This window comes from Cryptomeria japonica, chromosome 6 (genome assembly GCF_030272615.1).
Source record: "Cryptomeria japonica chromosome 6, Sugi_1.0, whole genome shotgun sequence".
Classification (NCBI taxonomy): Eukaryota; Viridiplantae; Streptophyta; class Pinopsida; order Cupressales; family Cupressaceae; genus Cryptomeria; species Cryptomeria japonica.
Window position 1 is genome coordinate 666,195,736 of NC_081410.1, and position 72,089 is coordinate 666,267,824.

A 72,089-nucleotide genomic window follows, 5' to 3' on the forward strand; every position below is an offset into this window, starting at 1 on the left:
TTTCCATTTTTCATCTAGTCTCTCACATCTTGGTCAATACCTAGTTCATGGTTGAAACCCGTCTTCAAAAATCTAGGAGAGAAACTAAAGAGGCTCAAGAGTCCGCAAACATGAGTTCTTATGAGTATGACAATGATATCTTTTTCAATTTTGATCATACTACATTACCTGACATGGATGTCTATAGAAACATTCCAAATGTTGAGAACATGGACACTATAAACAACAATGCTACACAAAATGAAAATGTGGACAACTTTTCAGTACATTCAGCAGATGTGGAAGAATCCATTATGAATCCCCATTTCAATCGATTGGTTGAGGAAATAATGAGGAGGGATAGACAATACTTCTTACAAATGATGGCACAAATTGGAGCCAAGATACCTCATGATTTTGACATGTCTCAAATAATGGAAAATCGACCTTTGCAACAACTCACTCCAATATGGATCAAAGGAGACCTAATAGTGGAGGAAATAGAGGACCACACATGGTACCTGAATCACCATCAGCTTTGCTTCAAAAACCAGAGGTCCCACATACATATGGTCAAACATATGATACTTACCTTCGTAGACCATTATGGAAGTCTTATGCAGACAAATATGCTCAATCACATACTAATGCTAAGGATCAACCACCAAAACAATTGGATGTTCAAAGGCATGCTCAAAATTTGGACACAAGGGAACCCCGCGTCAAATTTGGGGGCAACACAATGGAACATGACATGCCTGTAGAATATGGTATACATGCGCAAAATAGATATGGGGTTCCTCAACATGAATCTATACCAAGTGGTCCATATACATAGTATCATTACAGACCTCCTCCATATGAACATGTGTATGATCAATATCATCCATATATGCAACATACACCTCCTCCAATTGGTGCCTCAAGCATGGGGTATGGTCCAAGAAGTCGATCTCCACCTAAGAGCAATTTGGAGCAACAAATCAGGGACTTACAAAAGAAAATGGAGGACATAAATACACCGAAGCCAACATACACAATGAGAGACATATGTCCTCATCCATTTGACAAGAGCATTCCAATGCCTCCTTTTCCTACACACTTTGTGATGCCTAAATTTGATAAGTATAGAGGAAAAGGGGATCCTAAGGCACACATAAGACAATTTTTCACAGCTTGCATTGAGGTAGCAGCAGAAGAGACATATTTGATGAGATTATTCCCACAAAGCTTAGGCGATCAAGCTATGGAATGGTTCTCCCAACTTCCACCTGGAATTAAGTCATGGGGTGACTTAGCAGAGGCATTTATTCAACATTTCTCCTACAATATAGAGACAGACATATCAGTCACTACCTTGTGCAACACCAAGCAAAAAGAGGGAGAATCTTTTGCATCATTTTTACAAAGATGGAGAAATCTAGCCAGCAGATGCTCTTGTGAAATTCCACAAAAACAAATGGTAGAAATGTTCACCCAAAATGTCAACAAAGACATTGGTTATGACTTAAGAAAAGCTTGTTTGTCCACCTTCAAGGACGTCATTGAAAAGGGCTTAGCGACAGAAAAGGTCCTAATTGAACAAGGAGTCATTAAGATATTCAAGGAAAACAAAGATGACTTTAAAGGAAAAGACAAGCCAAGATTTTGGAATAAAAACAAGAACACAGTCAATGATGGTGTTGTTGATGCCAACACAGTGCGACCCAAATTCATTTTTTCTGGATCAAGTTCTACAAACAATCAAGTGAATACTCAAACAACTTCCAGATCACGAAGGAAGTACACCCCATTGGGAGAACCACTTGAGTCAGTTTTCAAGAAGTTAGTGGCAAACAAGGTGATCACAATTCCAGATTTCCCGCCATATGAACCAAAGGTTAAGCCGAATTGGTGGAATGATGATGAGTATTGTGAATTTCATAAGAGCAAGGGTCATAAGATAGGAAATTGTCATCGATTGAAGAACATCATACAAGATCTCATTGATAGAGGTGATATTGAGATTGAGGGACAGTCGTATAATCAAGAACATGAGATGTTTAAGGAACCATTCCCAAAACATGACAAAGGAAAAGCTAAAGCCACAGAGGATCAAACTAACTATACCAGAGCATCTTACAACTATGATTCGACCATAAATCACATCTCAATGGACAATTATGTCTCTACCATTATCATCAAGGACAAAGCGTCTGAGGATTCTACTCAGAGACCCAAGATTGTCCTAAAAGGTGTTGGATCTTCTTCTGAACCTACCTCTGAATGTCATGTTACAACCCGTCGAGGTAAAATCACTTTGCAAGGTGCTCCAACTAAAAACACCCCTTCTTCATCAACCAAACCTGAATATGACCTTGTAGAACAGTTAGGGAAGACACCCGCACTTATCTCCATCCTTGAGCTCTTACGTATATCCCCCACACATAAAGCTATTCTTGACAAAATCTTGAGAGACACTATCGTTCCTACTGATCTGAACGTGGACCAGTTTCAAGCCATGGTGGGATACCTTTCCATTCCACATTCACTTACTTTCACGGAAGCTGATGATGCCTCCGTAAGTCAGCCACATAATGCGCCATTACACATTGAAGCCTTCATACACAAACATAGAATAAAACGAGTCCTGATAGATGGAGGAGCAGGTCTAAACATTTGCACATTAAGCACTATCACACAATTGGGATATTCTGATAAAGCTTTGAATTCTACAAACAAGATCACCATTAAGGCATATGATGATGAAGAGCATTCATCCAAGGGTATAGTCATCTTACCTCTCAGAGTTGGGCCAGTTACAAAGGATGTGGTCTGTCAAGTCCTGGATTTAAATCTAACTTATAACATATTGTTAGGACGTCCTTGGATCCATGAAATGAGGGCAGTCCCATCCACATATCACCAATGCATTAAGTTTCCTTATAATGGAGTGGAAGTAACAGTTAACGGCGATCCTAATCCATTCATATATTGCAATAACTTGAAATCAAAGACTGAGGCCATCATTCCTAGTAATCGAGAAGTTGTTCCTTCATCGGCATACATTGATCCTGAGTCATTAAAACCTTCGACATCCAAACAAGGTGAGCTTAAAGGCAAGTTTCAGGACAAAGGCATGGGGGAATATACTTTTAATCAAACCATGTACTTACGACAAGTCATGAGTTCCCCAAAAGAATATGGAAGACCACATCCTAACAAGCAAATCTCCATCATGAAGCTCAAATGGGATCCCACTACCTTTCAAAGATGGGGTGAACTAGAAGAGGAAGATTTATACCAAATGCTTTTCAGAGACAATGAAGAGGAAACACAAGACCACATCAATCTTCCATGTGAGAAATATGGCAAAGGCTTCAAAATTCTACAAAAATTCGGGTATGATGGAAAAAGCCCTCTGGGGTTACGAAAGGAAGGCATCATTGAACCTTTACAACCTGAATTGACTTTCAAGAAGGAACGCTCGAAAGGACTTGGTTTCTTAACTTCCAAGGTCCACACCCAAAGGACAAAAGAAGCCTTACAAATCAAAGCTGCCAAAATTCAACAAGAAAATCGCTATTCTACAGATTCCAACGAATGGGAATGGGGTTCCGACAAGTCTTCCAGTGACTACGAACTCACCGAGACATTCAGAGAGCCAAGTGAACCCACAGAAGAGGATGAGTTTTATAACAAATTCAGAGTTGGTCAAGAAACAACCTATGAAGAGTCTACACGGTCCTTGTCTCAAGCTTCTAGGTTGAAATCACATAGGATGAGAACACCTGTTCCGGAACGCGCTACTAGTGATGATAATTTGGATTCGCTCGTGATCAAGACTGATGAGGAGAGTGCCATCGATGACCTCGATAATTACCTTGACATACCCGAATATAATCACATCTTCACTCTTAGCCCCGCTAACTTCGAGGGCATTAACAGCCTTCCCCTTGTTCACCACCAACTCATTGACTGGGATCATGAAGGACCTGCACAGTTGGATACATTCCAAAACGATGAAGCTTTTATTGACTATCTAGGCATACGAGATGATCTTCCCCCTGGAGACCATAAAGCAGGATACACCATAGAACTCAATAGGGTGGCATATTTTGGTGAGGGTGTCAGACCTTCCAGTCGCAAAAATGTGAAAATAAGAACAAACCAAGGGTCTTATGGCGAAAACCACATTGTGGCGCTATCTGACCCCAAAAAAGTAAAAAGAAAGGACGTATCTGAGGGTGAAAACCTCTCTGAGGCACCCGAAGATGGAAGGATCGACATTCTCCCAGCATCATATGAGGAAAAATCATCCATGTTGGTAGAGGAGACAATCAAAACAAACATCTGTACAGAAGAGGTTCCACACAACATATTCCTAGCTCAATCACTGACAGAGTTTGAAAGGTCAAAATTCATAAGTTTCTTCAAAAAGTGACAAATCAACTTCACCTAGTCATACGCTGATATGCCTGGATTGGATCCGGATTTGGTAATGCATCATCTGATAGTCAAACCGGGGGCAAAACCAGTAAAACAGAAATTAAGAAAAATGCATCCACAAGTGGCATTACTAGTCAAAGTAGAACTTGAGAAATTACTCAATGTCGGATTCATACGCCCAATTGATTATCTTGAATGGATCTCCAACTTGGTACCTGTCAGTAAACCAGATCGCAGCATCAGAATTTGCACATATTTCAGAGACATCAACAAAGCTTGTCCAAAGGATGACTTCCCATTACCAAACATTGACTTGATTGTTGATCTCACAGCAGGTCATGAAATGCTATCATTAATGGATGGATTCTCTGGTTATAATCAGATAAGGATCGCACCTGAGGATCAACACAAAACATCATTTACTTGTCCATGGAGAACTTTCTGCTAGAATGTCATGCCTTTCGGGCTAAAGAATGTAGGTGCTACATATCAAAGAGCCATGACTACTATCTTTCATGATCTCATGCATGTAACTGTGGAAGATTATGTTGACGACCTCTTGGTCAAATCAATAGACAGAAATACACATTTGGACATACTTTCAGTTGCCTTTGATCGGTTGGAAAAATACAAAGTAAGATTAAACCCTAAGAAATGTGTCTTTGGAGTAACCTCTGGGAAGCTCCTAGGATTCATTGTATCCAAAAGGGGAATTGAAGCTGACCCAGCGAAAGTCAAAGCTATCTTGGAAATGCAACCACCAAGAAATATCAGTCAACTTCGATCCTTACAAGGTAGACTCCAGTCCATTCGAAGATTCATAGCACAACTGGCAGATAAGTGTAATCCTTTTCAGCACCTACTACATAAAAACATCAAATTCAAATGGGATGATAACTGTCAACAGGCTTTCCAGACGCTCAAAGACTATCTTCTAAATCCACCAGTTCTGATGCCACTAGTTCTAGATCAACCACTGTTATTATACATTTCGGCTACTCCAACAGCATTGAGGGCACTCTTAGCGCAACAAATTGCTGAAGGCAAGGAAAAAGCAGTATATTATATCAGTCGCACATTGGTGGGATATGAGCTAAACTACACACCAATTGAGCGCGCATGCCTCATTGTGGTCTTTGCTTCACAGAAATTACGACATTACATGCTTACTCATAAGACAAAGTTAGTTGCAAGGATAGATCCATTGAAATACCTTCTCAACAAGGCAACGCTTACTGGGCGACTGGCCAAATGGGTAATGATACTGAGTGAATTCGACATCGAGTATGTGGACAGAAAAGCAATAAAAGGACAAGCCATCGCAGATCAATTAGCATATGCTCCCATGATAGATGATGTTCCTCTAAGTTCAGAATTTCCAAATGAATCCATTTTGACAATGTCACATGCAAAGCCTTGGCAACTATACTTTGACGGCTCATATACACAGCATGGGGCAGGAGCTGGCATCCTCTTTATAACTCCTCAAGGGGATTCTATACCAAAATCATACCGCTTATCATTTCCTTGCACTAACAATATAGCGGAATATGAGGCATTAACAACAGGATTACGAATTGCAGTTCAATGGAAGATCCAGGAACTTCGTGTTTTTGGGGACTCCCAACTTGTTATCCGTCAGGCAACTGATGATTACCAAACAAAGGATGAAAAGCTAATGCCTTATAAACAAATGGTGGATGGTCTGAAACAAAATTTCACAAAGATAGACTTTGAGCAGATACCAAGAGAGCAGAATTGCGCTGCAGATGCCATGGCTAAAATTGCTTCACTGATCGATTTACCTCCAAACGAGACCCGCTATGAGTTCTTGGTGGATAACCTTTTGGTCCCTTCATATGAGATCATGCCTACTGAGACGCTATGCGTTGTTGGTCCCGAATCCCAGTTATATGGTTCCATTTTCACATACCTACGTGACAATAATTTACCTCCTGATCTATCAAATAACCAACGTCGCACTTTCATTCGCCAATCCTCTCGATATGTCATTTTAGCTGATATCCTATACCGACGAGGTCTAGATGGCACTCTTCTTAGATGTTTAGAAAATGATGAAGCTCAGATTGCGTTACGGGAAGTGCATGAAGGGATATGTGGTCCACATGCTAGTGGTCCTACCTTGGCCAAGAAACTCATCAGGACTGGATATTACTGGCCCAATATGGAAAAAGACTCATACCAGTTTGTCAAGAAATGTAAGCAATGTCAAATTCATGGAGATCTCATACATGCGCCAGCACAAGAACTTCAACCGCTTGCATCTCCTTGGCCCTTTTGTCAATGGGGACTCGATCTCATAGGCAAGATTCACCCTCCTTCTTCCAATGGTCATAAATTCATTATCACTGCCACAGGGTATTTTACAAAATGGATTGAAGTCGTGCCTCTCACACAAGTTACTGGAAAACAGATTGCTACATTCATCCTCAACTATATCATTTGCCGATACGGTATTCTTGTTTCCATTATCACTGATAACGGGCATCCCTTCAAAAATTAGGATGTTCGTGAACTCTGTGACCACTTCCATATCTCCCACCGTTTCTCCACACCATATTACCCCCAACACAATGGCCAAGCTGAGGCGTCTAATAAGACAATCCTTAAAATCCTAAAGAAGACAGTCGACGATGCTGGCCGTAATTGGCATATTCAACTTAATCCTGCACTTTGGGCCTACCGCACAAGTGTCCGTACACCCACAAGAGCTACACCCTATTCACTAGTCTATGGTTCTGAAGCCATCTTGCCTATTGAGGTCGAGCTGCTCTCTTTACGGGTCTCTTTGCAAAACATCATCACTGATGAAGACTATAGGGTTTCTCGCTTACAAGAGCTGGAACTACTGGATGAACGAAAACAAATTGCTTTTAGTCATCTCAAAGCTTACCAACAACGAATGAGTCGCAGCTACAATCACAAGGTCAAGCCTCGCACATTTGAGGTAGGTGACTTAGTTCTCAAAGAAAATCCTAAAAATCAACAAGACAGAGAGAAGAAGGGCAAGTTCGAACCAAACTGGCTTGGTCCTTACATTATTACAGTAGCATATGGATCTGGTGCATATCAGCTCTCAACTATAGAAGGTGAACCTTTAGAGGATCCTATCAACAGCATGCACCTTCGCAGGTTCTACACATAGCTCTTCAGAGTATCCTAATTCAAAAATACAAAAAAAATAAAAAATTTCAAAAATACAAAAAAATTATAAAATATAAAAAATTGTTACTTGGTGAAAACCTGGCAAACAGGCGCCTTGTGACACAAAAAACATTGAAAAATCAAAAAAGTAAAGAGAAATAATTTCGTCCAACAGTGAAAACCACTTCGGTGGCGCCCTGGGCAAGTACCATGGTGAAAACTAGGTCACCAGCGCCATGCATAGAGACATTGCTCCTCCCTCCTTCAAGATTCTCTTTCATCACTTCACTTTGCACACACTCACAACCTATTCGTTCATAATAAACTTACCCATTCCCATCATGGCTTGTTATTGATCTCCCTAAGATTGGTTAGCCATTCATAATAAACCTCCCTTTTCACATCCCTTTCCATCCATAATAAACCAGATCCTATCTGTGGCTAAGGCAAATCCTACGTCTAGTGATAGGTGTAGAACTGAGAACATCACATGTTTTGAGGAGTACAGTTTTCTTCCAGCTTCTTTCAGTCTATCCGCGCACAATCCGCAATAAAGCAACATTTGCATCACAGATCCGCAATAAAGTTTCGTCTTCTCCGCAATAAGGTATCAGTTTCATGGATTTAGTCAGTTTCAGATGAGACAGCAAAAACAATGGGCTTTAACAAATCAAATCTTTCAACAGACTCAGACAACATTATGGTTCAGTGCTATCTATCCTTTCTGTAAAAGTAAGCATTGTGACCACAATCAAATAAGACTTATACAAGTGACAAGAGACACTAAACTTGAGGACTACAGTGGATGTTGGTGTCGAGTCTTGGTTTTCTTTTGATTTCATCTTTTTTTTTTGGTGACATGTCTTTTAACTTTTTCGGGATGTCTTTGACTAGAAAGGCGAGGATGGGGTATCGTCACCTATTTTTCTTTATTGTCTGTGGATTGTCTCTCAGTAATGCTATGACTTGTCCAAGGATATGAGGACATTGTGAGTCTAGTGTGAACTGGGGCATTCCTTGTTTGTGACTGTCTTATCTCCATGCAAACAGGTACAATGACTTTCTGGGTCAAACATATGCCTCGATTGTCATAACCTATTTTGCCATAATAAAGCTCAATGATGATAACGCACAAGAAGCTCTTTCACTTTCATATCTTCTGTCTTTCATCCCCCCTTTCTTGATTGACTTCCATCATCCTTCTCCAGTCCGCGTAGCCTGCTATCACATGACTGAGTATAATGACACACCAAAAACATTTGCATTTCATGTAGCTGCACCTACATTACCACATATAAGCATTTCATACATACATATAGATATCACAACTGCACCACATCCTGCACACAACACCTATTAGCACAATTTATATTTGCATTATCATATTCATCTGCATTACATACATTCACATTTGCATTATGCATACACATATAAAACATAAAAGAACAAAAAAATATTGCATTGCCTCATATACATATTTACATCCATATTATAAGCATCACATAAAAACATACATCATGAAACATACATCACATAGGTACACATGCATATAGCTGCCACAAAGATGAATCATCTCATATATATATATATATATATATATATAAAGTGTCATGATACAATGATGTCAAAATCATATGGCTACAATCACCCGCAGGTGTCTACAATACAAAAATGGTACAAAATTGATACAAAGGGAGCCCTCTAAGGCTATGATGAACTCCCTCCCTCGGAGCCACCTGGCCTCGGTGGAATCTGAGCCCCTGAAGGACCCGCCCCAGGATCATCCTGCTTGTCTCCTCTATCTGGTGGTGGTGGAGGACCCATGACCCCACCACTCGCTGCCTGTCTCCTCTGGCTCCCCCCCGTAGCTGTCGCTATACGCGACGGTCTATGAAAGCTCCTCGCCCGCTGATCTGGTGGCACTGCACCATAGTAGAGGTCCCTCCAGTAGGCTATCTCCTCTCCTGCCTGCAGGACATAAGCATATCCGGCTCCTGTGTCCTCTGTTGCCTGCCTCCCAGCCCTCAGTGCTGTCTCAGCCTCTATGTAGTGTTGGATAGCCTGATCCCGCTCTCGCTCAGTATCCCTGAGCCTCGTCCTGAGCCGATCCCTCTCCCTCTCCAGATCCTGAATCTCATCTGCCTGGCCCTGGGAGATCTCCCTCAGATCCAGTAGCTCAACCTCCACTGGGTCAACCCCCTCTGCCTCTGCCCCTGCCTGTGGCTCATCCTCTGCGGGTGCCTGCCCCTGTGCCTGTACTGGTACCTGTCTCTGTCCCTGTCCCTGTATCTGCACCTGCCTGGGACCCTGTGCTATTGGCACCTGTAAAGGCAATCCACCGCGACCCCTCACCACCTGAGCCTGCCTCTCCTCTCCACCCTCCCTCCGAGGTGCAACTCACCTCTCTCCAACTACTCCTCTCCTCCTCCGTCGACCTCTGCCCCCATCGCCTCCACCATCATCCTCATCACCACCACCATCTCCCTCTAGTGCCTCTCCTAGATCTGTCAATCGGGGGAATGGATGCTCTGCCCAATATGTTGTATATTCAGCATCCATCCCGGCGTCCTCAATCTCGGGCCACATGTCCCAAGGTAGAGGCATCATCTCCACCAGCTGAGTCACTGCCTGATCATATGACAGTAATGGCCCAAACTGTGCCTGATCCCTGACTGTGCGGGCATACATGCCTGAGCCCCGGGGCATCCTCTGAATCCGGCCAAACTGTCGGCCAACCCTGTCTACCAACTACCTCTCCAGCACATAGGGCATCCGCCCAATCAGGTACCTGCTCCGGAAGGTGTACGGTAGCTCGACTGCGTCATCCTCCCACTGCTCGCAGCCCAGATATGGTCTCCATATGACCTCATCGATGTCATCAATCACTCGCCGCCAGTACTCTAGCCTGCCAATCTGTGGTTGCGATGTGATCATATCATACAAATGTACGAAGCTACACCCATGACCTCTGCCCCTGAAGTGTATCGGTCGGGTAACCGGCTGATGCTCGTAAGCCCATACCTGCAGCAGTGTCACTCCACAGCCCAATCCCACTGATCCATGATAAACAAACTGGTGAAGCTCATAATACAGGTGAGCCAATACACATGGTCCCCAGGCATATCTGGTATGCTGTGTCACCAGCGTCTCCAGTGCTCCTCCCCAGCCCACAGCCAAACCCCGTGTCGCCCTGTCCGGACACAGGAAACCACTTATAGCTCCTCCGATCACTGCCGGCAATGCTAACCCGGTGGCTGTCATGGTGTCCCATGCCACGTGTCCTGCCCTCATCTCCAGTCCAGGGTCCTGGAATACTGGTCTCAGGGCCTCTCTGTCCCCATCTCGATCGTATGGGATCAGCTCCCCATCGATCGGCACCTGCAGAATCCTGTATACATCCTCCAAGGTGACTGTCATCTCACCCATCGGCAAATGAAATGTGCACGTCTCAGAGTGCCATCTCTCAGCCAGCGCAGTCAGCAAACCCATGTTTGCTCGAAACTCAGGCACATACAGCACATGTTTCAAAGCCATCTCCTCGATGGCAGCTTTGTCCTCGAGCGACAACTCAGGTCGCAACCTCTATGTCGACGGGAATCTCTCCCGTGACTCCAGCATCGGCAAATACTCCTGCAGTCAAACAACTCAATCATGTCAGTTATAGTGGCATTCACTGTTTATCACACAATGCTACTCACTATCTAAATGCATATGGCTATCTACCCTAGTGACACTCACTGTTCATCACAAAGTGTTGCTATTTATCCTAGTGGTACTCACTGTTCATCACAAAGTACTACGTGTGTGACACTCCCTGTTCATCACAAAGTGTTACTCACATTTGCACTCCCTGTTCATCACAAAGTACTCTATCTTAATACTCACTGTTCATCACAAAGTGCCTTGATCTATCCTAGTCTTCCTAGAGGACCTGCTTGAGTGTATCCTCTTAGCAGCTTATCCAATCGACAGCGTATGTTCATCACAGAACTACCGATTTGACCTAGAAGATGCAAATTCATACTTTTCAAACGCAAACGCGCTTACATCACATAAACGCGCTCAAAGACTGCATAGACGCGCCTGAAAAACACAGACGCGCCTTCTTGACACAGACGTGCCTATGCTCTGCACAGACGCGCCTAGGAGACACAGACGTGCCTTCTTGGCACAAACGCGCCTGAAAAGCACAGACGCGGCCGCAATTGACGCAGACGGGGGTCCAGACATAGACGCGTCTGGCACAAACACAGACGCGCCTATCGAACACAGACGCGCCTGGCACCAATGCAGACACGCCTAAATGTTTTTTGACACTCTTTGGACCCTAGTCTAAGCACATTTATTACCCTATTCGACATGCATTAATGACAAAATTAAATGCGTCAAAGTACGAGGAGGTTTGGCGGTACTTACCGGCTCTCCTGCCTCTGCTGGCCTCTGAAATTGGCGAACGCGGTCGAATCTGTGAGTGAAAGCCATCGCTGTTGACTACTCCTGCTCTATTTTCGCTCTGCAATATGCTCTCGTGAATGTGTAGATGACAATGAGGATGTATTTTCCCTCGTGGTCTATCTTATAGCCTACCCTAGCCCTTGCCTTCATTTTCTGAGTCAGTCTTCTTTATCCCGTGACTTTGTCACTTTATTCGGTCAATCCATTCTAGCCTTTCTTTCTTATCGAGAGATTGTCTGCAATCTTTTCAGACATTTTCATCTAATCTCTCGAGGGGGCATATCATTCCCATCCTGGGGCAACTCTGTATCAGTTCATCTTATCTTCTTTGAAACAACGCGACAAGTCGCATTGTCTCTAAGAGGGGCAAAATGTAGACACCTAAAATTGTCATGTCTAATTAAATAAATATTTTATTTATTTAATTATCTAAGCTTAATTCTTCTATTAATTAAATAAATCTTTATTTATTTAATTAATTCATTTATCCTCTTCTAGCCTTATTTCTCATTTAAATAAATACATTTATTTATTTAAATTATCATTTTCCTAAATTAAATAAATTTATTTATTTATTTAATTATCCCACTTCTTCTATTAATTAAATAAATCTTTATTTATTTAATTAATTCATTAGCCTTTTCTACCCATGACACATGTCATTCATCTCTTAATTCATACACTACCTACCCCTTTCATTATTTTATTATTTCTTCTACCTACCCTCTAATCATAGCCGACCTCCTTTTACACCTCTCAATCTTATCCCTCCATTTCATATAGTGTCTTCTATATAAGGAGATGCTTCCCTCATTATCAAACCCTAATGAGCTAACTACTTGATCAATTGACTACACTACGATCCTACTTGCAACCACATTCCGTTCTTTGTTGAGCTCTTGTGCATATAAAATCTGAGAGCAAATATATCAAGCAAGATCAATGGAGATAGGAAGAATGGAGATCAAAACCCTATTGGACATGTGATGTTATAATCTTTGTGATTTCATGTGATTTGCATTGTCTTAGGTAATCTTCATATGTTATGGTGGATCTTTGTTGATTGTTAGGCTAGGGTTTTTGTGGTTGAATTCATTTAGCCTTTCAATATTGTTGTTATTGTTATCCATTTTCACCATATACAGATACCACTTAATACTTCCCTATCTCCAGTTATAAGACTTCCTCATAAACCTCCAACAAATTTTATAGAACCCTCAAGACATATAAAACAAGAGATACATAGCGCCATGTTCCTGCCAAGTGTTAGAAATGTAGAAGATAGAGGAGAAAAGGGAAAGTAGAGGGTTGGTAGAAAGGTGGATGTTGATCTTCATGGTGATAAAGTGCGTCATATAAGATTTATTGGCCTTCAAAGTTAATTATTGTCACATGTTTCAAGATCATGCGTATTAGTTTTAAAAAAATTCTTTAAGAAACCTACAGTAGATATTAAATTAAATGATAGATCACATAATATTATCTAGTAATATCTAATTTTATGTCTTCTCGAGACATGTTTTGATGTCCACACTAAACATTTTAAAAGAAAGAATTGAGGTGAAGTGCAAAGCATTTTGATAAGCGAATATTTCCACAATGAAAAGTGCAAAGTATTTTGATAGGCGAATATTTATACTAGGAGTTTGATTAAATTTTTATTGATCTTGTACTATTCTATGCAAGTAAGCTTCATTGGGATATTTCCCTCTCTTTAATGTGAATGTCCTATACTATTTTCACTAGGAAACTTCATATATTAAAATGATTAAGATTTAAATTTTATTTTTTCTTATTAAAGAAGTTACAATTTAATTAATTCTATTTAATTGTTAAATATACATATATATTAGAAGAGAATTATATAAATTTCAACCTTTCATTAATTACAAAAACTTTTGATTTAATATACTCCCTTTTAGTATAACAGTTTACCATGTAAAATTGTATCAATATTACCATTTGCATTTGCTTATATGTATTATAAAAAGACTATTACAAAAAGAATATTATGTGAAACCATGTAACAATTAATATATTCTATGACTAACTATGAAACACAAATAGAAAACGAACAATATGTCATATGAATGACGATGACATATAAATGAATCAAAAAATATGAATGTTATAAATTTGCTTTAAACTATGCAACCTGTGAAACAAAAAATATTTTGGACATTGGGGGAGTATTTGACATACCTTCAATATTGTCAATTGATGTGGAAATGTTTGTATATGAAACAAAAACTATTTTGCACATTGGGGGAGTATTTGAAATACCTTCAATATTGTCAATTGATATGGAAATGTTTGTATTTGAAATCCTAGAATAATTGAATCTTTCATACATTAGTATTAACATTAATAAGAATTGAATTTTATACAACAATACGATTTGTTATTAAAATGAATGATTTAAAATATATAAAAATTTAAATACTAATATAAATAATAATTCAAACTTGTTCAAATATTGATTTTAATAATGGAGTACAACTAAAACCTTTGAGAAAAAAACTAATATGTTAAAATATGGGAGTATTTTTTGTTATGAATTTATATGAAATTAAATATTTATCACTATTAAAATACTTTTATGTTAATAAATTAATAATTATAATTTTAAGTGTAAATAAAATACACATATGAAGAATTATATATTCAATCATAATATTATGAAATTATAAGAATAGAAATTACATCTATTTTAAAAACCTTTAGAAAATTATTTTTTTTAATAAAATATTGATGCTATTAAAGAAATTATATATTTAGAAAATAGTATATTAAACTTATTAAAAAATAACTTAAATACATTCCTCTAAAAACCATTGAGCATAAAGAGAAATCCCTTTATGTATTTTAATGGATGCATTTATTTAATAATTATTTTTAAATTATTTTCTTTAAAATTATTTTATAATTGATTAATTTATTTAAAAGTTGTTTAAATTTTTTTAAAATTTCCCTTTCTCTCTGCTCGAGATTTAATTTAATGAGATTTTACATTTATTTAAAATTTAATATTTTTTAATGGTGAAAATTAAATTTTATATCCACACAAATTAATAACTATTTAAGGTATTTAAGAACATAATGATAATGATAAGTATCCTATTGTGGAAGGAACTAATGATACAACAAAATAGAAGACATTTTTAAATTCATAAAAGGAACACTGAAACGAACAGGAATTTGCAAAATTTTCATTGATATGTTGCGCAAATTTAAAATTTTTGACTGTCGGAGTCCCTATCCCTCCAAAAATTTAAAGCCAAAATGAGGTACGTTATGAGGAAATACAAAAAAAAAAAAACTAGGGGCTAGGGCACTCGCACTAGACGGTGGACCAGTGGTATCCAAGAAAAAAGACAAAAAATTGAAACCCTTCATGGGTAACCCTAAGGATCTTTCCCTTCGTCTAGGTAGAATTCTTTAGAGATAAGAAGGTTTGAGAATTCTTTAAGCCATCTATAGTCTTGAAATTCATCGAGGTGAAACCATTTTCAAAATAAATCCCTACCAATCCACACCCATTTCCTATGTCATGTCAATTTCTTAGCTTTCAGGTTCAAAAGAAAAGTTTGCCTGACCACATTTTGGTGTGGGAGGAGAGAAGCTTGGGTAAATTACTCAGCTAAGGATCCCTACCCCTACTTCTACAAAGACAACAATAGTAATGTCATCCCCAGGGAATTATTCTTTGAACACTCTCCTTAATAGCATCAACATATCCACCATTTTTTCCTCTGAGCTCTAGAAGAGAAGCGAAGAACCGAGAGATAATGTTTGTGTTAACACGATATCTATTATCATTTCTTAAAAACTCCCAGCCCAACATCATCCTCATAGACTCGTTAGTGAATATCCCGACCTCCTTACAAACTGATTGGAGGGTTGGGTCTTTGACGTAACCCAAAAAGGCCCACTGGTCCAACTCATATGTGCTTCTCAACCGGATAGGAGTGTCCATCTTCAGAAATTTGAATACCAAAATATATAGCCTAAAGAATTAAACCAGAGGTAGAATTTCAACTACCCTAAGCTCTAACAATTTGTCTACCAAAGGCGAATTGAAGAAGAAAAAAGCCGAGATCGTCTATAAATAGATCTTGACACTAGTAATTCCTTCACCGACTGTATTAACTCCTTTTTCCTTTAAAACTTTATAATGCTTTTGTATCTGTCAGTAAATCTTTCTCATAAATGGACAAGTGTGTGAAATTGGAAACAACTATAAACCACTACCAATTACTAGATTGGAAGTCGTGTATGCTGAGTGGATCGTAGTTAGAGAATGTCAGTGACAAGACATTAATAAATGTCAATACTCTATTAGGATGAGATTTGATACATGTCTATTGTCTCCAATTCCATTCCGGGAATTTTCTAGAGAACTACGTTCTCTTTAGAAATTTGGGCCGAAATAAAACTTCAGCCATTGATTTACGATCATCAAATAGTTTTAAATCATTGATGGATTTTAGTTACGTGTGATGTGTCGATGAGGTCACACTTATTGATACATCATGCATAGTCCAGACTCGACGTGATGTTCCATTAATTAGATAATGAAAATGGCAATGAATTTATGACATCGCCAATAAAATATTTATTTTTCCATAAATAATGAATTATTAGCCAATAAAATTAAATAATTTTCAAATGGTAGATAAAAATTGCCCATACACTTAAATAATTTTTCCTTTGGAGTATAACTTTTAGCACATACGCTTATATATTTTTTCCTTTAAACGAAAAAAACTTTCTCCTCGTACATTATATATTTTCCCCACACAATAATGAATTATTCGTCAGGATTTTATGGAATTTTCATACCCTAAAAAAATTGCCAATACAAATTAATTTATTTTCCAAATTTGAATTTTTTTTTGCCATCAATATGAAAATTTCCCCAAAAAATAATGTTTGATTCGCCAGCATTTTACGCTTTTTCCTGGGAGGTGGTTTCTTAAAATTATCCTTGGTGATAACATGAATCACATCTTGACCTCCAAGTCATTGAATCCTCTTCCTAGAAGACTTTTCAAAAATAGAAAGTGTGGGTCATTCCACGACAAATACATATCAAACAAATAAAAATACTAAGTGTCAATAGTTATAAAAACAATTTCCATCAATTGTTTAATCAATGTTAGATAAAGAAAATTTGCTTCATGTGCTAACACATTCAACATATGCAACACTTATTTACATGCATCCCATAAATTATCCATTTACATATCATTTAGTACACCAATATTTATACCCACTTCCATACATTTTCTGCCTACCTTGAAATTAAATAGTCAATCCCAAATGGTTCAAGATTGACTCCAAATTTAAAGCTTTCAAAATCAAATTCTCAGTTTTCTAGTTTATTCAACGTGAAATTACTTCTTATAGGAACATAATGACAAATTATTAGTGTATATTTTATTTTCGAAGGGATAAAGAACATATCTATATGTAAGACGTCTACATGTTTGAGAATGTTGTCTTCAAATCTTTGCTCGAAGTCATAAAATTGGCTCACTTAAGTGTTTGAACTAATAAAATATAATACTAGTGATCTAGCAACTTTCTTAAAGATATTTTTAAATATTATCATTGATATAAGAAGGTAAACATTAAGAAGGAAACATCAATATATTCTACATGAACTTCCTACTAGATTAATTCTAAGAGATGGAGAGCAGGAGAGTGAAAGCTAGAAGTGTAGCTAGGGTTTAGGGTTGTTGGGCTGTTGTTTGCTTCGTGCAAATTCATACTAAAGAGGTTGAATTGCACGCAACACAGTCCCATATAATAATTTTGACACTTACGTTACAATGCTTTGAATTTAATGGCCGGCAAACTATATTTAAAGTGATATTCTAAAATTAAATATTTTGGAAAAGCGTATTACATGAATGGTGACATTGATAAAATTTGAAGATGACTGCCATTGTTAAAAATCTAGTGGTGTTGTTCTGTGTGAAAGGGTTAAGAGAAACGTTTTTACTGCACGGCAAACAAGTCCTTAAATATATAATTAAAAATTATGGCCGTGAAATTTTTGGTATGATTTTTTTTTTTAATATATATTTATATTTTATTATATTTATTAAAAAAAAAAAAGAGTTGTTTTAGTATTTAAAGTGTAATTCTAAATGTGTAAATTTTTTGAAAAGTAATGTTGAATATTAAATTTATATTCTAAATTGTAAGCTAATAAATTAGTAAAAGTGATAATGTTGTGAAGGAAAATAACCTTTCTTTAAGAATGATTTAGATTAATATTAGCATTTTTACCAAAAAGAGTTGCAATGGTTACATCAATTGCAATTTATATTATAAAAATGAGCTTGAATTGTAATTAGATGTGGAAAACAAATTCTTTGAGCACAGTACAATCCACCACTCAATTTTTTTAATTGCATTGAAACCATATTTATACCATTGAATTGGCATGCTCAGTTTGTTATTTTGAAAATTATAGTAATTGGATCTTTACAATGAGGAGATTGCGAGAAAATGCTAAAATACTCATACGTTGAAGATTTTTTAATTTACAAGGGAGGGTGAGGTTATCTAGGTTTCTTCATAAAGTCCTAGATTTTTTCTTGTAAATGCATGTTTGAGCTTTCTTTCTTAGAGAAATCTCTAGTATGAAACCTCTACCCCTATTAGTGTTAAAGTATTCTCTTTTTTAAAAAAAAGAAGCTCAAAATTGAATAACCATTTTAAAAATTATTTTGGACTAGTCCACTTCAAAGTACTAAAGAATGGCTAGTAGACTTACCTCTTTCTCTCTCTCCATGACCTCCATAGGCTTCTATCTTCTACTACGATCTATTTTTTCCATCTTAGAAACCAACCTCTTATCAATTCCTCTATCATAATGTTTAATGACTTTATGTCACTCCTTTCTTCTTACTAGATTCATTTCTAAGTATTCTTTACTACTTACTTTCTACTTGTCAATAATAATTGATGCAATACAATTCCTTCATCTCTCCCAGGTTCATTAATCATCTTGTGCTAATTTTTCATTACTACTCACATCCTTGCACATTCTTTTTCTTTAGCTATCTCCATTTTTATCAAATCTAGCTATAACTTCTCTCATCAATTCTAGTAAAACCTTAAATGGATCAAAATATCTTGGTCTCCCTATGTGTGTTACATCTTTTCTACATACCTCCTTGCAATTAAAAGACTTCTTAACAATTGCAATAAATCTAATGGATCCTCTCATAAGATACAATTATACAAGGTAAGACTAGTTATAATACCACATAATACTTCTCTATTATAGCTCTCTAGTTATAATATTACCTCATAAAGCTCCAACAAAATTTTTAGAACCATAAAAACACATAAGAAAAGAGAAAGTTTTGTTTTGATACTAGTTTCTATAGTCTAGATCTAGGTGTCTAGTTAAAGGTGGCCTACAAAGATTACTTTAGTGGCGAAGATTTTTTAATTTACAAGGGAGGGTGAGGTTATCTAGATTTTTTCATAAAGTTCTAGTTTTTTGCTTGTAAATCCATGTTTGAGCTTTCTTTCTTAGATAAATCTCTAGTATGAAACCTCTACCCCTATGAATGTTAAAGTATTCTCTCTTTTTTTTAAAAGAAGATCAAAATTGAATACCATTTTAAAAATTATTTTGGACTAGTCCACTTCAAAGTACTAAAGAATGGCTAGTAGACTTACCTCTTTCTCTCTCTCCACGACCTCCATAGGCCTCTATCTTCTACTACGATTTATTTTTCTAACTTTTATCCCTTCTACGCAATCCATCTTAGAAACCAATCTCTTATCAATTCCTCTATCATAATGGTTTATGACTTTATGTCACTCCTTTCTTCTTACTAGATTCATTTCTAAGTCTTCTTTACTACTTACTTTCTACTTCTCATTAATTGATGCAAGACAATTCCTTCATCTCTCCCAAGTTTGTTAACCATCTTGTGCTAATTTTTCATCACTGCTCACATCCTTAATTACATATGTTCTTTTTCTTTAGCTATCTCCATTTTTATCAAATCTAACTATAACTTCTCTCATCAATTCTAGTAAAACCTTAACTATATCAAAATATCTCGGTCTCCCTATGTGTGCTACATTTTTTCTTCATACCTCCTTTCAATTAAAATACTTCTTAACATTTGCAATAAATCATATAGATCCTCTCATAAGATGCAATTATACAAGGTAAGACTAGTTATAATACCACATAATACTTCTCTGTTATAGCTCTCTAGTTATAATATTTCCTCATAAACCTCCAACAAATTTTTTAGAACCATCAAAACATATAAAATAGGAGAAAGCATTATTTTGATACTAGTTGGTATAGTCTAGATCTAGGTGTCTAGTTAAAGGTGGCCTAATATAGAAGTCTAATAGACCTTTAATATACTCATGAACGCCAAATACAATAAAATTCTAATTTATTTGTAGTAAAATTGGAATTTCCCTTAAATGATTTACAACACTCTAAGAATGAAATATCCTAACTATTTCAAATTAAAAAATATTGGTAATTAATCTACTCTATTTCTTTTATAAATATTCAATGAACTAGTTTTTTCACTAGAAAATCTCAAATCATCGAACAATGTAAAGGAGCTTCATTCTCAAGAGCTTGGCATGTATGTCAACAAAAGTACAATAGTTATTTGAGTCATATTAGACATATTACATCATTTTAATTTTAATTATATTAATGCTTCTTTGTGATTTAAGTATTGGGTTTATTTCTTCAATAAATTATAAGTGCATTAACGAAAAATGTTGAATATGCTAAAATTCAAATTTAGAACCTACTTTGACTACTTAGATTTTGCACCATTAAGTCATTTGCCCTTTCATGATAGAACACTTAAAATGTATCAAGAATATTTCAATTCCAATATACCTTCTAACATACGTTCATGTTAAGATTAACTATGATAATAGTTTCAAATTTGAAACATGACATAATTTGATTCTAATAAATTTTAGATGGTAAAAGTTTTTAGCTTACATCTTTCCACTATTTTGGAAGCAAAAATATTTTACTAATTTTCTGCATAAATAAAAATTTGATAATAGAAAATTTCTCTCTAACAAAATTGTATTGGAATTAAAATAATGATCAACGTGCCCATCAAACATCTAGTTTGAATTGTTAATAATTAAAGATAAATTTACATGTATGTTAACTGCTGTTTAAGCCTAAACATCATGCTTCCTACTCGGTAATTCTAGCGGATAACCTCGCCATCGCTATCGCTGTCAATCTCGCTACTGTCTGCTTGCTTGTCCATGTTTGCAGAGCTCCGAATCTGCTGAATTTGAGGATGCATCTTCCCTTCCAGCATTAGCACCACTTGTCCCATGTTTGGCCTCACCTCCTCATCTTGTTCAATGCATGACAACCCTACAATGCTTGCTCTTCTCACCTCCTCAAGATCTCTCTCCTCTGCAATACCCTCCTCCACGATATTAATCGTGTTGCCGTTGTAAATTTGAGTTGCTGCCCACGCGGGAAAGTAATACTTACTTGAATCTTGCTCTTTGAAATCCAGATTTCTTCGAGCAGAAATGATTTCCAGGAGCGTCATACCAAAACTGTATACATCAACCTTTGGAGTGATGGGAAGACCGGAGATCCACTCTGGAGCCAAATACCCTCTCGTTCCTCTTGTTGTGGTCAGGACGCGGCTGAAATCTCTACCCACAAGCTTTGCCAATCCGAAATCTGCTAACTTGGGTGAAAAATTATTGTCCAGAAGAATGTTCTCGGGCTTAATATCGCAGTGAATGATGCAATCTCTGCATTTTTCGTGGAGATAATGTAGCCTTCTTGCAGTGCCTAATGCGATAACGAATCGGGTTTTCCAATCAAGTACCGTCCGTTTGCTTTTCGAATTACTTGAGAAGAGTAAAGAATTCAGAGAGCCGTTGGGCATGTAATCATAAATCAGAAACCTTCTCGATCCTTGTGCACAAAACCCTCAAAGCCTGACCAAATTCACATGTTGTATGATTCCAAGAGAACTGAGTTCCGCTCGGAATTGCTTCTCATCTTGTCTTGAGCCCTCCATTTTCTTTACGGCCACTAGCGTGCCGTCTATTAGGGTTCCTTTGAACACGGTGCCGAATTCCTAGTTGCAATCCTCAACTCCATGTAGCTAAACATTCTAAGAAAAGAGTTCGAGGGATCTGCATACCTCTCTATCAATCGTGGCTGGTGCCTCTGCCGATGCCTCCACCACATTAATGTTGAAAAGATACCCAAAGCAACGGCGAGAACACCAACAATACCTAGCACTACGTCCACAATAGTAGTTTTTTTTTGTTTGAAGGAGGGCGATTTATTGGCCACCTTCGAAAGTGAAGAGACCGCTACTCGAATAAAAACATTTGAATTGCTTTTGGGTTCACTTTTCTGCATATTTAACAAATCTCCTGACCAGATTTGGCACGGCACTGGCTATCCAGGGGAAAATTTGCACCGCCTGGATAGCCGTGCTTCTTCGGTCCGTGCCTTCTGTGCTTGCCACTTCCTGCAGCATCGTGCAATCCTCTCTCCCGTCCGTGCAACTCTGCGGCTTCGAAGAGTGTGCCCTCTGCTTTGCTGTTAAAAGGAATTACGCTGCCCCTTTAAAAGAAATTAAAATATATTTTCTATGTTTTATTATGATTCAAAGTGAATAGTGAATACGCTTTTACTTATAATTCAAAATCACTAAAGTAAATTATAAGTGAAAGTTTATTCACTTTGAATTATAATTGAAAGTTTATTACGTTTTGAATTATAATTAAATTTAATAAATTTATAAAGTTTTAGTTTTTTTCAATTTTAAATTATAATTACACTATGAATTATGTAATATCTTTTGAAGTATAAATGAAAGCTTATTCACTTATAATTCAAAAGCATATTATAATTCAAAAGCATAATTCACATATAATTACATAATCTACATTTAATATAAATTAAAATATATTTTCTATGTATTTTATAGTTTAATAAACTTTATGCAACTAAGTTTATTCATTCTTATAATTCAAAAGTGAAAAAATATAAAGTGTTTAACTTTTTTCAAAAGTGAAAAAATATAAAGTGTTTAACTTTTTTCACTTTTTAATTATAATCAAATTTAATAAAGTTATTAAGTTTTCATGTATAAAGTTTCACTAAGTTTATTCACTTTTAATTAAATTTAATTAAATTCAAAACGTAATAAACTTTCACTTATAGTTTACTTTAGTGATTTTGAATTATAAGTGAAAGCTTATTCACTATTCACTTTTGAATCATAATAAAGCATATAAAATTTATGTAGTGCATAAAATTTATTATACTATAAAGTACTTAAAAAATATAATATATTTAAATAAGTGAATAAGCTTTCATTTATAATTATGCTTTTGAATTATAATATGCTTTTGAATTATAAGTGAATAAGCTTTCATTTATAATTCATAGTGTAATATCTTTTGAAGTATAAATGAAAGCTTTTGAATTTGAATTATAATATGCTTTTGAATTATAAGTGAATAAGCTTTCATCTATACTTCAAAAGATATTACTTAATTATGCTTTTGAATTATAAGTGAATAAGCTTTCATTTATACTTCAAAAGATATTACATAATTCATAGTGTAATTATAATTTAAAATTGAAAAAAACTAAAACTTTATAAATTTATTAAATTTAATTATAATTCAAAACGTAATAAACTTTCAATTATAATTCAAAGTGAATAAACTTTCACTTATAATTTACTTTAGTGATTTTGAATTATAAGTAAAAGCGTATTCACTATTCACTTTGAATCATAATAAAACATATAAAATTTATGTAATGCATAAAATTTATTATACTATAAAGTACTTATATAAAATATAATATATTTAAATATTATATAATACATAGAAAATATATTTTAATTTATATTAAATATAGATTATATAATTATTTATGAATTATGTAATATTATAATTTAAATTTTAAATTATAAAATTAAATATAGAAGTATATTAAAAATTTAAAAATAAAATACATTACTAAAATAAAAATATATATTAAACATATTTTAATAAATTTATTTAACAAAATATAAACGAATATATAAAATTTAAAATATAATAATAAATAAAAATATAAAAAATATAATATAAATAAAATACATTTAAAAAAATATATACAAAATTTAACAAAAATATAAATAATTTCTTTTAAAGGGGCAGCGTAATTTCTTTTAACAGCAAAGCGGAGGGCACACTCTTCGAAGCCGCAGAGTTGCACGGACGGGAGAGAGGATTGCACGATTCTGCAGGAAGTGACAGGCACAGAAGGCACGGACCGAGGAAGCACGGCTATCCACGCGGTGCAAATTTTCCCCTGGATAGCCAGTGCCATTTGACACGGCCCGGAAGGCGGTTTGAAAGTAAATGCAGTGCACGAGCAATTGAGGAGGCAGACTTTCTGGCAATCATTCTTTGTGGTTGCAGGGTATGTGTAAGCGGAATCAACATCAGGCGACGTGACGCTCGGCTCGAGGAATCCGTCCGTGCTGCCATTTTTGGCATCACAGTTTAAGGGGCTTTGCCGAGCACAGCCACTGAACCACCACTCTCGCGAATCCCAGGCCTGGATGTCTGTGGGGGTGAATCCTTCCACACAGCTGCAGAACTGAATATTGTTGGAATCGCAGATTCCATAAGCGCCGCACAAACCATATACGGCACATTGATCTCTTGGTTGAGACCAGAAGAAGTTCCATATTCTACTGTTATCAAGCAGACCATATAATTGTAATCCTCCAGACTTAGCTAGGACGAAGCGTGAGAGGATGGGCATCGATGTATCTGTGACATACCAACCAGACTTGGTATTTTCAACGGTGATATTGTAGAACCGTATGTCTGTCATTTCTGGAACTCCACTGAAAATTTTGCCGTCCAACGCTCCGCTCGCCCAATACTGTACAGAATTGTTCCATGTTAGCACGAATTGTTTGACCCCAGATGGATCCCCATGAAAGGAGAAAAGCCCAGGAGCAGGATCCAATGAACTTTTCCAAGAGATTAGCTTTTGCTGTCCACCGAACCTCATCCCTGGCAACATGGTGTCAACAGGATAGTCGAAACTCTGCCAAAGAGTTTCAGATTTATTGTCAAAACCGATCTCCTGACCAGATTTGGCACGGCCCGGAAGGCGGTTTGAAAGTAAATGCAGTGCACGAGCAATTGAGGAGGCAGGCTTTCTGGCAATCATTCTTTGTGGTTGCAGGGTATGTGTAAGCGGAATCAACATCAGGCGACGTGACGCTCGGCTCGAGGAATCCGTCCGTGCTGCCATTTTTGGCATCACAGTTTAAGGGGCTTTGCCGAGCACAGCCACTGAACCACCACTCTCGCGAATCCCAGGCTTGTTGTTTATTAGTTCCTGCCATAGAACTATTGGTAAGGGACTCTACGTAACTAGTGATTAATAATTAATTTTTTTGACAAATCAAATTGCAGATATTTTTCTTATTCAAACAAATATTAATCTATATTAATCTTTATTCAAATATAAATGTGAAATTTTTAACAAAATATAATTGAAAAATTAATTTTCTACAATATTATTGGCTCTTTGAATTTCACCCGATATGGGTGATTTTTCCGCTTGGCATTAAATAAAAATGTTAGAATATATTATCTATTTTTTGCGTTTGCTTTTATTGGGTTTGCGATTTTTCATCAATTCATGGTAAACTCTTTCGTGCAAATGATTGGGTTTTCCTCTGTTTTTTTACAATCGTTATCTGTACATCACGGCTATCCAGTTTTTTATCTGCTCTATTAAATCATCTTCGCTGAGGATGGACAAAACATTGTGACTTCAAAATTTAATGCAGATGCTTCAGGTTTTGGAATGATTCGCACAACCAACTGGATTGTTTTGATCTGCACATCTCACTTCTGGTACGCTCCTATTGCAATTCTCTAACATTTGCTGCTACACCCTGCCATTGTTTTAATGCCATGCACTAGGTGTTTTGAAGGCCAAAAACAAACTGTAATTTACCTTTACCTGTAAGATCGCCAAAGGTGCCTGCGACAAAGACCCCAGCCATATTTTGCCATGCACTACTCAATGAGGTTTGTTACAAGATATTCTTTCTTTGCGTAAAATATGGTAGATAGATTAAAAGAAAATTAAGGAAAAAAATACTTGAATGATGAGGATTGTCTTTCCACGCCTGACAAAACTCCAACTTTGTGTCTTCAATAGAAATTTTCAAGTGTCTTTTGTTGTACTTGCACAGACCTTGACTCAGATTCTGATGAAATAGAAGAACCAGAACTCAATCATCCACATGGAAAAGCTGCACATATAGACACGATTCAAGTGTAAACCTGGAAAAACCTCACATAAAGAAATGTATAAGGATTCAGAAAACGCAGGGGAATCTAAAATCAAATACCCACATAGAAAAACCTCACTTAAAGAAAGACATTAGATAGGATTCAAAGGACAAAAGGGAATCAAATTCCAAATACCCACACAGAAAAAATTATTCACAGGACAGAGGGAATCAAAACCCAAATACCCACATTATGAAAAATCTGAACATAAATACATGATTACGGATTCAAAGGACACAAGGGAATCCAAAACCAGATACCCATATGGGAACACAAAACATTAAGATATGATTCAGGTTCTTTTGAAAGAGAAACATATCTAAAGCCATGGGAATATAGACAGGTTGGTCAGTACTGATTTTTAAAAACTATGAAAACAACAATGTTGATTCTTGAACACTATAAAAACAACAACTATTGAATATACAAACTATATTGAAATCTTAATATAATATTTGAAAAGGTAAGTGTTACTCTTATGACGCAGTTGGACTATATTTCATTCAGAATTTCATTCCTATTAATTTCAACATTTGTTTTCAATTGTTCTTACTTTTAAGGATTTCATGTATAACTTACATTTATCTCTTCTCTTTGAGAAGGACTTGTATGAAATTCTTACATTTATTTGTTCTCGTCAACAAACATACTTATAATAATAAATTGCTTTGTCTAATTTTAGTTCTGATAATTTTATACGATTCAAATTAATTATAAAAGCTATTCTGAAATCTTAATTTAACATGCTGTCAATATCATAGCAGAATGATTTGTTTACATATTGTCAATTGTAAATTACATGTTAAAATTTAAACTTGTTTGAATTGGACAATGGCTATCTTGTTATATCGTTGCTGTCTCACTGCTTCTCATTGTTTTTCAGTTGCTTCTTTCCACATATTTTACACTCGTTATGGTATGTCTGCCAAACAACTTTAAATTTTAGTTTAAGTATACAAGAATATCCTCCATACTTTAGGACATTTCTTAACTCTTTTTGGACTGGCAAAAATTATAGTTTATATTGTTTAAGTTCCATTTCTCATATTTGAAGCCATTATCATTGTTCACAATTCCAAGTACTATTACTCTTCAATTCCATTTTCACATAATTTATTTTTTCAATATTTGACTAAAATGAAAAATATGTTAGACTAAGTATTGTAGCAACAATATAGGCGCAAAGTTTCCACAAATGCTGGAAGGAAAAAATGATAATATTATGAAGTGCTAAAAATGCATAAATTCAAACCAACTTGTAAAATGGAGCTAACAAGTCGAGCAATTGTTGGACTGTACAACATCAAATACATGACTAAGAAATAACTCTTAATTAATTGATGTCCACCTTTGCTGCAATAAGAGCAAGGCGTTTTCAACATCCATCCTTTCTTGCAGAGATGGGTCTTTATGTCGTGTCCCTTTCCTGGTCGACTCGACTTTCCTGTACAAAGCCATTCTATCCCAACACTTGGCAACACTATGGTTATTCAACCCACAAAATGTGCATGGTTTTCTAAACCACAAACTTTCTATGTTGTCAACCTTCTTATAATAAAAAAGAACATGGAATAATCAGGCTTGTTATACCTTTGATGGTCACCCTCAGTGCATGCATGTCGAGAAGAATCTGTGTTTGTTCTTCTATTAGACATCTTGCATGTGTCACCACTGCCTGAAGGTGATGTGTCATTGCCTCTCTCAATTTGTGCTTGAGATGGTTCTTCTTTTGGAGAATTCTTTGCGTCCACTGCCTTGGAGCATTCTCCTTCACCATACCCCAATCCTGCATGGCAAGGTCTAGCTTCCACCTTCACAGGTTCAACCATATCATATCCATGAATTCCAAGGCCCTTTCCTTTGTAGCCCATCTTGGTTAACAACCTCAATCTAACACTTTGAGATTATTTCTGAGAATCATTAAGAGAAAAAGAATAGAATGAGAAGAATGAGGAGTTGTCACTGAGTCTGCATCCTTAGCTTTCTTCGACATGCCTTCCTTTTATGATTTCCATTCCTCATACATTTCATCAACCTTGGATTTCATCCCCACATGTGAAGGCCTTATAAAATTCTACAGCGAAGGCAAAAGGAAACTGATTTTCATTATGTGAAGACATCTTGCCTCACTTTGCTTGAATTTTCTCCAAGAATCCCACAACGAGCAACTTGTCAGACCAACTCTGATACCAAACTTGATTTGTAAACTCCTTATTATGAAGCATTTAACAACTATTAGATTCACCAGGATACAGATTTAACTTAAAGATTGTAATAGATGTTGCTTGTGAAAAGAGCAAATGATCACATTATATGCAAGAAAATAAATAAGCTCATGCACAAGAAAAAGAGAGATAAAAGATTTGATAATGGAGTTCACTAGATTCTGGCTATGTCTCTGGATTCGCAAACACGCGTGATCAATGCCATTATTATGATGCAATTGTTTTTACACCATGATGGTTTTTCACCGAGTTACAATCTACTTTCAAGGAAGATTGTTTGCACTACAGGCTCTTCTCGCTTCCGCACTGCGATGACATGATCTATCTAGCAACACGTTTGTGCCTAGCTCCTATATCACCTTTACAATGCTAAACAATGAGTTGCAACTCACTCTCTCAATAGGAGTACACAAATACATTAGGCATCAAGCCTTTACAAACGACTTAGAAGTCGTACAAAATTTCTCTCAAAGCACTCAATAAGTGTTTATCTCTCCATTTTTCTCACAAGAGACCACTTAGCTCACAAAACTCTCCAACAACTTTCACTCCAAACCCTTTACTAAGAGAAAATAAACTCTCCAAGTGTTTTTACAAAGAATGAGAACACATAAGAGTTTTAAAAAAAAAACGTCACCAAAAGATTTCACTCAATTCTCTTACCAAGAGAGCATACCAACTATCCCTTATATACTATTCTCGAGCCAAATATGGTGTTTAACCAATAAACAAATTACATAGCAAAATATAGGCATCGAATTGTTTGGTATTTTACCAATTTGGGCTTGTTGTTTATTTGTTAAACCATCGGCTATGTTGAGGGGCTCGGTTAACTAAGCACAAGCCTTATTTAATAAAGGTTGTCGGCCAAGAATATTTAAAAAAATAAATGCTAACTATACACTTTGAAATTGTTAAATGGCGTAATGGTAGAAATTTATTTTGGTGGATGGGTGGTTGGTGGTTCAACCCCCACTGACCACATTTCCAAACAACCCACCATCTCCCTTAACAAATAAAACTGGCAACGAAAATAGCATTGGGGAGGTTACAAGTTCAAACCCCCCCCCCCAACATATTTTGACCGAGCAAGCAATGACAAACTTGGTGCCGCATGTCACCTTATTATTCTCTGCCATTTGGACATGTGGCAGACTCCCATTGGTCCATGTCAATGCTGAGTCAACTTGCCACCTATGCCTGCCACCTCAGCGTCTTGTTGTGTCATGTTTTGTGATGCCACATGTCATTCTCAGATTGGTCAAACTACCACATCACTCTATCTTGCCATGTCTTGCTGACATCATCACTGGTCCACGTGGTCAACATTTGACCATAGAACTTTGACTAGCTGTAGCTTTTGACCACGAGCTCATTTTGACGCGATTCAAGTTGCATCGAGATCATATAGGGGAGCTCTCTAGTTTAGGACTGCTTTTCATTGGATTTGGCAACAATCAACTTTTGAGTCAACCATCTGGCATCCTCACCCCTTGCTGAAATATGATCGAGAATATCTCGAGCAAATGGACTCCTTTTGACGTGCTTCAGGTTGTGTCAAGAATGTTTCGCTGTGCTCTATGCTTTGATGCCAGTTTCGAGAGATCTTGAGCCGGTTGAATTTTTGAGGTCTTCAAGATCCACCTAGATCATTGCTCCCCACTAAGGAACTTTTGTACCTCCAAAAGGTTCTTAATCAGAAACTAAGTGAGAAAAACACCTTCCCACTTGTCTAGTATCTATCCACCCTATTTTTGCACTTTCTTCAACAAAAAGTTGTACAACAACAATGAAAACTGCAATCATATTGCTACCCCTTTGCATTTTCCCACATCATTCTCTAAATAGTACCCCAACTACTATCCATGTGTAACACATTAGCAGCATTAACATATACAAGGATGATAATGACATTTAGCTAACAATACTTGTAATCCTCTTGTTGGGGTCCCACGACAAATCTTCATGTTGTGGTGCTGATGATCCCTGAAACACATGATAGTTAGGCTTACAAGAAACTACTTCATTTTTATGCTTCAGATCACCTTCTTTTCCACCTTTACAGACATGAGCGAAGAGGCTTTTCTCACATACATGAGCCTTTTTTTTTGCCCTGTGTTCACCAACGGAGAATCAACTGCAATCTTCTTCTTGTCCTTCTTGGGAAGAAGCTCTGGATGAAGCTTCCAACATTTAGCTTCTTGATGTCCACCTTTGTTGCAATAAGAGCAAGGTGTTTTCAACATCCATCCTTTCTTTTCCTTCTCATTCCTTTGATTTGGAGTTGGGTCTTTATGCCATGTCCCTTTCCTGGTCGACTCGACTTTACTCTACAAAGCCATTCTTTTCCAACACTTGACAACACTATGGTTATTCAACCCACAAAATGTGCACGATTTTCTAAACCACAAACTTTCTATATTGTCAACCTTCTTATAATCAAAAGGAACATTGGAATAATCAATCTTGTTATACCTTTGATGGTCACCCTTGGTGCATGCATGCTGAGAAGAATCTATGTCCATTCTTCTCTTGGACATCTTGCATGTGTCACCATTTCCTAAAGGTGATGTGCCATTGCCTCTCTCAGATTGTGCTTGAGATTGTTCTTCTTTTAGAGAATTATTTGCGTCCACTGCCTTGGAGAATTCTCCTTCACCATACCCCAATCTTGCATAGCAAGTTCTAGCTTCCACCTTCACAGGTTCAACGATACATTGTCCATGAATTCCAAGGCCCTTTCCTTTGTAGCCCATCTTGGTTAACAACCTCAATCCAGCACTTTGAGATTGTTTATGAGAATCACCAAGAGAACAAGGAAGAGAATGAGAATAATGAGGAGTTTTCACTAAGTTTGCATCTTGAGCTTTCTTCGACAAGCCTTCCTTCTCAGATTTCCATTCCTCATACATCTCATCAACCTTGGCTTTCATTGCCACGGTGAAGGCCTTATTTAATTTTGCATCGAAGGCAAAAGGAAATTGATTTTCCTTATGTGAAGACATCTTGCTTCACTTTGCTTGAATTTTCTCCAAGTATCCCACAACCTACAACTTGTCAAACGAGTTATGATACCAAACTTGATCTGTAAACTCCTTATTATGAAGCACTTAACCACTGTTAGATTCACCAGGATACAAATTTAACTTAAAAATTGTAACTGATGTTGCTTGTGAAAAGAGAAAATGATCACATTATATGCAAGAAAACAAATAATCTAACAAAATTATGCACCAGAGAAAGAGAGATAAAAAAGATTTGATAACGGAGTTCACCAGACTCTGGCTACATCTCTGAGTCTGCAAACACGTGTGATCAATGCCATTATTATGATGCAGTTGTTTTTACACCACGATGGTATTTCACCGATTTACAATCCGCTTTCAAAGAAGATTGTTAGCATTACAGGCTCTTCTCGCTTCCGCACTACGATGACAGGATCTATTTGGCAACATGTTCATGCCTAGCTCCTCTATCACTTTTACAACGCTAAACAATGAGCTGCAACTCACTCTCTCTCAACAAGAGAAAATAAACTCTCCAATAACTTTCACTGCAAACCCTTTACTAAGATAAAATAAACTTTCCAAGAGTTTTTACAAAAAATGAGAACACACATGAATTTTTCAAAAAAAACCCTCACCAAGAGATTTCTCTCAATTTTCTTACCAAAAGAGCATATCAACTCTCCCTTATATACCATTCTTAGGCCAAATATGGTGTTTAACCAATAAACTAATTACATAGCAAAATATAGGCTTCGAATTGTTTGGTATTTTACCAATGTGGGCTTCTTGTTTATTTGTTAAACCATCGGCTATGTCGAGGGGCTCGGTTAACTAATTACAAACTTTATTTAATAAAGGTTGTCGGCCAATAACATTATTAAAATATGCTGCTAGTAACGGTAGAAATTGATTTTGGTAGATGGGTAGTCGGTGGTTCAACCCCCACCCACCACATTTCAAAACAATATACCGTGTTACAAGTTCGAACCCCCCCAACACATTTTGACCGAACAAGAAGCAACAAACTTGCTGCCACGTGGCACCTTATCATTCACTGCCATTTGGACACGTGGCATACTCCCATTGGTCAATGTCAACGCTGAGTCAACTTGCCACCTGTGCCTGCCACTTCAACGTCTTGCCATGTCATGTTTTGTGATGTTACATGTCATTCTCAGATTTTTCAAACTGCCACATCTGACTACAAAACTTTGACGGGCCATAACTTTTGACCACAACCTCATTTTGATGCGATTCAAGTTGCATCAGGATCATATAGGGGAGCTCTCCAGTTTGGGACTGCTTTCGCCGGATTTGGCAACGGTCAAGTTTTTGGTCAACCATCTGGCATCCTCAGCCCTTGCTAAACTTTGACTGAGCATATCTCGAGCAAACGGACTCCTTTTGACGCGCTCCATCTGGATCAAGAGATGAATTACATATCTCCAATGTCAAACTGTTGACATGAAAAATATTGTCAATGTCCAATAGATTGCTAGATTGGAGGCAATTGTTTGAAACACTTCATGCACTGTGATGAGATATGAGGAAAAAAATATTTGTGAGTACTAAAAAAAATACATGGTTGGTAAGTTTTAAAAGATAGTTACTTTGAAATGAATAACAAAAAAGAGAATAATAGTTATCTAAAAATATTTAATTTTTTCAACATCTTGAAATTTGTATCATTCAAATGAAAATGTAAATTAGATCATAGAGATATTTATATTAAAAGTATTATGGTTTTTTTTGCATATGTGAAATTTGTAAACTATAGAAATTCATAAGCAGTAACTAAGAAGTACAATGCATTGAAATTAATTTTTTTACTGGTTGAGCATGTTATTGTTTATCAGTGTAGGTTAAATACTTGTGTTATTGATTAAATAATAAAATTGATTGTAAAGGCATAGTAGAAATATTGAAAAAATAAATTAGGGAAAAAGACTGGAGTGTTTAAAACTACTTTTCATTGTTTGAAGAGTTTTCATTTAACAATGCTATCAAGCATGCCTACTCTTCTTTTGGAAAAAAAACATATGGACTTTGTTGTATGTGTGAATATCTTTTGAATGTGAAGGTAGGTTGCATGCAAATACTTGCAAGTTCATGGACTCTTGAGATGGTCATGGATGTCAAACATTGTCAATCAATGTTGTTGATGTCTATTATTTCTCTTTAAATTGTAAACCCTTCTAATTTGTGTATTGTTAAGTCCCATGCCATTTTTAGTGGTATTTGATGGCTGATTCCATGACGTATTAAGGATATAGGAATATTTTCAGGTGTTTTTGTGATCCCATGCTAGCCCTATATAATCATTGAATTGAACATCAATAAATGAGGGAAGTTGAGGTGGTTTTTCACTATAATTGTATATAATCACCTTGACTTATCCAAGTGTACCATTCACAAGTCCTATTCCAACCCACAAATTTGTACATAACATAACCTCTTGGCCAATACATAAGAGGATCTTAGATTGAATTTGTTCTTCATTTGGATTTGAGAATGTAAATCCCTAAGTTTCTCTACAATGGATAGGGAAAAGTTAGTTTTATTAAAGACATCAAAATGCATTTATTATGGAGTGACACCGATTTATTTGTTGTGAATAGATGTATGGATGATAAGAAAATAGACTACTCTTTAGAGGTGAATGTGGAACGCGATCTTGACATTAGAAGCTACCAATCTATAATTGTAGTTTTGATTTTCATAAATCTAACATAATGCACAAAATTCAATTTACATAGGTTCCTCTCCAATTTGATGAAATATTTTATTCAATGTTATAACTATTGTGAAGCTACACTATAGTGTCCCTCCATAGAAAATTAAAGCATATATTGGGATGTCTTTGACTACTGGTAGTTGTCCCAAGTTATTGAAGAACATGATTGAGTGTCCTCCAAATGGGATGTTGTTATGGATTAGGAATGCTTCATGCAACCTAATATCAATTCATACTATTATCTTTGGACCAAAGATGATCATCTCATCTATTAGAATGTATCAAATAAAGTGCATGCTTCCTTGGAAGGTTGCAAGTGTTTTTGCTTGTAGAGGGAGCATTTGTTTGATTGGTATTCAAAGGGAAGAATGAATTGTTGATGCTTGTATGTTGAACAATGTGGAGTGTGTTGGTGTAAGAATAAATAATAGTGATTGTCCATTTGTTGTTGACCTCATGAGTGTGGACTTTATTCTTATAATTAGGTGAGACCTTTCTTGTGCTTGTAGCTCTCTAAATAAAATTTTTTAGTAGTAGTGTTTAAAGTAATGGCATTTAAATGTGAAATAATAATGTCATATTTTATGTTCTCAATTTCAAGCATTAAGAGCATGAAATAATTAAGAATAAATTACAAATGCTTTCAAGAGACATATTATTTTAGCATATTATGGACAATGAATAAAACAAAATGCCTACATCGATGCCTTATCAAGGTAATACAGTCAAATGATATTCAATCAATATCTTTTCTCAGCAAATAAATTTAATTCAATGGATAGGTTACAATAATTCCTTAAAATAATGTGTCTTACTAAAGGAATCTACTGCAGATATTCTTATCAATCCCTAAAGTGTGCACTATCCTCCATATTTCATTTAAATCATTTAACCTATTACTTAAATAGAAATAGTAAACAAAATATGTAACACAATAATTTTTCATAAATAAACTTAGGTATCCTTGGTCATATTATTTATAAGATATTTTATCATACATCATGAGGAAAATTTTAAATAGATATATAATATTCATATTTTACAATTGAATTGAAACTTATTTTTACAGATATTTTCACTTATAGACTTCAACTTTCCTAGCAATTTGACAATAATGAATTTTCTAGACTATTGCCCATCCAATTACAAAAAAATTAGAACTCTTTACAAATAAAACATAAGCATCTTTTATTTTTAAAAAAGAAAAAAAAAATGAGCATGTAGGCTCTACACTTAAGTCACATGACTCATGCAACTCATTTTACATTTACTATTTCCTTTTCACTTTCTATTGATTTGAAACATAAATGGAATTCTTTCAAGATATGATTCTCTTTCAAAATAGACTCTTTGAAATTGATGTTGACTATGCCTTATAAGCCAAAATTTGAACCAAAATTGCTTCACCACTTAAAAATATTAAAAATTCCAAAATTTGTCATGTGTTGTCATCGGCTAAGTGGGATGTTGACCTTGAAGCCTGATGACCAATTGGAATGTAAAAATATGTCTATTCATTATATTTTTATATCCATGATGCATAAATATTCTCAGCAATCCATTGAAATGAATGTAAATTTTATAAACCTATCATTGTAAACAGTGTATTTGGCATTCAAAATTATATTTGTTTTCTTATTAAAAATACCCACACCTATTTCTACCACAAACAACTCAACTAGTGTGTTATTTAATAGAGTAGTATCTGGTTCTTCATTAGAATAAATTAATGAGTACAAGGTAGACACCACTATACCAAATTCAATTTTCCACTAGTCTAGTGGTTTGATAATCCCACTGATATCCAAAATGATGAGCATAACATTCTTTTCAATGATCTAGTCCAACAACTGTAGCTTACCCTTTACCTATTGCTCCAATCTTGACATTTTTTATATGACTTATCCCAATATAATTACCATTTAATTGGTGACAATAAGATTATCTAAGATAACTAATCAAATCGTGCACACTTGCAAACCTTCTACATAGTTGAAGCTCTCCCCAAATCCAACTTTCTACATAATCTTGCATAAATACTTGAAATATGTAGATTTTAAGTTATAATAAGCCTCTCATGTGTCCAGAAGCTTACTTATAATATTTTTAGATGAACATACTTTTTCATTAATATTTAAATAAAAGTACACTATTCATAAAAAAAATGTAGGGGGATATGAGATCACCCTTTAGGATTCATAGAGGCGAAGGGGGATCACGATTGTCCTTGGGAGGGATAGGAGTGTCATCCAAGAGGGACCACCCTTCTTCAACAACTATCTCTTCATTCTCCTTCTCCATCCTAGTCGAGGAGATAGCCATGACAAGTCATGGGAACCATTTGGAAGAGTTGGGCCATGCATTATCACCGTCAGTATTTAGCCAGCCAGAACCACCACTAGCAAAAATATTAGCACCCCATGATGTACCACACTTGAAGGCAGAGCCATCACGTGGTGGAGAGGCTAAGTGGCATTGAATGAAGTCTCTACCACCACCACACTGATGGTGAGGAATTTGGGCCCACGAAGGCTGGGAATGATGAGTAGAGGAGCTACGGTCAGGTTATTGGCCACAAGGTGAAGAGTGATAACAAGGTGGAGAGTGGTCAAGGGAGGAAGAAAGGTCTAAAGGTACCTGTGCCACTATACAAGTGACATTTCCCCAATGATCCAAACGCACTTGAAAGTGGGCCACCTTGAGTGCAACCTTGTTGTCTTGAACTTGAATTTGAAGCGCTTTAGTAAAAAGAAAAACATGAATATCAATATATCTATGAGAAAATTAAAAAATAACATTTCTATCTTTCCATAGTGTGAAGATGATTTACACCCTAAAAGCATGGAAAATATGTGTGAATTTGAAAGGAATCTGAGGGGATTCCCCCAAAAGAGCCATATGCCAATAGAAGGGTTCAAGTCGAAAAGGCTTAAAAAAATCATCAATCCAATTCCACAAATGTTGAGCTCAGCAACAAAACCAGAAAAAGATGGGTGAAATTTTTTAGGTGTCCACAAAATGGATAGTGAGGATCAAGAAATCACAAGTGCCGCAACTGAGCACACAATGACAAGCCTTGGAAAACAATACACCAAGAAAAATGTGCTAGCTTAGACTCAACAATGGTAGACCATATTGCTTAAAATCTATGATACCATATATGCTACAATGATTGGAAATGCCATTGGAGATTCAAATATGAGACCATAAGTGAATGAGGCACAAGCCAATGGTAACCCAGCCTAGGCTTGTAATTGGAAAAAGGGCATGTTGGGAAACCAACATCAATATTTCCATCAAGGTTTGGTGGACTGAATGCCTTGCTTGTGTAGAATATTCAAAGGCAGAGCCAACAAGACAAGGTCAAATTTCTGTCAATCTTGTCAAGCAAGGCAAAAATGGACTTACATATACTCCCAAGAATGAAGTTGCATAGTAGCCCTAGAAAAAATGTCCGTACGGGTGTGAATATCGTGTGTGTGAAAGCGCAGAGCACTAACCCCAAGAACATGGGCTAAAGCAAGCCCTTGAGTATGGAAAAGCAACGACCACCAAATGTTGTGCTAATTAAAAGAAAGACCATCCCTAAGTCTAAAACCATCCCAACAAACCTAGGGTTTGATGGCTTTCTAGGCACGCCAAATGCTTTTGTCAACAAAATTCCCTTGAATGTGCATTGTGTCTTTCATAACAACAAGGGTTTAAAAGTTTATCCCCTTTCGTGAAGACCTATTGGTCAGGTATCCAACGGAAATGTAATGTTTGAAAAGAACTTGAATAACCTTCAATCTTGAATAACCTATGGCCTACTAGGTTATCAACCAAGTTATTTACCACTAACTTTTTGTTCTTTATCTTTTTGCAATCATTCTTCCAACTCTTTAATTCTTGATGAAATTGCTCCCTTATTCTACACTGATAAGTTTGTATATCTAGGAGTGTAAATAATTGGCAATGATGTACTTGTGGGTGACGACAATAATGATTGTACTATATTATATTATGTCAGTATATTTATATGGTCAACTTGCAACTTGTCAAAATCTGCTTGCAATTTTTTTAGTTGTTTCCTTGAATTGAATGATGTAGCATTAACTATAAGGGATGATACTTTGATGAGCTAGTATTTGACAACCTTTTTACAATAAGGGTAATAGTTAAATCTTTCATGCTCTCTGCTACTCTATAGTTTCTATTTAGAATCATTGCCCAAATTACTAAGGTTTCATACCTAGTATTGACACAAAAACAAAAATATGCTTTCTTAAATTTGTATTCATGTTTCACGAGATTTTTAATGCATAATTAATCAAAACATATAAATTAACCACTAGAATTCAATTCTAATTAAGAAAATCCAATAAATGACAATGAAATAGAATCAAAATCAATAGAAAGAATAACAATCTAATGAAAAATCTCTCTATTGATTTGAATCATGGCTTGCATTTCTCTTCTCCAATATTGAGTTGTATGGCTCTCAGTGTCGCATTGGGATTCTTGCATAAAGATAGCACAATAATTTTGAAGATGGTGGTTAAGAAAATTGGGAGAATGGATGTTGAATTTATAGATTCTGGAGGATGAGAATGGGCAATTGAGATTCAATCCAAAACATAATTGATCAATGGGTGAGATTTCTTGAGACAAGACTAATTGGGATTTTAACTCATTTGCTTGATGAGTCAATTGGATTGATTGATCAGTGAACTAAGTTGACTGGTCTGCTAATTGATTTGATTGCTTTGTTCACTACTACATAGAGGGGTGTTTTACGACAATATTTAAGACATTTTTTCATCAAATTGTCTCAATTTGAGACAAAAAAAAAGTTTAGTATTGTCTTAAAAAATGTCTTTAACCGAGTGTCTTAAATTATCGTCTTTAAAATTGTCTCTATAAAGGCAATTTAAAACAAAAGTTTTTTTTGTCTTTGTAGAGATGATTTCACTTTTTGGGATTTAAAGACATATTGTCTCTTTACAGACAATAGTTGGGATTAAAATCATATTGTCTCTCAAGAGACAATACGTCTTTAGACCTCAACTATTGTCTCTCGAAAGACAATATAAAAGATGTATTAAAAAAATAAACAATTTATTTTTAAAATAAATTGTGTAGTTTTCAATTAAAATGTATTAAAAAAATTAACAATTTATTTTAAATATTTTTTTGTGTAGGTTTCAACCTTCAATGTTTCCAAATAGCAAGAAAAGATTCAACGTAATTATTTTCAATATCTAATTTCTTACAAAACATTGAACAAAATACCATAACAAAATTATTAAGAAATACAATAATAATTATATTAATTTTTAATGTTTTGTATATTATATAATGATGTGGTGTTTCTCCAAAGAATATTAGATACAGTAAATAGGAAATGGTAGCAGAATCTTCACAGCAAAAGGTACCACAAGGTTCTTTATAGAAGAAGGTAGCAGTTTCTTTACAGAAACACATAATTTCCTTATGGCCACCAGCCAAATCCTTCAGTACTACTAACTCATACATAGATATATATTTCTGCATTACTTAGACTTATTCCATCAAATTAACACACACTTTAACAAGACTATGTTCAAGCACTATCTCGCTAAGCAACAATGAAGGGTAAAATCATGAGCATGAACTCTTCATAGGTTAGAGTACTAGCTCTAGAAATCCTGAAAGGCCCTTCGTCAGAAAGGTTGAATGTTTTGGTATAAATGTCCTTGCATGGTAAAACATACGAGGCAGCAACGTCAACCAGAATGTGGTCATAAGAGATATTTAGAACTTGTACTTCTCCCGTAAGTGTTGTCAGGTAGGGGATTTAAGGGTCATAACTAGAGTTTCTTTTGCAAGCAATTTCAAAACCAGGAAAACCTAGTGGTTGTGCCAATGCACCTTTTGTCTTTCTCCTTGAACTTTTCAGTAAGCCCCTGTAGTAAGATAGTGCATATATTTATCGGATATCAAAATAGACATCAATCTAGGTGTAGAAATGGCTAAAGTAGAATATCCAACAATATTACAAATTACTGGCACACTACTGTCACTACTGTTCATTATCATTTCCCTGACTCCAGTTCATTTGGTTTGTAAAACAAGGGGTGTCTCCTTATATAGCTGGAACATAATGTATTTTTAATCAATTCTACCTTCACAATTACGCCACACCTGCACATAAAATAGAAAATAAAAATGTCTTAGAGAAGTAACATATATACTTGCGACCGAAATAGAGAGACTAACGGATGAGAAACACAATTCCCAATTTTAAAAAAAACTATAGCACCTAGGATTGAGTTTTGACCCGGAAAAAGCATTTTCATCATTAAAATACTAGTTCAGTTGGTAAGTTGTTATAGAGAGCAAAGTGGTGACTTGAAATGTAAAAGAACATACTCATGAAGTTGTCATAATCAATTCCGTTGTCTTTGCCTGTCCTGTCATACTTTGTAAGCAAAAGTTGTAAAACTAGCTGTGGTACTGCATATCCCAATTGGCGAAGAGAATCACGAAGTTCCATGTTATCAATCTTCCCTCTATGATCTCTATCAAATTTCTCAAAGATTGACTGCACAGATAGCGCTGAATCAGTTCACTTTAAATTTGAAGGAATATGGTGTAGACCACAAAATGTTTTGACATGCTTGAAAACAACTTAATGGGCAGAAGCAATAATTTGAAGCAAATATGCCAAATATTTTTCCTCACAATGCACATTCTTCTCAAGCAATAGATTTAGAATGAACTAATAGGGTACTAATAAAACTAAAGAACAATGAACCTCACCGAATATGACTCAGGCACAAAGTTACAAGGGAGGGCAGGAGCCTCACCGACATCACCCACTTTTACCATTTGAGCCATGGGAGAAAAAGGGGGTATAGTTTAGGGTGAGAAAGTGTAGCTGTGACGGTGATAGATCTGTCTTTTGTTGCTCCAGCCATGATGGCTCGAGATGTCTTGAAGCTTCCAATGACCCAGTTGATATAGATCTAGTTCAATAAAGAATATTGTTACAATTGCAACTGTTATGATAATAAAATCATCCAATTTGAGGTCTTTGTTAAGCACTATGTTTGAGTAAATGATCTATATATAGATCTTTGTCACTTATTAAAACCTCAAATTGCAGAAGATAGATAGTCGATTATCTATCTATAGGTGCCCCCCACCCTAGTTATCCAATCTTTCACGAGAGTTAGCTAGCTTTCAAATGGGCTTCTGAATTGGCTGTGATGCTACCCATCTTTGCTACTAACTCAGATGTTGCTTCGGTATCTACTATAGTCAGTCAAGGACTCTAGCACTTGACTGGGGGTCGCACCTCTGCCCTTCATCCATTCGCCTCTACCCTTCATACTCAATGAGAAATCAATGAAGGAATAAATAAAAAGAAGCTGGATTGGGCTTATTAACATGACCTCTGTAAGGACGGTCCGCGATCCTCTCATTCTGGGCCACACTTAAAACGGATTTTATGTGTAGAGGCAAATAAATTTTCATGAATGGAAATCACTCTTCCCACCACTATTTAGTGAAGAGATCTCTTCCACAACCCTCCAACAAAGATAATCACACAAAGCATGAACGAAAATGTCTAGAAAGAAAGCCTAATGAAATGGAAAAATATTACAGAACCCTACCAAAGAAGAAATATCTCTAAAATGACAGAAGAAATCAGCTGAAGAATACAAAAATCTAGTGCCAGAGTTGGGTACTTGCCTGGGGCTATGCTGATGTTGTTGTATTGGAATAAAAAGTTTTTGAAATCTCTAAACCTGGCCTGGAAAACCAGTTCTGCAATGTGCTTGGCATGAAGGGTGGAAATAGAGACTCTAGCTATGTGGTCGGCGCCATCCACTGTTAAAACCCTAATCAAATTGTAGTGTCCTGTCGGTGAAGACAACAGAAACACAAATTTGAATTCCCCAAATATAAACGATCATTGTTGTTAATAATAAGATACACAAGCAGATATATTTTATAACAATATTACAAAAAAATAAACTTGAATACTGCGAAAGGTATATACCAATGCATTCATTGCACCAACTCTCTTGTCGTGTTGGAAATCAGGCCTCTTTTCACGAGATACATAAACTAAGCGGGGTAGTTCATTTCCAACAATGTCAAGTGCCCTAATATGACCTAAGAATACTTGAAATGAAAAACAAAAACAAGAAATTGGTAACCTGTGGCCTTTGCAAAATGATGACAAGCATGATTAAAAAAAGAAAAGAAAATACATTCAAGAGTGCATGAATTACTAACAAACAACATTCTCATCAGGTATTGACAGAGTGTAATAATCCAGTACCTGAATCATCCCAGGATGATCTTGAGGGTTTTTGCCTATCTATGGTGTTTCATCTTGCATTGCATATCCATCATTAGATACATATAAATATTGATACATAGCCATGGCATTCTATTTAAGGAACCATACCTTTTTAGAAGCTTAGAAATCTTGATAATTGCTCACAAGAAACTTACAACTAGAAAATATTTAAGGAACAATCCTTTTTTAGAAGATTATAAATCTTGATGATTCTTTTTACAGAATAGATGTAGCCAAAGATAATAACACCAACCAAACATAATACTAAGTCCTAAATTTGAGTTAGTCGTGAAGTTTAGCCTTTGTTGATCCACAAAAAACTCAATTTAACAGTCAGATTAGAACTCTAAAGCATTTAAATATGACTTGAGGGAGATACCCAAAAAATACCAAACTTTATTCTCAACCATATTTGGGAATAATGTACTATTCAATAGAAAATAGAAGTGAAATCAGAAATCCATTTGTAAAAGTGAATAAATTCACAAGTATTCCAGTAACTTATATGATGCTATATAAATTAGGTTTATAATAGTAATGAATTCTAAACAATGATAGGAAGCAAATATGTCTTGTGTTTATTTGTTTCTATCCATCCTCTTGCTTTTTGTCCCCTTTCTACGAGGCACTTTTCTGATTGTGGGTGTGGATTGTTCATCACATTGAATACCCTCCTTAATATTGTTGTCTCCCACTTGCTAAAATTCAAAGATGGTTTTCTCCCGAGTTTGAGGAATGACAGTCGAATCATTGTGTGCAACAAACAATTCATCATGATCCTCTAGCTCCTCTTCATGCTCACTACCTGATGAGTTTGATTGTTGGGCTTCCTATACACGACACAATTTAACTTATTTAAATAACTTAAAACCTCTACTTAAATTATTGCATGTCATATAATATTATAAAGAACTTACCTCAGATTCATGACCACTCACTAATTTCTTCCCTCGATCTAGCATATGTTGTCGTAGACCTTGGGAACCATGTAATAAAGCATATTTTAGGTCCTCCTCTGAAGCTTCCTTTTGAAAATGGTGAACCTACATAAACAAACATAACCAAATTTATAAGGTATAATGAATCATAAGATACAATTAACTCACAAGTTTGTCATGACTTTTTTTATGAAACAGAAAATACAGCAGATGATAATATTCACTCACCAAACCACCATGAATGCTATTGTACCCACTAGATCCTAATTTATGGGATCCAATACTTGACACCCTAGCTTGGGTTGCTTTTGTTGTATCTCGAAGGCATCTTCTCAATCCTCCTCATGCAGATGACCTATAGTTTGGCTTATTCTCAACCTTCCTCTTAAATTTGGCATCTTTCATAAGTTCTTCCCATGTCACTTGGTCTGTGATCCAAGCTGGACGTGGATATCTCAAGTCTTTTGTCAACTTTGACCTTAAATTGTCTCGTTTAGAGTGCATGTATTTTCGTGCAATATCTACAATAATTTCCTTATGGAAACCTAAATTTCCAAATGTTGTTATGACATCTTTAAAGAGTTCATCTTTCTTAGCATTGGATTGCTTCCTCCAATCTATTTGAATTGTATTTCCAAATAATTGTTCAGCACGATGAAAATTAAAGTGAAAGAATTTTAACCCCACTTCATCCTTCAAGACATTTCCTTCTGAGGTGAGCAAGATTGTAACTTCTTGCATTCCTTTTGTAGTCACTGAGGATATTGTTGTAGTCCTCTGGGTTGAGGTAGATGCTGCTATAGTTGCATCAACCACTTTGTCATTTATTTCCTATATTTACAGTGAGATTGTGAAATTGTCAGAAACCCAACCAAAATATGAAACTATTTCTAAGTAGCTAGTAGTATGAAGATGATCCAAGACAGTCTTGGAGACATCACTGTTTAAGTTGTAGTAGTCAACAAGAATGAAGGTCAGACAGTAAAGAGAAAGGCTGTTTGACAGTATCCATAGTTCTAATCATAGTGTTTAAAAAAAGAAAAACACAATTAAAGATCATTAATTGTAAAATTGTTAAAATGAAAATATATAATTAATTTTACCTGTTCATTTGAGGTAGGCCCTGGACTCTCAAATAATGCCCTTTCCCATAACTAAATTTGTTCACTTATTTCTTGTCTGATTGGAACATCTTTAGGAGTATCTGGTAGGAGCCTTAGTATTCTTGATTGAGAATCTATGAGACTCCTCAAGGAAACTTGTTCGGATGTTGGTGGGAGAACTCTGACTGAACCCACATTAGGAACATTAGTGTTTGTTGGAGTAATCCTTGAGACATCCTATAAGGCACAAATACAATATTAGAATGCTATAATAGGTGACAATAACGTAATCAAACCCACACAAACATATGATTGAATCTTACCTCTACCATAATAGTAGATGTATTGGAGGGCACAGATGGATCCTTCATGCCAACAAGATTCACACAAGATGGAGTTACTTTTGAGATGGCCTACATTTCACAAACACAAATTAACATAATATAATAGGGAAAATATGATAATTTAACATATAAAAGGCAAATTTCAAGCTTACCTCATGCACCATCATAGTAATTTGTTTCCCTTGTCCATTTTTTAACATATCAATCAAAGCATTTAAGAACAAAGGATCCCCCATAGAAGAATTGGTCGCACCCATGCCCATATTCTTAAAAAGGCACATAATGACATAAAAATAAGAAAATGTTGATTAGAAAACGTATGCGTCGAGTACCCATGGTCACTAGTAAATATTTTGCATACTCTACAAAATTTGAAAATGCAAAAAAAGATTATAATATCACAAGGCATAAGGATTTAATCCATACCAAATCTCAGTCGACAACAATATTAAGGGCAGATTAGTAGCCATAAAAATCACATAGCATGCTTACTTTGTATCTTTCTAAGAACCTCAAAGAATGGTGTTTGGAATGACACTTCAAGGACAATATTCATAACAGTAAGTGTCAAGATACTGAGCATTCACAATACTCTCTAAGCAATCTAGATCAAAAGGACTTCAAAGGAATAATATGCCAATCATTTAGAATGCAAACCTGAGACCTTCATAAAGGCATGTAAAAAACAAACCATATGATAATCATAAGCCTTTTTAGTAAGTCAAAGTCACACACAATTCTATAGCAACAAAGACAAAGTCAAGAGCTTTTGACAGTTTGAAGAGAGAAGAGCAGCTACAGTATGAGAGGAAATGAGTGAATATTCTTGTCATTGTAATGATAAGGATAGCAAATATCATGCACAATATGAAACAAGATGTAGCAGCCAGTGCAGCCAATTGGTGACAGCCATTTCATGACTAAGGTTGATATAAGAGGACCCCATGAAATGCAGCCAGAAATGAATAAAAAACAATAGCAGTCAAAGAATTTGAAATGTTCTCAAATCATGTCAACATCATATGCCTAGGATGAAAGTTGCAAAAATAAGTGTCACACTCAACTTATCATAGGGACAACCCTTGTTGCAGTTCTAAAGAAAAATAATAATCATATGACATTCAAAAGCACTAATAGAAAGTTCAAACATAGAAAAATAGACTCAATCACACACAATCATGATGAAGGAGCAAAAGCAACAATCTTTGACAACAAATGTATTTGTGAAAGCGTATACTATGCATATCCAAAAACAAGACAACCATTACGAATACTTGTATTTCAATCTTCATTCTATTTCAGAATTATGACAGTATATCAGAATGTACTTAATGAGAACATCATGTAACAAGTCCCAATGAACAACACAAGATTTTGTCTTCAACAGTCATAGAGCCAAAGGAATGTCTTAGAGATGTGATCCCTCATTAATAAAGAATAATGTGTGAAACCAAAAGATACATTCACTGTCAAAGATAACAACATTCATAACAGTTAGAGACAATTAGCACATCATTAAAAAATTGTAGTCATAAGAACCAGTCACTGCCATGGAAGCCATTACAAGGAAGGTTAGAACAAATTATAGGTAAGCAAGATTGTAACTTTGTACAAGAGACTTCATACCAACAAATAGTGATTCCAATAAGTATTCATAAAGACCAAAAATAGTGCATTTGTGGTCTAATTGACCTTAAGAAAAGAAAAGACAGTATGAACAGTCCCAATAGAGACCTAAATTGTAAAATATTAATTAAATTGTATTAAATCCTTACAACCTTCTTAAAGTGATCATGGTGATCAAATAATGTCATCCTCGCATGAAATTTCTTCATCTGATGGCATAAATACCCCATCATCAATGGGTCCTAAATCTACAAATAAATTAATACTAGCGTTTTCATGATCTTCATCACCTTCAACTACATGCAAATGAAAATCAATAAATTCATCATCTTCATGGACTTGATGCCCATCTGGTTGCTCATGTCCTTCGAACACTTCAATAATCTCGTCATGATCTTCATCCTGATCATATGCATCATTGACAATAAAATTTTCATCATCTCCATCTACGCAATTTTCATCATCAGGGGGGACTTCTGCATCTTCATTGTCTTCAACATATGTTACTCTTCGTCCTCTTGGATCATAATCAATCACAAATGACCAGCCAGGTTGTTCTAAATTTGGAATGAGAAATATCTGGTCACATTGATTTGGAAACACATAAGGTTCATAAGTGGCTTCAAACCTAGATGTATTGATCATATGGAATCCATTGTTGTGCAGAAAGATAGATTTTTCTTCACCCACTTTGATAAGCTTGTACCATTCAACATGAAAAATAACTTTCTTGAAATATATAAAATGAAGCTCTATAATATCCTCCAACACTCCATAATAGCGAAGTGTGCTTGTGATTGGGTGTCTATCATTTGCATGTGAACGACTCTCCACCTCAAATGATGTTGAAACTCTACAAGCATAAGTTTGTCTCTTTTCATCAACCTTTTTGATGCGAAAGTGATGACCAAAATTCCACATTCCTTTGTAATATGTTACCTAAATTTATATAAATATTAGCTAATTAGATTCGAGAATACAAAAGTTAAAAGACGATTTATAAAATCTCTCCAATATGTTACTATGTATGTATCACCTCCCCATTTATAGATCCTTTCACGAAATTCAGTTGTTGTTGTGTCACTCTATTCCTCCCTATTGTTGCCTCATGTTCAATATTGGTCTTTAGCCAATTCCATGAGCATCTCTCTGGCCATTTTCTTTTATGTCTTGTAGGCAATCCTCGAGCAGTGTTTTGACCATGTATATTATATATATTGGCCCATGCCTTTTCATCCTCTAATTTTTTTGTTCAGCGTACTTCTCCATCCATTCCAACATAAAGTCGAAATTGTATGCAACATACAAATGTAATGTTTCCTACTCCTTATAGCATCTACAATGACAAATATAATTGTTCAATGAATTAATAATTATTTAAAAGCATGTATTATAAAATTTAAGATAAAAACAACTACTTCCAACATTTTTGTATACCTTTTATCCTCTTTGAAGTCCCTTGACCCTCTAATTTTTCTCCTTCAAATGATTGAGGTTGGTTATAATTCCATAATCGAGGAGCTTCGAGATGCAATTAAGGTAAGTACTCACTCAAATGAACCATCGCTTGGAAAACCATGTACCCCTCAACCATGGACCCTTCTGGTCGAGCCTTTTGCCTAACAAATTGTTTTAAAACCTTCATATATCTCTCCACAAGCCACATTGTTCGAATATGAATGGGACCACATTGTTCAATCTCTTCTACTAGGGATACAAGGTAGTGCTCTTGAAAATTAAAAAAGCTTGGAGGGAAGCACATTTGAATATCACACATCAAAAGTGAAACATTCATTTTCCAATACTTCAAGTCATCCGGATGTATCTCTTTAGATGAGACCCACCTACAAGTATCAACATGTATTACAATAAAGACTTATGATTACTTCAAAACTGTAAGTCATGGAAGAGTAGGAATGATTGATTCAAAATACCTCAAATATTTGGATAGTTTGTAAATAGTTAACCTAAAATCACGATCAAAAGTGCTTGGTATTGCTGCAGGCAACACATACTGCATGACCATTAACAAATAACAATGTTAAAAATATACATGAATTGATATTATCACTAGGATATATAAATTTATAATTATGTTTCCAACAAATCAAATGTACTACAAAATTACCTTTATCCAATTGTGCCAATTATGTGTTTTTAGGCCTGAGAACTCTGATCCATTTCTCGTGAATAAGTTTTTTAATGTTGCACCAAAGCCAGAAGAAAATCTTATGCTTTTCATTGTATCAATGATGTTTTCTTTCTCCTTTGATGTAAAAGTCCACGGAGCATGATTATATGAGTTGTTTTCATGCAACCACATGTTTGGCTTGACATTGGCAACTTGGAGGTCCTTTCGTAACTTTATTTGTGCTTCAAGGTTGGTTCCATTTAGATGTTTCCACAAGCACTTTGCCACATTTTTCCCGATGTGCATAGTATCAAATAGGTGGGATATTGGCAAGTTCTTATAATAGTCTAATTTGTTGAAAAATAGAGTCTTTTCATTCCTGGTGGAAAGCTCGTCCCTTCTTTTCTATCATACAGTGCTTTCCACCTAGCAAGGTTCATCATTCTTGGCTTCCTCATTTCCACTTCCTTTCCATTGAAGTTATTTTTCTCACGCACCCGATAGCGATAATTTTGTGGTAAGAATTGTCTATACTCATCATATACAGTTTTATTGAGATCCTTTGACTGCCTATACAACATTTTTGGCGCACATGATGGACAACCATGTTTCCCCTTTGTTTGTAGCCTTGAAATAAGAATAGAAACCACATTTACTAAATGGTACAATGGACACAATAATTACAAATATAATTTATAATATATTACCACAACAAATAGAGAGCCCTGGGGCACCATGAATTGTCCAGATAAGCATAGCATGAAAGAGGAAGTTTCTATCATTGATAGGTCTTGATACATCAAGCATATTTACACCATCCCATAATTCATGAAGCTCATCAATGAGGGGCTCCATGTATACATCCATATCCTTTACCTGATACTTCCCTAAGTAAAGAAAAAGTTTTTTATCAGAGTTTTAACTAAATTAAAATATTTTAATATAATCTTCAAGAAATCATTGCATTCATATATTCTAGTACCTGGTATGATAAGAGTTAACATTGCCTGCTCCTTTTTCATTGCCATAAAGGGGGGAAGATTGTTGTTAATAATTAAAACTGGCCAAACAAAAAATGTTGTTCTAAGATCTCGAAAAGGATTTACACTATCCATTGCCAAAGAAATTCTTACATTCCTTGGCTCATTACTTAAATGTGGCCATTTTTCCTCAATCTCTTTCCAATGTTTGCTATCTGCGGCCATATGCATGACACCATCTTGGCTACTCCCATGTGCATGATAATTCATATATTTTGCCAACTCTTTGCATTTGAACATCCTCGCGAACCTTGGCTTCCGTGGAATATGTCGTAGTACTTTATAAGGAGCCTTCTTGGATACTTGATCTTGACGATATCTATTTGTGTGAAACACTGGGCATTGCTGCAAATTTGCATTCCTTCCATAGTACAATATATGGTCATTTGGACATGCATCATATGTATTGTACTCCATTCCAATATCTTTCATTACCGAAGATACTTCTCTATGTGAATGAGGCAACTTATTATCCTTTGGAAGTATTTTGTTTGCTAAAAGCCTACATGATGCAACAAATGATTTTTATAAGATAAGTATACACATTATTAAAAAAAATCAAGACATCAAGAGCATTAATTTATACGAATATCAAATCCTACCTTAATATATCAACAAAGAATGTATTTGTCAATCTATGTGTAACCTTCAAATTCAACAACAACATAAGTGTTGCCAATATAGAAGTATTTGCATTTGAGAAAACAGGCCTCCTAGCCAACTGATCTAGGGGGGAATCAATAACTTCTTCAAAAGATGTGTAGAGGTCTTTGATGAATTCATCAACACCAACCTCATTTATCTGTGAAGTGGATTAATCCATAAATGTGTCTTGTTCTTCATCTTGAGAGTGGCTATCATCGGTGACATCTGTTGGATCTTCAGGAATATTGTGAACTGGAAGCGACTTTTTATCAAAAAACCAATTGAAATGATCAATAATAATGTATTGAATAATGTGAACCTTTATTTATTATAAGAATAATAATTTGTTAATTATAGTGTACCTCTTCTATATAAACCCCATAGTTCAATCTATGGATACCAATAAGTCGCCGCTTCTTTAGTTTCCTATTTTGGCACCTATTGAAAGTGCAATATATCATTTCATTGAAGTATTCATTTTTCCTTGGAGCTGGTCGTGCTGCTCGCTCATCTGAATATTCAGAGGATGATGATGTATTATTTCCCTGAATGCACCATGTACTATCAACAATAAGAGTACGACTTATAACTCGAGTATTACTTTTTTTTGAAGAGAACATGACTCTTAGGTGCAAGATATGTTATAGCTTAAGAAATTCGAAACTTCGAACACATGGCTTTAAGGTGAGATACACAAAATTGGAAATAACCTCTCTTAGGCTTGGGTAGTGAGACTCTAAAGTAGACCTTGATGTATCGATGCTTATATTGTTAAACATAAATAATAGCATGTCAATAGTCAAAAGCCAAAACTCATGAAATCAAGTAAGGATCAGTCTACATTAATAGTATCGGGGCACACTTGGAGCACGAGGACAGGTGTCCTATGTTCTCTAGATGAAATCTGATCTAGAAAAGAATGTCTACCAAGTATCATGTGAAACATGAAAAACCATATATATATATATATAGACAACTGCACACACACATTTATGAAGTTGTTAAGATCCTATTACCAAAGCCTTTTGTTATCTATACAATGGAAAGAAGGATGCTTTCGCTTGAACAACATTAGAGATAGAATAATGAAGGCATGATACAAACTAGCCTATCAAACTATAATAAGAATGTATTCCTATCACCTATCTAAGAAGGCTCAAAACTTGTTGAACCCATTACTATCTCTACTTAGAAATTATTCGGTGACAAGATCATTATTGAATAAGAAATTTACTCTTCTTTCTAAAGATCTTTGCGTGTTAAGATAAGGTGTTATAATAGGTACCTTGAGCCTGACACATAAGGATATAGATTCAGGTAATAATAAATGACTTGATAACCAAGAAAATATTCCCTTTTTTGAAAATTATATACCCGATTTCATATCTCATGGTTTATTTAATGATTAGTATCACAAGTTATTTAATTTCATTGCAGCAAAAACTAAATTGTTATGTACAAGAATGAATCAAAAAATAAGATTGAAGAGGACTAATACCATGAAAACCAACAAGCTTAATCAATTGTGTGATTGCTAACTCTCATTTCCTAGCAGTTTCTCAAGTTAATATTGCTTAGAGAACTCTAGTCATTCATGTTCTCCATTTAAATCATTGTTGATAAACTATTGTATGGAATCTCCATCATAGTTTACACTTTTGGGTCTCAGAGCAGTAAAGCTGTCAAAGTTTTTCAGAATAACCAAAAAATCACAGAAATGAGTTAATGACAATTATCACAAGGCCCTTAAGTTGTCAAAACACAACAAAGAGCAAGATCTCTATAACAATGTGCATGGTATAAGCAACATAGTCTCATCTCAAAAGATACAATCTTTCCAACATAAAAATGATATAAAATATTATTCTATGTACTACCTAATTAAACCTAGGTTAGTATTTCATTTCATTAAAATGATGTTGCAAGTAAAAAAAACAACATAAATACCTCGTCAGCCATATCGTATAAACACCAGAAAAATAGCCTAGTAGAATTGTTGAGGTAGAATAACCTAAAACACGTGGATTTAAATTTAATTAGAGCATGAGTAGCAAAATATAGAGAAAATATAGAGAACGTGTAAATTATTCCAAAATAAAACATTTAGTTATCAGAGAATATGATATATATTTTCTTACACATTAGGGGTAGCTACAAAGTTAGCATTTTAAAAGATCTGATGTCATACTCCATAGACAAACACATTTTGGAAATTATATATTCATGCCAAATGAGCTTTGAGAATGCATGGGTGTACCGTGAACCCTTTGTGCAGCATATGTTGTCGGTGTTGCTAGTAACTCTGTTGGGGAAATTTGTATATTTGTTCGTGGTGTTGAAATAAATGAGCAAAATCCTCGAACAGAATTACATATTTGTTTGTGGTATTGTTTTTTCCTAGACAACCTGTATATTTACTCTATATGCATGAAATTTCAACAATTACTGGAAAGAATACATAAAGGAGTGTATCTTAGCCACCTTTGTAAGAACCCCTCTAAATTTTCACCAAAATCATGCATTCCTCCTCTTACACATTTTGTCAAACATTGTGCATGCTTCCTAAGGTCAAAAGGTTTTCTTTTGCAAATTTGGTAAGTACAGGTTGTGAATGTTTCATTACATAATAATGATGCCAAATTTACAAAAAAATGGAACATGTTAAGCACTCTTTGACTTGATGCAATATGTGTTTTTGTTGCTCTTATGACAAAGCGTCTCCTCTAAAGCACAAGAAAGGGGATGATGAAAATGAGAATCCAGAGTCCACATTAATGACATTAAAAAGCATGCTGCCAAAGTTAAAGATCCAACATTGAGTTCGCAGATATTGACCTCCCATTAGGATGGGGGACCCTTGATCACTACAGTGAAATCATAAATGCATAATCAGTCTTTGACCTGATGTAATATGTGTTTTTGTTTCTCTAATCAGTTTCAGATACGTTTAGATATACTACATAAGAATTTGCTCTCTATCTATTATTTAAAGCTTGATATTTGTTATACTTAAGCAGTTATTGTACAAAGAGCGGCCATTGATCTGGAGATGCAATCATTCTCAGTTTTTAAGATCAGAGTTGCAAAGGAATTGAAGATCATTTTGCCCTTAACGCACAATAAATAATAGAGCAATATCAAATTGTAGGTGTAGTTGCAAAGGGTTTAAGAGTAGCGACTAAAGTAGTTGCATATCATTGATGTAATTGTCATCATGGGGGCATAAAGGCAAATGTTGTAGGTCTCAGTCATGCAATGATCAGTTATGTAGTAATAGCATGTGAGGAATCATAAGGCAAAAATAGTTATAGGCATATATAGAGCAATACTCTTTTAGAGAAGACAATCCAAAGGAGTCTCAGACCATGAGCAGCATAAGTGCAGTGGTTAAGAAGCTTCTATTTGACAGTTACAAAGGATCAATGAGAAGATTTCAAAGGTTGTCAGAGCCATAGTCCATTGAAGGAAGGTAGCAGCTTATGAATACAATATTCAACATACCAAACTCAGAATATCCCTCACCAAGGATCATAGAGGTCAAAGGACAGTAAGAGAATAATGAACACTGTAAAGAAGACCTTTCAAGGAACATATGACAGTCTTGCTTCAGTGCTTCTACACCACAATATGACAGTAAGTGAAAAGGTTTTAACAGTCAATGCATCATTAAATGACAATACAGTAGAAGCCTATAAGATGAACCAAAGATAGATTGTGATTTGCAGCACTCATAATTAAAGACTCGGGAACAGTGATCCAAAGAGAGTTTCAAAAAGCCAGTGAGAGCAGTATAAAGGCATTGAGAAACCTATGTTTGAAGGCAGAGGTTAAGGTCACTGTCACAATAGCAACTCAATAGCATCCAATGAAGTAATTCAAATCCAAATAGCAGTGATAAGGGGATTATTGACTTGTTATCACAGAAAATGGAAAAAGTTAAAATCATCACATATCCATGAAAAAGAGACAGCAATTAATTAAAAACCCATTCAATCATAGAAAATTACCGTGGGAGTAGTAGTGTCAAAAAGCTTGGCCTCTGGCTGATATACAATAATCTTAGATTTGGTACATGAAGTCGGTGCTATTGAAGGAGGACAATGACAAAGTTGAATATGTCTTTGCAATTGACAATACCGAATCTCTTTTCTAATGCTCAAAGAAATCTGAAATATCAAGTAAAACCTGCACATTTACAAAGAAGCTTTGAGACAGCAGGTTAATGAAGCGAAATATACAATGGTATGTACTAACATAGAATTGAAAAAGAGGAAAATCCAACACATTATTTTATCTACTTACCTTTGTTTTACTGTGAGTTTGGGAAGCCCAAAAGTGGTATAGGAAAATACTGAACAAATTTATTATTTGGAATTCTAAAATATAGACACGGTGGCTTGAAAGAGTAGAGTAATTTTTAATTGCTTAGATTGGAGTGTGACTATACATATAGCAATGAGTGAGTGGATTATCATAAATAAGTATTAGATAGATAGGATTGAAGGTTCTTTTACTGAGGGTTAGTTAACTGCTGAAATAAGGTAGATGTATTGGTCTCCAAACTATTAGTTATCTGCCATCGTAAGGAATGGATATGTCTATTAACTGAGATTGACTATGACTGAGGAACATAGGAAAAAATGGGCACCTGAAATATAGGATGCATTGAGAGGAAAAGAATGACCAAAAGAATGGACTATAACCTCATAAGAAGATTCTTTTCAAAAATGAAAAGAAAGATTCAAAAGGAACCTTCAAATATTTATTTCTCATTATTTATATAATTCACAAAATAAAAATAAAACAAAAATACAATTTAAAAAAAAATTTCTTAACATATTAACTTACATACATAACCATTTCACCCCTTTTAGTGCAAGTATTTGTTTAAGACCGACTAAAAACAATCTTGTAAGATTGACTTCTATAGATGGCTCACCATTATCTTTGTGGTTATCAACTGTGCATAGACAATTATAAACAATGGTGGGCATACCATAAGACATCGAATCCTGTAAGAAGACTCAACCTATTTCTTATAAACAAGGGAGTGACAAGGACAAATGCAATTGCAATGAGCACCACCATGATTACACCTGTAAGGTCTTCAACGCCTTAAACAAACCACCTGTAATTGGGTGTCTCCAAAACAATTGTTTCAAAGGTTCATATTCATCGCCCGATGCATGAAGAATTTGGGGAAAATCAAATGCTAAATGAGATCCTGCAAATCCCAACTCCTAGTGCTATTTCTATTGCTAATGCAATAACCTGCAAATTCCCACTGTGAAAGAATTAGCATATGTAATTGAAAGTGTTCAGGACTCAAACAATCTATTTTCATTAGCAATTTGTCGAACCTTCTCTTTTTATTTACTAGTATGAGAATGAACATTTCTTTTCTAGAAATTAAGCTGGTTGTCATCAAATGGAACTGCAACACAAAGCTTGGTCTTATTAATAAGTCATGTTTTCTAACATTTTTTAGACAGGCTACAAATATAGCTCAAAGGAGCATCTAGGCCAACAAAAGTTGAAATTTTAAAATATATACAAGAATATTGTTGATATCCTAATCAGCCTCAGAGTAATGAAACTACATGAAGGCTAGGCAGAACTAGATGTCATCTTAGTCATCATGCTTTTAAATTCAGAGAAGTCTATGAGGCCGTCTGAGTTCAAATCATATCTGCATATCATTTTTTGGCACTCTTCCACACAATGACCGCCCTTCTCCATTAATCCCAATCTACACAAAACTTGTTGAAGCTCTGCACAAGATATATACCCATCTTCAGTAGTGTCATAAATCTTGAATGCCTCCTTCAACTCATCGTCTAACTCTTTATTACTGATATTTTTGCTGCTCTCGCCCATAACAGATTGGTAAAGCACAACAAATTCATCAAAACTTAAGCTGCCATCTTCGTTCTGGGAGGTGCTCATTCCCAAACACTTCAATTCTCGTTTTGACAGACTTATTCCAAGCTTGTTGAGGAAGCAAATTATTTCATGGCCAGACAACCTGCCATCACCATTTTCGTCCAAGCTGTAAAACATTTTGCTAATTTCCTCAGGAACAGATGAAAATGCCATTTGCATTTCTCAACTTAAAATCTCTTGCACATCAAGTTTGTAAGACAATATCTGATGGAAATTAGATATGCAAGGAATGGGTATTTATGAGGCTACTGCAGATGAGAGAAATTAGAGTCCATCCAAATTGGAGAAGAATCTGGATTGTTCTAGTTTGAAAAAACTTGTTTTACGTTTAATTTCTCGCATTTAAGATCACTACATAGAGGGGTGTTTTAATGAGGAAATTGTCTCAACTTGAGAAAAAAAAAAGTTTGGTGTTGTTAAATATTGTATCCACCTAGCCCTTTGATAGCAAAAAAGATCCTAAAATTACTAAATAACATTTTCAGTGAGAGAAGTTGGAAAAGTGTGAACCAATAGATAGAAGGAATGGAATCAACAAAGATGTGTAGATGGAAATGGAACCCACGAGTATTTCTATGACTGCATGAAGAAAAAGCAAGCTGTAAACATGGAACTATAGCAACTTATTAGAGTAATTTTTAATTATCTTCTCCTTCTTCCCTATTTGGATAACTGGATTCAGAGTTTTTTGACACAATACATTCATCTTGACACCCTGCATACATGTGTGCCAATTTAGAGTTTTAACTATGTATCTGTTCATCTTTCGTGTTGAGTATCTTTCTCAGATATGTTAAATGTTCTAGTCTTTGACTATCATGCAATGATTTCTTCAATGTAATTACTTGGAAACAATTTTAAACACTTCAAAATAGATACCTACAATCAAGGGATAGAAAAGGTTTCTTTCAATACAAATTTCCTCATATGTAAGATGCAATACTATTCCTAATATCTTGTCCAAGTTGGACAAAATTTGATTAGAAGATTATAGTAGGTTTGTGCAAGCGTACTGTTAGTATTCTGGTGTTTACTTTCAAAGGAAGAGTAGTGTAAGTTTTATGCTGCAGAGAAATAGCTCATTTTCCTATGTAGTTGAATATTTAAATTCTCTACTCTGTCCTCAAAGGTCTATGCTTCCTGCACAATTTTGTTCCTCTGCAAGGATGATACATTGGAACCAGTTGCCATTGAACCGAGCATGCCGTCAGGGTTGAGAAGGGTGTATACTCCTGTAGAGGAAGAGGTATCTGGAGCACTCTGGCAGCTCACTAAAGCACGTGACACAGTTAACGATTCTGGATACCATGAATTGATGAGCCACTGACCGGGATCGAACGCATGGTAGCAAAAAACTTATTGTCCGCTATTTTTATAAGTCATTAGAGAAGGGGACATTACACCCCCTCTTCCTCCCACCCACCCCATAGGGGTTTGTTGGACTCAGCAGGAGAACTTCCAGCTATTGGGTCGGTCTCGCCCGAAGTAAGAATGATATTCAATCATAAATTGGCTCTTATTTTGGGTATTCAGGCTAAGGAGACACGCAGTCATAGAACCATTTGTAATCGGCGAAAATAGAAATCTGAGCGCCCTGCATCCCCTAATAAGTTGCTAAGCCCCTCATTTTCACGATAGAATGAACATCAATGCTATGGGTCACCATTTTCTCATAAATGCGGGAGGATTAATTGAAAGTACAATACTTCCACACAAGTATTGCATGGAAATGTCTGTTATAGTTTACAAAAACCAGAGATTTGACGAAGAGGGCTTGCCCACTGATCTTCTTGAAAGGTAATAAATTACTAATTAAGGATGCGTATTTGGGTTCCCCTAAAATGTAATGTATTTGAATATACTAACCCACAGAGTTTGGGGTCGGACAGGGAAATGGTAGTGGAGGATGAATCCATGCTCCATGGCTGAAGCTTATGATAGCAAGAGTTGCAGAAAATGGGTTGTTTGCAGATATTAAAGTTGGAAATGCTCTAGCAGATGCACATGCAAATGTCGAATCATAAGCAACGCACCTGAGCCGTTTGATAGAATACCTCGAAGAGATGTTAAGGGGAAAAATGAAATGATTGCAGGGACTGCACAAAATGGATATGTTGAAAAGGTTTTAGGAAATTTCAAACAGAAACTTACCTGATTCAACCCTTGGGCCGGCTATGGCATCGAAAATTGTTTAAGATCTCTAAACCCCTCGATCTGGAGCTGGAAAACCAGTACACAAAATGACATCAGTTGGATCTGGAGGTTCCAAATCAACAGATGCTTCAGGATCTGGAGATTCTGAATAAACGCTTCCTTTGTTGCCTCTGCTCCCGGTGCTCCTGCTTCCCCTGTAGCTCCTGCCTCTGCTATCCGGATGAGAAAATATGGGAGGATTTTGTAGGTTAAATAAAATCCCTCCATTCCTTCCCGCGATCCGGCCATTGATCATGCACACCATGAACGCTTCGCAAGAGCCAGCCGTCGGGGAAGCAAAGACATGTAGAGCTTAGTGATAGAAGAAAATAAAAGACTAGAGGGAAAAAATATAGTTTTAGAAACGTGTTTTCCCTATTGTCTTAATTTTAGACAACTAAATAATAGAAAAAGTAGTTAAACTAAAAACAAATATTTGAAACAAAAGTAATATTATGTCTTCAATTATTGTCTCAAATACCCCTCTTATGTAGTAGTGGTTCCAAAAAGTTGATTTGGAGTTGAAAAAGGTGATTGATGAGTTAACTGAGCTAACTGGAGAGATGACTAAATAGATTACTTAGTTGACTAAATTGATTGCCTAGTGAAACTGAAAGTCAATGGGATTTAGAATTTCAACATGTGCTATAGGATTTTGAGATGAAATTGCGTTTGATTTGCATTTCAATTTAAATTTAAATTTTCAAAAAGTGAAATGCACATGTAATTAATTGAAATTTGATGAAATTGGAATTTGAGTTTTGAATTTGGATTCGAAGAATAAATTAGTTAATTAAATAATTTAAATAAATTATTTAACTATTTGAAATTGAATTTAATTAATTAATAAAGATTATTTAACTAAATGATTAAATCATGATTAATTAAATAATAATTATTTAAAATTAATTATATAGAAATGGTTAAATGATTAATTGATTAATATGATAGAAATATAATAATTAGTAATGTTGAGGTGCGATGATTACAATTAATTTGCAATAATTTAATTAGCTAAATTAGATAATTAAAGAACTATTTAATAATAGGATGAATAATTAGTGTAGATTAATGAGACATTTTTAGGTGTTTACATTTGCCCCTCTATAGACAATGTTGGAGCAACGTTGTTTCAAAGAAAATAAAAAAAATTCTTGCCTTAGTATGCCCCAACGATGCTTAGGGTATAAATATGCCCCCTGAGAAAATTAGTTGAAAAATTATGGAATTGAGACCAATTTAATGATACCATGCTAGTAAGTAATAGTTTCCAGTTTCGTGCGATTTCAATTTCAATTTCATTTGTCTAACCTACAAGTTCATTGAAATCCAGGGGGACCACGACCGTCCGAGAGAGAAAACCCCTAGACTTGAGCTATAAATACAAAATTCACCCCTTCATTTGCTCATTTTCTTTAATTTGAGTTCATTGTCTTCCTTGTGATTTCAGAGCTTTCGGTGATCGATTTGAGCATTATGGTTGGCCACAGAGCAGGACTTAACCTCTTTGAGTGAGTCAAATCATACCAAAGACCACCTAGCACTGGAGTCATGGTAAGTTTCCAGAAAAAATTGTCTGTTCTTTGCCTAATTTGTCCAATTTAGGGTTTCAATTTTTTTATTAATTTCACAATTGTATGTCATTCTTTTTGCATGTGTATTAAACATGTCACATTAGCTTTAAATGTTGTGCAATCATCTACATGTTTCGCATAGGGCATAATTGTGTCACAATCGACTGGTAATTGCACATTGTTATAAATATCCCACATATGTTCTAGTTGTTGTGCAATCATTTTAAATGTGTTGCATAAGTAATAATCATATTGCATTCATTGTAGTTGTTGATTTTTTAATATGCATGATTGAAACTTTTGTCGTGCGAACATGATATCTAACACTTTTATCATTTCTTACAATGGTATTTTTATGATTAATCCCCCCTTGGGGAATATGTGATTCTTTTTCTCTTTTCCTTTCGAAGATTACCACTTCTTGAGACAAGTATTTTACATATACTAATATCTTTCCTTCCATGCATTCATGAAAGTACATTTTGCATTCACTTATGTTTAATATCTCTCTAGAAGATGGTGTAAGCTCTTCTCATTGTCCCTTATCTTGGGGGGAAATGATCCCACTCTCTCTCTATCTCTAAGGATCCACTCTTTCCTATGTTATGGACGGTGTGAGTTTTATTACTTGACGCCATTCCTTGTGTGAAAACATTGTTGTTTTATCAAGGGTTCTCTCTTATACAAGAGGTGTAAGTCCTTGAATACAACCTCTTTCACACTTGGTTATGTACATCTATAATAAATTCATCCATCCCCATCGGATTAAAGGCGAGTAGTCCTTCATCAAGAATCCCTTTCACCTAGCAACAAGAGGAAGGATTGAATTCTTGTTCTCTTCTGTGCTTCATCCTAGAAGATGTTATATTTGTCTAAGACAACTCCTCTTGGGGGGTAGATGTCTTTTGAACAAAGATCTCTTCTCCTCCAAGGATCTCCTTTACACTTACAACAAGATATGTATTTTCAACCAATCTTATCCTTTCTTGAAGAGTATTCCCTCTCTTTCTTGGATTTATAGCATTTTTGCATAACAGATATCTTCTTTGTGATAAAGGTAGGTATCCTTGTTCTACTTTCTTTAAGATATCAACATCAACCTATGTTGACATCTTAAGGGGGGGCACCCACACTGCTCCTTTGTACCATACTTCTCTCATTCATTGTACAGTGGGACATTCTTGGAACCAGAGGGTAGCCTCTTAGAGTAAGATGTCTTCACTTTTCTCTTGTACAGTAGGTCATTCTCGGAACTAGAGCATACTCTTAGAGAGAGATGATGCTACTTTTTCCTTGTACAGTAAGTCATTCTCTTGGAACCAGAGAAAAAACTCTTAGAGAGAGATGTCATCACTTTTTCCTTGTACAGTGGGTCATTCTCGAAACTAGAGCACAGACTCTTAGAGTGAGATGACACCACTTTTCTCTTATGCAGGGTGATTATTCTTGGAACTAGAGCACGGACTCTTAGAATGAGATATCACGCCTTTCTTTACACTTGTACTATACATTCTATACAGGTTGTAGCATTCTTGGGTATAGACTCCTATGAGGTGCTTCGAACCTCACTTGCACACGCACGCACTTGAGGTTGAGTGAAACTAATGGTGTTCTCACTCTCCTCCCTTACATGGATCACCCAGGAAGACTTTGGGGGGATAGATTTCCATGTCCTTCTCTCCATGGATCACCTAGTTTTAGGGGAGATATGTCCATGGTTTCTCTCTTGTTCGCCTTTCTTCTCATGGATCACCAAAGTGTGTATTCATGTCCTCTCTCTCCTTCCTCTCATGAACCCATAGTTTTTCTATTGATGGTTCATGGATGATGTTAGCTTTTCTCTGTTATGTGATCGCTTGTGTTTATGTGGTGGCATTGGTCTTTATGTCCTGATTAGCTGTTGAGACATCTGAGTATCAAGGTCTCTTTGGTTAGTTGGTTTGTCGTTTTGTGTCTTGTTTTTGTCGTGTGTCTTTTGCGCTTTGTTTTTATTTGTGTGTATTGTTCCTTTTTGTTTTGTGTGCTCTTGCATGTGTTTGAGTGAGTTAAGATCCTAGGATTGGGAGCTTGTGTTCCTCAAAATTAGTGACGTCTTATACTTCTTGTGGTATTGCTCTGCATCAGTCATCTTCATCTCTATTTCTTCTACTTGTGTGGGAGAAAAAGTGACACTAAGCAAACATGCCCTAATCTCACTTTCAACCACACACTTGTGGAATACGAAAGAGCCTAGAGGTATCACACAATTGGCTACTTCTTCTTGTGGAAGAGAGAGCCACGGGCTACCTATTAGGATTTCTATTCCTTTGTTGTAATTGAAAGATAAAATAATGCAAGTTCAATCCCTAACCCCAAAGTGCAAGTATGAACTAATAACAAGATTGCAGAATTGAACTTAAACAATGGAAAGCGGAAAGTTGTAAACACAAGGACAAGACAAGAATGTAAATGCGTACCCGGTGTTAAAATCTGAGTGAAAATGTTCGGGATGGGGGCGCGGGCGCCACTGTCCTGATTCTGCCCCTGAAACTGCTCCGAAAACTGTTGTTTTTGCACTCTGGAAAAGCTGTCAAAAATGCTGAAAATGCTGTCTGTCAGGAGGACCAGGGTGCCCAGCGCCCCTGTCCCAGGGACCAGGGCGCCCAGTGCCCCTGTCCTGGCAGGACCAGGGCGCCCCACGCCCCTGTCCTGGTCTTTTGCTCTGAAATTTGGTGCGGAGTGCTGTCTCGACCTGCTATTCCCGGATCTGCAACCTGCGGTGTCGTCCGAGTCCCGAAACCTGCACTTATATCTGAAAAGATGTTTGGGCGGCTATATAGGGTTTTGCCTTAGTCAAACCCCCGCTTCGGTGATTTCCACCTCCACGAATAGCCAAGTTGTATTGTAAAATGTATTGTGTGTGCAGACCTAGTGTGTGTGCAAGGTCCTTAAATGCAAGAAAGCAAACTAGAGCAACCTAGAAAGTAAACCCTAATTGCTTGTAAATGATAATGTAAATGCTCCAAATCAAGATGTAAAGAGATCTAAAGCATGAATACAAGTGACATAATGAGGCTTATGCAAAGACATGAAAACAACATGAAATCATACCCAACCCCAAGGGAGGGGTACAAGCCAATCTTCAGTCGGTGATCCCTTATTGTTCTTCAATGCCTTAAAAGCCCTAAATGGATGAATGAAATTGATAGATGCTTGATGGATGGATGTTGAATGTTGTTGAAGTCTTCAAAGATCTACTCTTTTGCTGCATAGAAGGCCCTTGAAACCAAAAATCTGGATCCATTCAAATGAAGAAAGAGAGCTCTTATGTATGAAACCCTAGGTCTTAATTTTGACTTTTGGCCGACCTAGAGATTGAATATCCCGCCAATTTCTTGGGGTTAAGCTTTATTTTATGATTGGATCGCGCTCCTAAAATTTCGGGAAAAATGTCCGGGACCATGTGCACGCCGGGCGCCATGGTCCCGACAACTTTTCACCAAATTTTCAGGGTCGTCGGATATGATGATTTTAGAGCGAATCTCGAAGTTACAGGTGATTTCGAGATGTTTTGACCCCCGAAATCAAGCCCCCAAGTTCAAAATAGGACCTAATTAGGGTTTTTGATTAAATGATGTATAGGAGGAATAAAATGAAAGGGGCACACTTTAATGAAAAGGGCCCAACTTTATGATATAGGAGATGATAAAATAGAACCTTAGACCTAATTAATTTAATTAATTAAGTGCTAAAGGGGAAATGCAATGCAAAATGCAAAATGCGCCAAGGCGGGTGCTAAACTAGGTGTGAAATTGTACCACCCTAGCAAGTGCGTACAATTTACGACGCTACATTTAGCCCCCACTTTAGCGGTCATATGAACACTACGTGCATATGCAAGCTAAAGTACAGAAAAGTAAACATTATTTGAAAAAGGATATATCCATAAGTCTGTCGAACGAAGCCCCCAGCGGTATCTGCAGTACACAGTTAGGAACCGCACCCTACAAAACACACGTTAGATCACAAAATCACCTAATGCTTACTAAGGAAGGTGATGAAAATTCAAGGGTAGCTATATGCCCCCTCCTGTTTCGGCTTGCTAATTTTAGTGAGTTGAAACAGGGTATCATGTTTACCACTTCGAATTGTTAAAGAATATTGATGACAAATGCTCACAAGAAGATTTGATATAAGATCAAAAACTAATGGAGAATCATTTGGTAGGAAAGAGGACTAAATCTCAATTCCAACACAACAGAGAGTGTGAGGATTTGAGAGTTCTCTAACACAAGATGAAGGATGTAAATGGAAACAAAACGCAAAGAGAAGAAAAGAAAGGAAAAAAGCATGAATACACACATTGGTGATCCATGAGAAGAATAGTGAGAGAGAAAACATGGACTTCTCGCCCCTAGATCTTGTCTAGGTGATCCATGGGACAAAGGACATGGAAAACTAGCCCCTAGAGTCTATCTAGGTGATCCATGTAAGGGAGGAGAGTGAGAAAGTCTAGCCTTATGCCGCTAGTTCCACTCAACCTCGTGCATGTGTGTGTAAGGGAGGTTAGAAGCACCTCATAGGAGTCTATGCCCGAGTATGCTACAACCTGTATATGTATAGTACAAAAGCGTGACATCTCGCTCTAAGAGTCTGTGCTCTGGTTCCGAGAATAATCACCTTGCATAAAAGAAAAATGGAGACCTCTCGCTCTAAGAGTCTGTGCTCTGGTTCCGAGAATGACCCATTGCTCAAAAAGTGTAATGTTTATGTCATAAGCAAAGTAGAACAAGGATACCTACCTTCATCACAAAAGAAGATACCCCAAAAATGCAACAATGTCGTAGATCCAAGCAAGAGAGTTTTTTACTCTTTAAGCAAGGATAAGATAGTTGAAAAGGGACATCTTGTAGTATGTGTAAAGGAGATCCTTAGAGGAGAAGAAATCTTTGTACAAAAGACACCTATCCCCGAGAGGAATTGTCTTAGACAAATATAACATCTTCTAGAATAAGACAAGGAAGAGAATAAGAATGCAATACTTCCTTCTTTTGCGAGGTGAAAGTGATTTCTTAATGAAGGATGACGCTCTTTTTAACCCAATTAGGAGAGTGAATTCATTATGGATGTATTTTACCAAGTGCAAAAGAGGTTGTAGTCAAGGACTTACACCTCTTGTAAGAGAGAATCCTTGAACAAACAACAACAAATGCATACAAGGAATAACATCAAGTAATAAAGTTCACACCATCCACGAGATAGGAAAAAGTGGATCCTTAGATAAAAATAAGGAAAGATCATTGCCTCCCAAGGATAAGGATAATGAGAAGGACTTACACAATCTTCTAGGGAGAGATTTAGACATAAGCAAAATGTACTACACACTCACATGAGTTCATGCAAGCAAGACATTAGTGTATGTAAAATGCTCCTCACAAGAAGTGGGTAGGATAAGAAAGAGAATACACATCTTCTCCCATATCTAGGAAAAGAGGATTCTAAAGAAAAGATGATCAATATTTCCACACTATTACCCCATAGGAACAAGAGATAACATAAAAAATTAGGCTATTATGTTGCTTCAAAAATATGATTGCACTTGAAATTGTACCATCATGAATGACAATGAGCCCCCAGTAAATGAGCTACCAATGTCACATAATGATGAGCAACATAATAGCCATTAATCTTATTTAAAGACATGATAGATTGAATGAGGTATTTCTATATGACATGCTAAATGCTCAACTATAAGTGAGATCAAAAACATGTATAAAATGATAAAAATTGAAGAAGAAAAGTCACAAGAAATCTTAGAAGAGGGATGAGTGTAATCTATTAGAGCCTTATCCCTAGAGGAAAGGATTTTATGATGAATAGGAGATAAAGATTCATAAGTGGGTTTAGAAATCTGAGGGGAGTCATAAAGAGATTTGTTCATCGCCAAGATTTCCTTATGAGGGGAATGAGAGTTGATAGAAGTAGAAGATGATTTAATTGAAGTGAGATCATCATCACTACTAAATATAGCATTCACACTGAGAGATGGTCTTTTAGATGCTTTGGTGGGCTTGCAGGGATTATAGCCAAGTCCAAAGGCATAATTGTGAAGGTTATTCTCTAGAGGAACCTTTATCCCTTGTTCGTGAGCGCCACAACCATTTCCATGATACCCATGCTTAGCAAAAATGCGAAAACCATGACCATAACGATCAGCCATTTCAGAAATAGAAGGCGGTTTTTCATAAGACAAAGAATCAAACTCTTCAGAATCAGAGGTGTGAGGAGAAGAAGTTTGAGAAGCGGCCACAAAATTATTGCTCATAGGTTCAAGTAAGATTGATTGATTTTTAGTTTCTTCCCTCTTTTTAACTTTAAACTCTCTAGGAGGAACCCTATACTCACCTACAAAGGTGGGATTAAAGTCAAGAGATCCCCAATCGTCTTCTGTGAGAACCTTCTCAGGATCAAAAGCCTTTTTATGCGTATATTCAAGTCGAGAAGGATCTTCTTCAGGAGCTTCAGACTCATCCAAAGAATTTTGATTATCAGAGGGTAAGGATTCATCCATAGGTATCTTGTTCAAAGAGTCATTACTAGAAGAGGAAGGCTTAGATGTTTGCAAACAAGCTTGGAGATTAGTGTCACCTATCAAGGTATATGTCTTATTGTTGTAAATGAATTTAACTTGTCTATGCAATGTAGAGGGGACAGCTTGCATACTATGAATCCAAGGCCTCCCTAATAACAAGTTGTATGTTAGATTTCCTGACATAACATGGATAGGAGTAGGTAAAGTGACAGGTCCCACTGTGATGGGTAAGGTGATAATACCTAATGAAGACTTAGCCACATTATCAAAGCCTCGAATGGGACGAGAGTCAGGCTCAATAAGGGATGTATCCACATTCATCTTATGCAATAGATTAATGCTACACACATTAAGGCCAGAACCATTATCTATCAGTGTTCGTCTTATAGCAGTGTCATTTATGATAACCACAATCATCAAGGGATCATATTGATGTTGAATTTCGCTAGTAGGCAACTCATCTTGAGTAAACACAATTTGAGCTTTAGGATTCATCACAGAGTTAACCAAAGACACTATATTACTAGATGTATTAGGTGGAGGAACATTCAAATCTTTCAAGGCATCTTGTAACATTCCATGATGAGTGGAAGAAGTTTGGATCAAATCCCAAAGGGATATCTTAGCAGGGGTAGCTTTAAGTTGTTCTATGAGATCATATTCCTTACCAAGAACTTGTGAAATCCATGGAGCTTGCGGAAGAATTGGTTGAGGATTAGGAAGAGACATTGGAGTAACAGGAGGAAGATTAGGTTGCCTATTATTTCTAGTATTATAAGTATGGGCAACCGCATGATAACTCTCTCTAGTCATTTGCTTAGCATACTCATAAGGGCTCTTAGTAGAATAACCTCCTTGCACAGTAATAATAGGTTTCTTAGGAGTGCAAAAAGAATCATTAGCATAACCGCCTTGAACCACTAAGATAGGCTTATTTAAAGGTTGAGAATTTTGAGAAGGACAAGCACCTTGGACAGTGAAGAGAGGTTTGTTAGGTGTTTCATTCACATGTATCAAATTGATTGAGGATGGTTTAGAAGAATGAACAAAAGTGTTGGAAGAATTATTGATAGTCTTCTCTTGCACTAAAATCTTATCACAGATTAGATCAATTTTAGGAGAGAGACAAGGGATAGGCATTGATGTTCTAGTAGGAAGAGTAATACTAGGAAAGGTCATATCATCCTCTATCATCAAAGGATCTACATGGGGAATAAACTCTCTAGGAGAAGGATTAACATTACTCTCTAAAGTCTCACTTTTGAGAGGGAGATCTTTGAAAGAGATGTTAACCATCTTGCTTTGAACTAGGGTATCCTTATGAGTAGAACCAAATTGAGGAGAGGGAGATGCTTTATTTTTAGAGGGAGAATAATTGAGATTCAAGGAAGGTGAGAAACTATCAAGGGAGTTTTCAATCTTGATTTCATCCCCTTTGGCTAGGGGTAAAGAATAATCTATACCTTCTTCTAATGGTTCATCCCAAATAGTGAGGTTGTTGAAAGGAATGTTTGAAGTATTGTCAATTTCGGGAGAGGAGATAACATTGTTTATTAATTCCTCATCCTTAGGAGGGAGAGCATCAATAGATGTGTTAAACTCATCCTCTTTCCTCAAAATATGTTCAATATGATCTTTAGGGGAGAGAGAATTAAGGAAATTGCTTATTATTTCATCTTCTTTCTCTAAGGGATGCTTATGGGTAAGACCAACTTTAGGAGAAGGGTAAGCATTTATCATTAATTCATCATCTCTAGTGGGAATTTTGTTGGAAAAGGAAAGGCCATCACTAGGAAATGTAGGGATAATGTCATCTTCTTGCACAAAAGGATCCTCATGAAGGGATTGTTTTTTAGGAGACACAAAGGCATCAAGGGCATCATCCAACAAAGCATGATCATATCTATTAAAAGGTTTATCTTTTGATTCAAAAGGAGATATCTCTTCATAGAGGGGATCATTGAAAACAACCATGTTACTAGATTTAGTGGAAGAGCTGATAGGAATGTACCCTTGAGAGGAATCATTCGACTTATCTTTCTCATCACAACGAAATGGCATAGTAGCAATGTTTATGAGTTTTTGGTAAAATGAAGGTTTGGTATCTTTATGTTTCAAAAACTCATCTAAAGCTTCATCTAACTCATAATCATCACAAATATGAACATCTTGCAAATAAAAATCTGACATTTTGAAATAAAAATTGCATAAAACTTAAACACACAATGCAAAGAAACAAAACACACTCTTTCTTTTCCTTCCTTTTTTTTTTCTTTTTTTTTTTTTAATGAAAATGAAACTTAAATGAAACACGCTAAATCTAGATCTAGATCTAAAAAATGCAATGCAAGAGGAAGAAATGATAGATTCACGTCGGGTTCACCAAAATGTGTGGGAGAAAAAGTGACACTAAGCAAACATGCCCTAATCTCACTTTCAACCACACACTTGTGGAATACGAAAGAGCCTAGAGGTATCACACAATTGGCTACTTCTTCTTGTGGAAGAGAGAGCCACAAGCTACCTATTAGGATTTCTATTCCTTTGTTGTAATTGAAAGATAAAATAATGCAAGTTCAATCCCTAACCCCAAAGTGCAAGTATGAACTAATAACAAGATTGCAGAATTGAACTTAAACAATGGAAAGCGGAAAGCTGTAAACACAAGGACAAGACAAGAATGTAAATGCGTACCCGGTGTTAAAATCTGAGTGAAAATGTTCGGGACGGGGGCGCGGGCGGCACTGTCCTGATTTTGCCCCTGAAACTGCTCCGAAAACTGTTGTTTTTGCACTCTGGAAAAGCTGTCAAAAATGTTGAAAATGCTGTCTGTCAGGAGGACCAGGGCGCCCAGCGCCCCTGTCCCAGGGACCAGGGCGCCCAACGCCCCTGTCCTGGCAGGACCAGGGCGCCCCACGCCCCTGTCCTGGTCTTTTGCTCTGAAATTTGGTGCGGAGTGCTGTCTCGACCTGCTATTCCCGGATCTGCAACCTGCGGCGTCGTCCGAGTCCCGAAACCTGCACTTATATCTGAAAAGATGTTTGGGCGGCTATATAGGGTTTTGCCTTAGTCAAACCCCCGCTTCGGTGATTTCCACCTCCACGAATAGCCAATTTGTATTGTAAAATGTATTGTGTGTGCAGACCTAGTGTGTGTGCAAGGTCCTTAAATGCAAGAAAGCAAACTAGAGCAACCTAGAAAGTAAACCCTAATTGCTTGTAAATGATACTGTAAATGCTCCAAATCAAGATGTAAAGAGATCTAAAGCATGAATACAAGTGACATAATGAGGCTTATGCAAAGACATGAAAACAACATGAAATCATACCCAACCCCAAGGGAGGGGTACAAGCCAATCTTCAGTCGATGATCCCTTATTGTTCTTCAATGCCTTAAAAGCCCTAAATGGATGAATGAAATTGATAGATGCTTGATGGATGGATGTTGGATGTTGTTGAAGTCTTCAAAGATCTACTCTTTCGCTGCATAGAAGGCCCTTGAAACCAAAAATCTGGATCCATTCAAATGAAGAAAGAGAGCTCTTATGTATGAAACCCTAGGTCTTAATTTTGACTTTTGGCCGACCTAGAGATTGAATATCCCGCCAATTTCTTGGGGTTAAGCTTTATTTTATGATTGGATCACGCTTCTAAAATTTCGGGAAAAATGTCCGGGACCATGTGCACGCCGGGCGCCATGGTCCCGACAACTTTTCACCAAATTTTCAGGGCCGTCGGATATGATGATTTTAGAGCGAATCCCGAAGTTACAGGTGATTTCGAGATGTTTTGACCCCCGAAATCAAGCCCCCAAGTTCAAAATAGGACCTAATTAGGGTTTTTGATTAAATGATGTATAGGAGGAATAAAATGAAAGGGGCACACTTTAATGAAAAGGGCCCAACTTTATGATATAGGAGATGATAAAATAGAACCTTAGACATAATTAATTTAATTAATTAAGTGCTAAAGGGGAAATGCAATGCAAAATGCAAAATGCGCCAAGGCGGGTGCTAAACTAGGTGTGAAATTGTACCACCCTAGCAAGTGCGTACAATTTACGATGCTACACTACTTTACTGATAGTATTGGCGTAAGCCATAATCCCGCTAAAGTGGGGGCTAAATATAGTGTCATAAAATTGCAACCCTAGCAATTTTAACCACATTTGAGGTCCTCACTTTGGCGACAACATCTTCCTTCCCAACTAAGACTTCACTCTGCATTTTCACCTCAAACCTCTCTTTGTTTAAGCCTTGAGATGGCCTCAGGAGCTTGTTCGGACCCCAAGATAGGGCAGGACAGGGGTGTGGCACCCTTGTCCCCCCCTTTTAGGGTGGCCCCAAGATAGGTCCTTCCGTTCCTATCTGCATTTCAAGATTCCAAATCTCCTCGGTGTTGGCCTTCGGTGAGATGAATTAATTCTCTGAGGCATATATAAAAGGGAGTTGGTCTTCTCATTTGCAAGGGAGGGGAAATATTCACAAAATACATGATAGGTGAAGTTCAAGCATTCAAGTCTTCAAGCATCCATCAAGTCTTCTTCTTCATGTGTCTTCTTCATTCATCCATTGGAGCAACATTTACAACATTCATTTGCAAGCATATGCGTGTGTTGGGGTTTTATCATGTTACATGCCATTTCATGTAGCATTTGTGATTACATCCAAGAAGAAAAGAAACCATCATCAACAAATTGCAGATCTACAAGGTATACATTTCCATTGTTTACATTCAAGATTTCACAATTACTTTCTTTCAAGGTTGATTCCTCGGCCGAGGTTTGACTGAGGCAAATCCCTATCCACAACCCCTCTTCCCTTCTTTTCTATGTGTAGGTTATAGGTGTGCAACTATATTTTCAGGTCTGGACTCCATTTATAGAGGCGGAAAAAATCTTTTCGTTTCTCAGATTTTGTGGAGGACCGAGTGCAATTTCAACACGACTACGCTGAATTTTCTCCAAATTTGCAAGGCAAATCCGTATCAGTCTAAATATCTCAGATCCGAAGTTACAACGCAATCCAGAACCGGTAGCTCCTCATTTCACTCATTTTATCTCTCTTTCCTACATAATCAACAAGTCAACTTTCTCATTTACAAAAGAGGGTAAATCACACTTCATCCCTTGCAATCCACTTGGAATTTACATCCTTGTTTCCCTTGGATTTGGATCCAGTGGTTTCAAGCCCCTCTTTTGAATGTAAAATTCCTCCAAGCGAAAATAATCCTAGTGACTTCCTTTCTCTCTCT

General features: G+C 36.1%; 4 protein-coding genes across 16 annotated transcripts; all 4 read right to left on the reverse strand.

The window, feature by feature from the left end:
* Window positions 1–21,151: 21,151 nt before the first annotated feature.
* LOC131057113 (G-type lectin S-receptor-like serine/threonine-protein kinase SD2-2) lies at window positions 21,152–22,131 on the reverse strand. The gene has a single exon (XM_059207074.1). The coding sequence runs from the start codon at window positions 21,972–21,974 to the stop codon at window positions 21,267–21,269; it is 708 nt and encodes a 235-aa protein (XP_059063057.1). The 5' UTR covers window positions 21,975–22,131; the 3' UTR covers window positions 21,152–21,266.
* A 330-nt stretch (window positions 22,132–22,461) lies between these two features.
* On the reverse strand, window positions 22,462–25,375 carry LOC131876775 (G-type lectin S-receptor-like serine/threonine-protein kinase At2g19130). Its single transcript, XM_059222255.1, has 2 exons — window positions 24,378–25,375; window positions 22,462–22,666 (listed from the first exon to the last, which is right to left on the reverse strand). Exons 1-2 carry the CDS (start codon window positions 25,373–25,375, stop codon window positions 22,462–22,464), a joined length of 1,203 nt encoding a protein of 400 aa, XP_059078238.1.
* A 14,419-nt stretch (window positions 25,376–39,794) lies between these two features.
* On the reverse strand, window positions 39,795–59,093 carry LOC131856147 (calcium-binding protein CBP-like). 13 transcript variants are annotated; one of them, XM_059207563.1, is made up of 11 exons: window positions 54,564–54,579; window positions 52,504–52,567; window positions 45,267–51,101; window positions 45,094–45,183; window positions 44,771–45,007; window positions 43,896–44,498; window positions 43,647–43,772; window positions 40,784–40,959; window positions 40,541–40,559; window positions 40,287–40,321; window positions 39,795–40,063 (listed from the first exon to the last, which is right to left on the reverse strand). In XM_059207563.1, the coding sequence occupies exons 7-11, from the start codon at window positions 43,689–43,691 to the stop codon at window positions 39,994–39,996; spliced, it is 345 nt and encodes a 114-aa protein (XP_059063546.1). In that variant the 5' UTR covers window positions 43,692–43,772; window positions 43,896–44,498; window positions 44,771–45,007; window positions 45,094–45,183; window positions 45,267–51,101; window positions 52,504–52,567; window positions 54,564–54,579; the 3' UTR covers window positions 39,795–39,993. The 13 variants fall into 13 exon arrangements, 1 of the variants encoding a protein (XP_059063546.1); XR_009358294.1 differs by lacking the exons at window positions 39,795–40,063; window positions 40,287–40,321; window positions 40,541–40,559; window positions 40,784–40,959 and adding exons at window positions 42,115–42,281; window positions 42,424–43,559; window positions 58,651–59,093 and having other exon boundaries at window positions 45,267–50,818; window positions 50,919–51,101; window positions 54,564–54,741; XR_009358295.1 differs by lacking the exons at window positions 39,795–40,063; window positions 40,287–40,321; window positions 40,541–40,559; window positions 40,784–40,959 and adding exons at window positions 42,115–42,281; window positions 42,424–43,559; window positions 58,651–59,093 and having other exon boundaries at window positions 45,267–49,758; window positions 49,854–51,101; window positions 54,564–54,741.
* On the reverse strand, window positions 55,851–57,858 carry LOC131856146 (calmodulin-like protein 2). Its single transcript, XM_059207562.1, has one exon. It carries the CDS (start codon window positions 56,656–56,658, stop codon window positions 56,164–56,166), a length of 495 nt encoding a protein of 164 aa, XP_059063545.1. The 5' UTR covers window positions 56,659–57,858; the 3' UTR covers window positions 55,851–56,163.
* Window positions 59,094–72,089: the final 12,996 nt, after the last annotated feature.

Excerpts from the sequence above, each read along its gene's own strand:
- LOC131856147 (XM_059207563.1), bottom strand. The coding sequence starts at position 43,691 with ATGCTAGATCGAGGGAAGAAATTAGTGAGTGGTCATGAATCTGAG. Across the intron at positions 40,960-43,646 it reads TGAGTGGTCATGAATCTGAG|TCAATCTTTGAGAAATTTGA; the intron begins GTAAGTTCTTTA and ends CTATCTGTGCAG. Across the intron at positions 40,064-40,286 it reads TTCAAGGAGAAAGACAAAAG|GATTTCTAGAGCTAGTACTC; the intron begins GTGCATTGGCAC and ends AGGGCCTTTCAG.
- LOC131856146 (XM_059207562.1), bottom strand. The coding sequence starts at position 56,658 with ATGCAAATGGCATTTTCATCTGTTCCTGAGGAAATTAGCAAAATGTTT.
- LOC131876775 (XM_059222255.1), bottom strand. The coding sequence starts at position 25,375 with ATGGCAGCACGGACGGATTCCTCGAGCCGAGCGTCACGTCGCCTGATG. Across the intron at positions 22,667-24,377 it reads TGGATAGCCGTGCTTCCTCG|GGGCAGCGTAATTCCTTTTA; the intron begins GTCCGTGCCTTC and ends TTTCTTTTAAAG.
- LOC131057113 (XM_059207074.1), bottom strand. The coding sequence starts at position 21,974 with ATGCCCAACGGCTCTCTGAATTCTTTACTCTTCTCAAGTAATTCGAAA.